Raw genomic sequence first — 62,484 nt, forward strand, 5'->3', positions numbered from 1 at the left:
TGTGTGTGTGTGTGTGTGTGTGTGTGTGTGTGTGCGTGTGCGTGTGCGTGTGTGTGTGTGTGTGTGTGTGTTTTTCTTTTCCCAACATCACAGCATGAAGGAAAGTCACTGAAGTCTCGAAATGGCAAACGACACCTGCTTACCCTAAACAAAATGCTACTGTGTGAACTACAACTGGTGATAAGAGGCTGGTGGAGGGGAGTGGAGCGGGGGCAGGCGGGGCAGGGGGGGAAGGGTTGGGGGGGGGGGGGGGGGGGAGTCAACAACCCAGTTCACTCTGCTGACATGTTAAATCTCACACTTTGGGAATGAGACTCGAGTAAGGACTTCAGCAGATACTTATCAGTGACGGTTAGTGCAGACAAACACTGTCACCTTCTGCTCCACAGCCAACTGCTCTCAGAGCTAACACACACATTCATGTACACACACACACACACACACACACATTGTGAAGTCATAGTCAAAACAATGTCTCCATTGTGCTCTGGTTACATCTCAAGTTTTGATATTTTGGGGTTATAAATGTTGTTTGTAAGAGTCATTTGTAATCTCCTGTTTCACTGTAAGGGCCTTTTTAGGCAGAAAAAACTGTTTTGCTCCTCAGGAAATATATGATGACTGAGGACTTTTCGACCTTAAATGTTTTATGGCTGCACCTTTTGATGAAATAGAGTTATTCTTTCGCTATTGTGCAAATTTTCCCTCAAAATTAAACTTGATATTTAAAACATTTTGGATCTCCAAAAGAAAAGAGTTTGAATGATGTTTGTATTCACAGCAGGTCCATGCGTCCCACCCATGAATGAGTGTTGTATTGTATTCTGTTTAAGCAGCATGTTTAAAATTACACATGATATTAAGCATCACGGTGACCTGACAAACTAACTTACAGGATGCTTTATATGCTGGTGGCGTATCTTACCATGTAACTGCAACGTTCCCAATTCAAATAGAATCAAATTTAATCTTATTTGTCTAGCACCAGATGACAATATAAATCATCTCAGGGCACTTTACAAAGTAGGGTCAGCACCTTTACAACCTTATAGAGAGAAACCCAACAATTCAACAATATCTACATGAGCGCCAGTGGGAAGGAAAACTCTCTTTTAACAGGAAGAAACCTCATGAAGAACCAGGCTCAGAGGCCGACAGCCATCTGCCTCGACGGGTTGGCATGTGGGTAGAGCAGAGAGAGAGAAGAACAGCATAGAGAAACAACAAACAATAAACACAGGGGAGGTTAGCATTGTAGATAAATATAGCTGGGTGTCATCTGCATAGCATTACAAATGTATGCAATGTTTTCCTCGTAATATTACCAAAGGAAAGCGTGTATGATGTGAAACGTATCAATCCTAAAGAACCCTGTGGAACTCCAAGACAAGGTTTTGTGTGCAGAGTCATCGTTGACATGAAAGAACTTAAAACTAACCGATGAATATGATTTAAACCAGTCTGAGGTTCCTTTGATTCCAATGACATGTTCCAGTCTTTGTCTTTTAATGTTCTGATAATAAAAGGTTTTGAATCCACCCAATGATCTTTCAGTCACTCTGCTGTGGCAAAATCCCCCAAATGTTTTTAAAAGGTGTCCATGAAACAGTTGTAAAAAAAGCTTAAATCTTAGATATATTTTCCAACATCATCCGAGTCTTCATCAACAGATGGAAGTTCATCATTAATCGTATCTTTTGTTAAGATTACTCTTTCACATTCATCCTAAGCAAGTTTTACATAAAAGAGAGCTTATTAATAGGATTGTAGGAACAGCTGTAATAGGAAATGTTTAATATTTGAGGAAACACACTATGCAACAAATATGAAGGAGCAGCCTGTTAACTTCATTCAGCATAGAGATGGAAACACTTTGTCCCAGGCAATAAAATCCACCTATCATCATCATCTCTTAAAACTCAAAAATGAATTATAGCTTGCTGAAAAAAAAATTTTGTTATACTGTACAAAAACTAAAGTAATAATAAGTTGTGGTTTTACAGAAGGTTACAGGACTTTCTGGAGTCTCCGCCAGTTGCATGGCAACCTAACAATGACCAAAAACACAAAGTGATTGTTTCATATAAACGGCATTGATCTGAGAGTATTGATCTTCTCATTTAACTCTTGGCAGGATGGTGAATAAGCACATTTCCAAATGTCTTTAAAAATTCTTTGGAATGACTTAACACCTACATTTCAGATTTTTGCAGCTGCAGTATTCTGTAGTTTAGGATAAATATGTCAAACCAGTGGCAGTAAGAAATAAGCTCCGCTATGAAGAGAAATAATTAACGAGGAAACTTATAATGAAAAGTTAATACTGTTTAAATTTAGTAGAAATATGACTTTCTTTTCTTGTGAAGCGAACCAGTACAGCTAAATGCTTCATCTCAAACATGAACCTAAACATAACTTTATAATCAAGTGTGGACCAGCCAAAATGATGGTCCTCACAAGATAGCAAAACATGCCCACAGCCATACAGTGAAAAAAAGCAGTGCTACCACAGTCTATTTAAAGTGATGTCATCCCTCACTGGTGACACAAAACGTCATCATCAGGCCAAATCCCGTTACAGCAGCAACAAGAGGACTTCAGAGAGTGAGCGCACATCCTCAGTCTCCTCCTGACAAAGACGCTAAGAGTGAAGAAGAAAAAAAGTGTACTGGAACAGGAAATTACTGCTTTTATCAGAGAGCGGAGTGGTTTTTGGCTGCAGATTCATGTCGATGAAATGTGAACGTTTGGACCAGAAAGAAGAGATTAGTAACTTTTTTTTAAACCTCCTGTCTTGTTCATTATTGCATGGATCAGTGTTCTGCAGCTGAAGTGAAAACTGTGTTCGGAGCTGTCTTTCAGCACGCACACACACACACACACACACATACACACACACACTGAGAGGCCGTAACTGGAAAGGAATGAGTGGAGAAACGCATCTTGAACAGATGAGATGATGCTGCTCCCAGATTTACGGGCTGGTATCATGTTTCAACCCCTGAAGAGTGTAGTTAGTCTACATCAACTCTGTCACGCTCACACTTCATTTATGTGTTTTGTGTGAATACAAAAATCATAAAAACAATTCTGAAATATTCCTTTAATCGTTTTCGGTGAGGCTGCAGCGTTTTACAGCTTTTGCTTATTTTGTGATGGAAATTTAAATGTGACATTTATTTGAAACAACTTAATAAACTATTGCAGGGAACTATGAGATACTGTAATGTAATTTATTGTCCCAATGAATTATGAATGACTCTGAAGAAAGATTAAAGCTGCTGAAGCAGGATATAACTGCGCTGCACTTATTCCTATACTTGTGTCAGGTTTCAATATAAAGTCTCCGCATTAGTTTATAATAATTAAAATATAAAAAAATTATATGTCTGTAGGATTGTAGTCTGTAGTTTAATTTCACTTTCTACTGAACATATGATAAAATTATTGTCTCTACTGGTTTATCATTTTGAAATTTAGGTCAAAACAGCACATCATATATTTTTTTTTTTATTTAAATGTGCCCAAAACATGTTGAACTTGAATTTTCAAACTGTATGGGAGATTAAAAAAAAAAAAATTGAACATGAACTCAAACAGCCTATAACAGTATGTTAAAGGAATACCTAACTAGTTTTGAATAGTGGACCATGAAAAATTGGGTAAAAAACATTTGGTGCATGTTTATTTTGACAAAATCCATAAGGATATTAGTATACGAGTGTTTTCCCTGTGTTTGAGCATTGAGAGGGTCTAATCTAAAATTGCCTGTATACTTTTAGCTGTTTTTGATAAGTGCAACCACAGTAATTTATACGTCGGTGCAGACGAACTTCTGATCCAAACAAAAACCTGTTCACAGTTAAATGTGTCATAACTTGAGAATAAAATGAAATCGGAGACTTTTTACAGAAAGAGTTCAGTCTTATAAAGTTTATTGACGTGAGGAAAACATCGGGATAATGTTTAAATACTCTACACAATAAAGTTATTAAAACATGCACATGTAAAATATAATACACTGTACATAAATATTACCTTGAGAAAATTATTTCAAACTGATGCAGTGCATGTGTTTGTTTTCGTTTGACCCCAAAACCCAAAACCAGAGTTCATCTCAGTGAGAAAAACCTGATGATATAGTGCAAGAAAAGACACTCAGTGGACATCAATGGAATGCTCGACTCATGGCAGGCGTGGGTCGTTTCAGTATGGCTTCCACAGAAAAGGACAAAGAGTCGCTGGATGCCATCTTGGTCCCCACAGGCTTGAACAGAAAGTCTTTGGCGTACCTGTCTGTGATTTTCACAGCCTGAATGTCCTTGGCAGAGCCCTCCCTGAACTTGCGGGCTGCCTCCTCTAAGAGCTCTTTGCAATACGGCGCTCTGAGCTCTGGCCCGGACCCGCCGCTGGATTTTTCACTCAGCGAGTGCTGGATGAGGGAGTGAAAGGAGTTGAGTTTCATGGAAAGCCGCGCATTGTCCTTGCTGAGCTTGTTCAGGACTTGGCTGGAGTTTTGGGAGTGAGGGTTGTTGGGGAAGGATTGTCCAAAGCTCCTCTTTGGTGGAGAGAAGGCTGAGCACTCTCTTTGCCCGACCTGGGTGACGCCGGGAGGTTTTGGATCAGCCCTTTGAGGTTCTGATGGGTCCTGCAGAGCGGCGGCTCGGGATCCCTCCAGTTTAGCAGCCATAGCAGCCGCAGCCTCCTGCTCTGGCAGCTGGCTCTCAGCAGGCATCACTTTGGGCTCCCACACGGCGCCTGGCTTCATGTTCTGCACTGCCGTGGCATTGAACAGACACTGCTGGTAGAGCAGAGCGTCACCCAGGTTAGCTGCACCGCGGGGCCACATCATGAAGCCGCCCCGTGATTGCTGCAGCGGGTAATGGCGGTAGGTGGTGGCCACGCTCACGTTGGAGGAGATGAGCTCGACGTTGGCAGAGCCTGCCGGGTACTGCCTGCTCAGATCCAGGCAGTTAGGCCCGAGGAAGTTGCACAGCTCTTTAGGCTGCGGCTCGACCTGCGCCGTCGGTGAGTAAGCGCTCTTGTAGGAGTTGTATTCAGCGGAGTGGTGGACCATGCCGTTAGGGAAGAGGAGCGGGCCCGCGGCCGCCTGGTTGTTCTCCATCAGCTCTCGTTCTTTGTACTCCCGCTCCAGCATGATGGTTTCCAGCTCCTTGTCAGCAAAGGCTCTTCTTTTCCTCATGCGATCGCTCAGCGGTGGAGGAAGAGACGGGTTGGCTGCCAGGAATGGATCAGACTGCACCGGACGGTATCCTGTTGTAAAAAAACGAAAAAAAAAAAAAACATTTCATTCAAATTTTAGGATATTCAATGTGTTTTGGGAGCATGTCTGCAGAAATTCTCACGTTGACAAACGTGCAAAAAAGAACAATTTTCACTCTTGTTTGGACAGTTTATAAACAGATGCAAGTTAGAATCAGTAGTAAAACCATCTATGCATGTTTTATGAATTTATTGCATGCTAAAAAAATGAACTGCTTACAGATGTCAGTTCGTCCTCATCAGTGTTTTGGTGTTTAAGAAAAAATACAGAACTCTGTACTTACTAAGGTTTTATCAGAATTAAACCGAGACAGACGAAGAGTCATGGGAAGCTAAAAAAAGATTTGTTTTAAATGTTTCTTTCTAATCTGATCTGCTGCATTGCTACCTTCGAGGATGCTTTTGGCAAGCATCGTAGACGGTCGAATGTGTCGCTGATATATCGTCCTCCTCTCCGCTGGAATTTGTTTCCCAGATATTCCTTTCTTATCCTGAGGAATCAAAAAAAACCAAACAAAAATAACACTTAAAAAGTGCTGCCGGGAAGTTTTTTTCAGCCCCTATAATATCTGATTTGTCACAGCTGAGGTCCAAGATGGATAAAGTAAGCCAACATCTTACTACTCCACTTCAAAATATAGCTCTTAACACGGTTTCCTATTATTACCATTATAAAAGTTGTCTTCATAGCTTAAAGCTGGATCACTATGATCAGCAGTTTGTTGGGAGATTCGTCCCTAACAATTAACTTAAAGTTAACTTTGTTAAACATGAGACATTTATGTTTTTTTAAAGATACAGAAATGTGAAAAAGAAATGCTTTGACATACTATCTTCGACATTTACACACTTAATCCTGATTCACTTTCTTCAAACTATTATAGTTTCACAACAATATGCAGCAAAAGTTCAGTCAAATAATGAGAAGCAGAGAAACACTCATCTGGTTTCATCTGTAAAATACCACAGCAGACGTAGTTTGCTGTTTAACAGCGGATGTTCTGAGATATTTGCATGTCGAAGACTTTGAAACACAACGATCCAAAATATTTGTTTGTTTCTTGTTAAATTCCCTAATTGAGCTAATAAATCCTTTTCATTTGGACAAATAAACAAATATTTCTTTCTTCATTTTTCTGGAACAACAAGAACTGCTTTGGGTTGCTTGGACACCACTTTGAAAACCACTGATTTACATTCATGTTCATTCAGTGAAACAAAGCAGACAGAAGTACAAACTAAATGATACATTCATTGCTGAACACTGAACCTTAACTTGAATCTGATCACCTGTGCCTGAACAAAGTTTCAAAGCTTTCAGTTTCTCGGAAACATAAATTACAAAAAATATTGCTTGACTTTGGAAGAATCCATGCCGTTTTTTTTCGCACGTCTTAAAAACATGATGTGAAGACAGAACGCCAGTCATCATCGAATGTCATCTTCCCAGCTAAAAATCCACAAACAGCTGTTTTTAAAGGGAAATTGTTCCGCTTTTCTTTTCTTTTTTTTTTTTATAAATATTATGGTCGTGCCTGCATCAGTGCAGCCAAATAAACAAAAGGAGCTATTTATTTGATGCTTATTTGTATAGGCAAAAATGTGTAGCCACACACAACAGCATTTATAGCCTAAGCAAATTAAGGTATGGCTGCAAGATGACTCAAGAAATGAAATGAAGTGAAACAAATAGAGGGGCAGTCAGGTTCTCACACAGATTCAGAGGCCACATGTCAGTGTAAGGGAAATCTGAGGAACTGGGAACTAGACCAAATACCTCAAGTGCCCTTGGAAGTGCCATGACTAATGATAACAAGGTAATTTACTGTCATACATGTGAGAAGATGACTATGTTAAACTGCTGAATGGATGCTTCACAGCGTCCTGATATGGATGTTCCACTCTTTAGCAGCTGAAATATGGACAGATGAAGTGTAGAGCCACTGGACTCACAAAGTCAATAAAGCAGTGGAGAAAAGAAACGCATCTGCATGTTCTGGCTATCCGCTTTTTCCCGTTTTTCTGAACATTTTTCCAAATGCAAAAATCAAGTCTGAGAAGGCGCCTGACTGGATTTGGATTTGATGTTTGAACTGGCAGGTAGGGAGTACTGACTCAGCTGACTGCTCTACATGAAGTTAAAATAAACAAATAAATAAAAACTTTGCGTTTGAATAAAAGAACGTGAACTCATCAACGTTTTCTCCTCATGGTCCCAGCCTTTAGATCTTATAAAACACGCACTGCACGCACCCGCGCCCTCACCCTCTCCGGGCCTACCTCCGTGGCTTGCTGCCTCCTCAGGGCCACCTGCGCCGCCATCACCCGCTGCCTCTCCACCACCAGCAAGCAGTTGGCGCACTGGCAGTCCCTCCAGCGGCAGAAGCGCTTGTGTCCCTTCAGGCAGGACACCACGCCGTGGTTGCGGCAGCGCGCGCACTTCGGCGTCCGGCTCAGCTTCCTCTGATCACCGGAGCACGCGCCGCCGGGGCCCGGCTTGCCGTCGCTCTTGTTGCCGTCTCCGTCGTCCTCGGAGGCGTTCGGGCCGAGTGGCGCCGAGCCGGGGCGGCTGGACAACTCCGCCAGGTCGTCGCTCTCCGCCTCCAGGCTCTCCACGTCGATCTCAAACTCACACCCGGCGTTGTCTGCCATGTCTTGCCCAGGTCCTCCGCCGGATTCACACCCGGTTTATGATCTGGAGAAACATGTGAATCGTTAAACCTGTAGCAGAATGCCACGAAAAGGAAACGAATCACTCAACATAATAATATCCTGTCTAAATGACTTAGAAGCTCTAATAGACCAAATTGCAATCATTTTCATTAACATTAATTATAAAAAAATAAATAAAAAGAATAACCTAATTTGAGGTTGTTGGTTTTTTTTTTAAAGAAAACTAATTCTGTCTAAATAGTCAGAATCCCATAACCAATCTTAAATAGGTCGTAGTTTACATTTCTTTCATGAATTTTAACACAACGTTCATCGTTATTGTTTTAATTATTGTTATGCAAAGAAATGTCCTCAATAAAAGCGCGAAGTCTTCCCAAAATAAACAGAAACGGTTTTACTCATACCGTCTTATGTGTTGTCTTCGCTATCAATGATTGCTGCAATTTATTTAAGAATATATTGAAAATTCAACGAGAGAGAAACTTTCATTTAATTCCGTAGCCCATTAATCCTGAGCAAATATTCTATCAATTTATATTATTGGAAGCCTAAAATGGATTACATTAAGAAGCATTACAATATTTCATTCAGCCTATAATATAGCGAGGCTCCATCAGCCCACACATGTCGCTCATCGTTTCTCGGGTTAAGTAGGTGGTATTTAATAGGTTCGGCTATTTCTTGCACTGATGTGGTCAAACCTCAGACAGTAGTAGCATGCTCTTAAAGATGTATTCAAATATTATTCTTGCACGCCTTAATTTGAAGTGTAAACTAACACAAAAAAAAAACCACGTGAAAGAAGAGCTGAGTTTACCTCCTTGAGTCCCGCGGAGTGGGGAAGCGCTGCCCACGTCGTTACGCTGTGATGAATGTCACAGTCCAGACTCCAGCTTGTAATTAGCTGCTAATTGAGCGGATGGATGAAGGTCGCACAGTGAACGGGTCCAACTCTCCTCTGAGGCGCGCACACTGAGTGACACGGCTATGAACCGCTTCGGGCTGCACGCACTGCGTTCTGATTGGCCGCTTCCAAACATCCACTGACCAATAGGATCACCGAGCAGTTATCCGGGGTGGGCGGTGTCCTCCTATCGGTCAGGGACGGTAATGCCAGGAATATTTTTGATTACATTTCCTATAAATATAGCCGGATGACAAAGGTGTTCCGCAGGGTTGTCTCTATAGGTACTTGTTGTTAAACTACACGGCACACTGGCGGCCTTCAGGGGGTTTCCAGGGTAAAATACTTATGATACTTATAATTTGATATTTTCATTACCACAGTTTAATCAGCTAATCTAAAAGCAAGATATGTCAGCCCTCAGTGTTTTCTTTATCTTTTTTACTGTTGAAATGTATCGCTTTTAAATTATAGGCTATATTATTATATTATTATTATTATTATTATTATTATTATTATTATTATTATTATATTATAGGCTACTTTTTTGATGACTGAACAAGTAGAAAGTCTATAACGATTCATTATTAATCAATGACACCTAATCAGAAGCAATAAATGGTCCAAAAAGCAGCTTGTCAAGTCAACAGAAATCTTAATTTATAATAGTTTATATTCCTGCAAGGCATTTCTCCTGTAAAATCTTTCCAATCTGTATTCACAAAGGTTTATGTTGCAGGGCATTTTATTCACAAGTAAATTATAGGACACAATTTATCTTTCAATTAAAGATTAAAAAAAATAATAATAATAATACAAATGCCCTTTTCAAGTCAGGGTTTGTGTGTATTTCCTAAATATATATGTTCATTTTTAATTCATAGTCAACTCTGAAATGTATTTAAATGTGGATGACAACATGTCAGACACAGATGAAGGATTCAAAGTTGCAGGTTGCAGCAGGATATGACCCCGCAGATATTTCATGATACTGACAATCATTTTAGGAATATTACAACGATTACCGTGCATAAAGTATTAAAGTGACAGAGCAGGAAAACAGGTGATGAAACTGTCCTGCAGGTTGTTACAGTCTGTCCTCATGACAGAATTAACTGAGGAGGATTACTGTGTTTTCACAACAATCATACCTGAAAAGACGTTATGTCAGCATGTGGAAGAGGACACAAAACAAGACGCAAGTGAAAGGAACCTGTAATACACAATAAGTTAACCTTTGACTGATCATATCTGGTCCAGTAACCTTCATTACAAATCAAAACAAAACTTTCCCTTTCGACCCTAAAACAAGAAAAGCCAATGACACTACTTTATATTTTTGATTGTTTAATCTTTAATAAAAAAAATAAATCCTAAATGTATTTTTCCTTTTACATGCACAGCCTTTATTTAACAATATATAGCCTAGTTCTAGTTATTTTTAAATGCTTAATTATCAATTTAATAAATAGACTGTACAGAGAGTTAAAAAAAAAAGAGCAGTTTAGATTAAATTCAGGAGGTACTGTATCTCTGCGTCATTTGTGTGCGCAGTTTGTTTTTGTCGCTGTGACTGATGACTGATGGATTTAAAAAGAGGAACGTCTACCAGTTTACCTTCGGGCTCTTTGTTTGCTGACTCAAAGAGACAAAAACAGACGAGTAGCATTTACTCAGTGTCAACTGACGTTCACGGGAACTGACGAGAACACAATACAGACTCACGCAGGCCGCCTGGAAAAGTCGGTCCAAGTTTATCCGCTGCGGAGTGAAGTTAGAATAGTTATGAATATGGTGTCGCGGGTGATTTGCATCTCAAAGATTGCTCAGGTTGTTTTGTCCCGCGTGTCTTTGACGTGTCAGAGGCTTGAATTAAAAAGACTTCCAACATAAATCATGTTAAAGCTTTTGCTTCGGACCTAATATTTTTAATTTATGTAATTTCTAACTTCTATTTTATTAATATTAGTCGTATTTTTATTGAGGCTTATCTGAGAAACAACTAATAGTCTCATATTATTATCATTATAATATCCCTATACAGGCACGATGTGGTATCAGTTCGGTGACCTTTTCTTTTAAATAATGATGTATCTATATTTACAGTAAAGGCGAGGTTCGAGGGGATTTTAGAGATATTCTTTAATGGACAGTTAACTTTTTTTATTTGTTCTGTCTCATGAAATAACAATAACTATAATATGTGTTTTATGATAGGCTATGGCCTTTTTTCGGTTCTGCATGTTTAAAAACAACCAAATATGGCCTACAATATAAGCCTATATATAATAGGCTAATAGGTCCGAATATAAGTCTCTACATAGGCTGTATTAATAAATAGACTTTTGTTCTTTTTATTATGACTGTGTCGGCTTCCCAAATGTTCGGCGTTGGAGCTCCAGACTTTTAGATGGTAATTTGAATGAGAAAAGCTTCACCTTTGCTTTCTAAAAATCGTCCCTCCTCATGGTTTTCTTTTCTTTTCTTTTCTTTTTTTTTTTTGTCCAGATGATGACACCGACTCGTAACGGCTCCTCCATGTGTTGAGGGTGAAGACGTCAGGCCTGCAGGTGCAGCTTTATTTGCCACTTCGTCTTAATTTATTACGGAGGTTACGAGCAGCCAGCCCGGGCTGCCGTTTCCACACCAGGAATGCTTTGATGTTGAGAGCAGGCTGGACGGTCGGACAGGAGGATCCGCGCACAGCTCGACCCTGCAGGTGAAATGTGTTGTCTGTGTCCGCCAGTGGTCAAGTATTGGGGCGGGCGGGGGAGGGGGGGGGGGGTCTCCACGGGCACTTGAATGGGTTTCCAGAAGTTTTTAGTTGTTTTTTTTCAGGGTCCCTTGAAGGAATTACAGGCATCCTTTATATAGTTGCAGGTTTCAGGGAGTTGGTCTAAAAGAGGTTCCAGAGGATCTCAAGGTGGATTTTCAAGGTGGTTCCAGGTTTTCTCTGCTTTCCCAAATGTTTTGCAGGGGTCATTGAGGGGCTCCAGGGATCCAGGAGTTTTAGGCTTCACTGAAGGAGTGCAGCCTGTCAGAGGTCTTTCCTTCAAGAATGTGCTGTGAAAAGTCTTGACATTTTTGATATTTGAAATTCCAGCAAGGACTTTTAGGAAATCTTTGAGGGGTCTGGGAAATGTTCGTGGATCCTCGAATGTTTGTTCAATGCATGTATCCCACTGCTGCACAACTGATTGTTCCCCTGCATGGGAACAAATACAGTTATTGACTGACTGAATGGGCTCCAGACTGAATTAAAAAATGTGGGTCCCTTTGTTTGGTCTGGAATCTGTAATTTTGATATCCTTGAAATAGTTCCTGGCATTTTATCGTATAATTTCAGGTTTTAGTGCACTATGAGGAATTCTTAATGGGTTCCCGTGGATCTTTGGGTTTTCATTGTGTTTTTTTTTTTTAAAAGGGAACGAGCTTCAAGGCCTTCTGATGAGCTTTGAGGAGTATCAGTGGGTCCTTGAAGTGATTCCAGGTGTAATAGTTGCACGTGTAATCACATTGGTCGGGGGATCCTTGAGACGTTTCCAGACAAGTTTTCAGGTTTTTCTTTGAATGGATTTCAAGAGTTGTTTAAGGAGTTAAAGATTTGCTTGCAGAGTCAGGGAACCTTGAGGAGGGTCCAGGATCCAGGAGTCATTACTGAATGAATTTCAGGGGTGTTTAAAGGGGTCTGAGCCTTAAGGATGTTCCAGGAGTCATTGGAGGGGTTCCAGTCATTATTAACAGTATTTAATGGGTATTTGCCGGGTCTGCTGATCCATGAGGAGTTTCCATGGATCTTTGAAAAAATATTAAAGGAATTTCAGGGGTCCCTGCAAGGGTCCACACATCTTTTGGGAGTTTCCGTAATCTTTAAAGGGGTTCCAGTTACTGAAGGAATTTCAGAGGTCTTTGCTCTGTAAATGCAAGGATCCTCGGATGGATTCCAGGCATTATTTAGGACTCATTGCTGGAGTTTCAGGATCCCTGAAGGGTTTCCAGGGATCCTTGAACAAGTTCCTGGTCGCTACAGGTGTCTGAGGATCTTTGTTTTCCAGGATTTTGGATTTGATTTTTAAGCATTTCAAGTGTTGCTTGATGGGAAAGTGTTTTAAAAAGACGTCTATGGATCTTTTAGGGAAGTTTCCCAAATCCTTATCACAATGACTCAGATCTTGTTTGTTCCAACAGGATGCTCTTTGGGGATTGTCTGATTTCAGATTTAGTAAGTCAGAAATAAAGACTTTAAATGTACTTTGTCTTATCATCAAATAATGAACATTAAATGTAAATGTACCTGATATGAGTGCAATGGAAATTCTCAACAAAAACAAAATAAGAGGACATTTTGTGCTTGTGTTAACCAATAACAAACCTACAGTGATCTTATATAGCCTATTGTTTGACTGCACAAAGGTTGTAACTATTATTTTATTCATTTTTTAACAATCTTTTTGTTTTGAAAGAATAACTCTCTCCTCAAGTGGTTTGGTTTTATTCTGTCCTAAAATAATCTAAAGTCAACACACAGTAAAAAAAAAGAAGCAGATTCAATCCAACATGAGATGGACATGCAGTCACAAAAACAATTCTAGTTATAAACAGCATAAAATAAGTGTTTTGTGTAAAATTGAAGCACGTGTTTAACAGCTTGTATTTCTGAAAGCATATCGGTGTTTTTCTCTAGATCTCAGTGTTTATTTGGGGTCAAGTGTGACAAAATAGATCAGCACAGAAGCTTTAACTGATATTAGGTTGATCCTTTTAATGGGAACAAGCTGGAGGAAAAGACAGACACTTTCTCACATGTTGTCCAGTTTACTTTGGGGTTTGATTGAAACAACAGCATCTTGTTGGAAGTTTCCCACTGTGCAGGCCGTAAAATGTAACAGGAGCTGTGTATAGACAGAAGAGCAGGGTGGGATCACTGGGGATCCTGTTATGTTAATTAGCCTCTGATGGACCGACAACACATGCTGCTGAATACAAAACCAGGCGGGGCGGCATTTGTCTCTGTCTTAAGAGGTCTGACATCTCGACCTCTCATGGCTAATGTGCAACAAACAGGAGGACGTGTCCTCCAGCTGTCAGACACGTCACATCCACAGCTTTTATGTTTATCTGTTTTTTGTGGACTGAAGCTTAACTTTGTTTTCAGTTCATTCACCCGTGTACATGTAATGATTTATTGGTCATAGATGGGGCGGTAGACACATTTTATTTGGGGAAAAAGAGAACAAATTCATACTTCTTTGGAAAAGTGTGCATTGAATTTCTTCTCTGAGTATTTACTTTGTTCCACATGAACATTATTTAGGTGAATTTCAAATGCATGAAGTTTTGAATGTAAAAAACAGTCAAAAATGATTATTATTGTTTAGTTTTTGCACAGAAAAACTCATTTCTTTAAAAATCCCGATCATGCTCTTGTTTAGTAATCTAATTCATGCCTACAAATTTACCTGCAGGCTATCGCTTAGATTCACATGTCCATGTTTCTTCATGTATTCCATGTTAAAAAGTAAAAGCCTGGTGTGAATTTTCTTATGTTTCAGTATCCTTCACTGAGGCCTCGTGATGAATAACTTGTCATTCCCCTGTTGTCCACTGGGAGGCAGACTACAGCCAGTAAACAGTGAAGAACCAGAACAAAAAGCCTTCTCACTATTACAGCTACTTATTTGTTCTGCAACAACTTTATAATCAATTCAAAAACTACAACAATGGTTTGATCCATAAGAGTTTTACCTCACGTTGTTCACTTTTTTGACAAATAAAATCCTCAAATTATTAGATTTACAGTGACATTAAATGTATCAGACAATTTGACAAATGATTATTTATTATTGACAAAATATTCCATATTATACTTCATAAATGAGTCATCGATCATTGGGATTCATTAATTAACCAATCAATTAACTAACTAATTAATTCTGCTAAAAAACCAGGGTTGGCAGTTTATTTTTTAATCAAATTTCATAGATGGAGGAAGTATTCAGATCATTTATTTCACCCTAAGTAAAAGTACTATATGCTACTTTTAAAATAATCTATATTACAAGAAAATGTTTCTGTAGAAGTATATATGTATAATCAGGAAACTCAAAGTATTAAAAGTAAAAGTCTTAAATTCAACCCGTAGAGTCTTCACATTGTTATTATTATTTATTCATTATTGTGAGCATTTCACTGATGTAGTTGAATTTTAAACTAACAACTAAGGACATTTTTCTGTTTATTTTGTTGATTGTTTTGTCAAAAAAAAGTTAAGCCAAAGCCAATCATATTTTGGTTAATGGCCCATTAATTTCAGCTCTGTTTGTGGGACGTTTAATCTGTGGATCATATTTCATGAACTCCTCATATGTTTTCTATGTAGTGCACTAAGAGTTCAATATTTCCCTTTGAAATGTAGTGGAGTACTTCAGTACATTTACTCAGTTACATTTCAGGACTTCCTGTTTATGCAGCGAGGTACAGTTTTATTTCTCGGGTCTAAAACTTGGAGGAAAAGTGATCAGATGCTCTTCTGGAACAGAAATTCTGTGGATTCACGTTCCTGGAGATTTAAGGGTTGTGAAAAAAAAAACACGTTCTTCTCCTCGCAACAGAAAAGGCTGTCAAAACGACAATAAGTCATTCTGATGGTTTTTGGTTCTTACAGATTTGGTCCTGGTTACATTTGCTGTTTGGAGAAGCTTAATCAGCTGTAATTATGTTTCAAAATTCAAACTGCTGAGGACTCTCCCGCCTGTTTCACTTCCTGCCAAACTTTGCCTGGTTCGAACGTTTCGGTCCTGAATCTTCAGTCACTGGAGCCGCAGGCTGGATGTGGAGGTTTGATTATCATCGGCACCGCTAGATGGCAGCATATGAACGGTTTAAACATGAGAGGCGATCATGACGGACTGGAACTTGACACTGAAACAGATTCGGGAGCAGAGAACCAAATAATTATGGATGTTGTAAACCAACATTAAATGAGGTTCTGCACCTTTGTCACTGTAAGACTTTAGAGGTGGAGAAATTCTGCTGAAATGTGAATATTGGATGAAGAAACTGAGTCAAATTATTTACATTTCACCATTGAGTGCTTTATTACTGAACTCACTATAGATATAATTTCTCTCCCTATTATATATTAATCTGGAACAACAGAAATACTTATAAAGAAGAAGCTGTTCTTTTTTGAAGAAGATTTTTTTTTTTTTTTTTTTTTTTTTTTTTTTTTTTTAAATCTAATGATTCATCCATTATCTATATATCTATATCCTGAACAGAGTCCATCCTGGACAGGTCAGCTGTCACATCTAATGATGACAGAGTTAATATCATTGGACTACAATGACCTCAGGCTTTAGTCTAATCGGACATGTGCTAGAGAATAATATTATGTTCCTGAAGCCAGTCCTTATTTGTATTCCTTCTCTAAAGAGTGTTTTCTATCACCCTTAAAAAAAAAAAGAAATACATATTTCCACACCACAGTGTTCTCTCATAGAAAACAGTGTTAGTGCTCTGACACCACCCAAAGCAAAAGAAGCACATTTTAGAATCATGAATGAAATTTATAGTGAATTATAAAACTTAGATTCAATGCTGATTTTACCAGACAGAAAGAGAAACAGTTGAACATGTGATGGTGTCTTCAACCACATCTAATCTTTTATCAAGGGGGATTTTTATGATTGGATATTAATAATTCAATTATGCCAACCCTGACCTCAAGCAATGTTAGACTTAGTTATATAGAGTTGAAAACAATAATTCATATTTAATAACTTAATAATACTCACCAATTACGTTTTACACAAATATATTTCTTTTAAACCACCCCACAATTTACTGCAGTTTTGAATTATTATATATTTATTTTGATTTACAAAAAAGCCTTACGTATCAAAATGTATCATTTTATTGGGCCCCAGATAGAAGTCAAAATGGTTTCTCTTTCATTGTATTCATGTGTGTTTTAGTATTTTATGTTGTATTTGTAAATTTTCACCTAGACATTATTACCTTAGTCTTTTCTTGATATTTATGCTTTTGTAAATTTGTATTATGTAGCAAAAAAAACTTTTTCATTGGAGAAAACTATTCATTTTCAGATGATGATTAGAAAGATCTCAAACCAGTTGATATCTCAGAAAAGAAACGATTAATTGACTTTTGTTGTGGTTTATGAAAATACACAATTCACATTTTCACATCAGCAGACTGAATGGATGATTATTGAAAAGGAAGTGACTGAGTATGTTTTAAAGTCTCAACAAATGTGCATATTTATTGAAAAGTAAAGTAGCCACAAAATATTAATCTATAATTTTTTTCCAATCTATATTTGTTGCATCAATCAAATGTCTCCAGTTAATAACATTTTTATCATATTTTCTCTTGGCGAGGTTTTGATTTCTTGTGTTTACATGTAAAAAAAAATTGAAATTATGGTGTCCTGTGAATTAGAGACTTTTTAAAAAGCTGCAACGCTTCAGATGTTGGCAGAAGGAGTGCTGATGAAATCAGGTTAAATAAATCAGTGATGATAAAAATGACTGTTAATGTGAGGTCACCAAAGATTCACGTTAAACGTAATCTCGTTTTCTGTCTTGCTTCCAGTGAATAAAAAGACGCAGCCTTTTTCAGACTGATGGAATCAGTGCAGAGAAATATTCAACATCTGAAACTGCTAAACATTAAATCTGAATATTCTCTAGAAAAATTGTTGCAGTCAGATTACAGCAGTGTCATCTAAGATTGAGGGATTTTATAGCTGCAGGTGACTCAGGCAGGTCTGACAGAATGTCACCTTCCTTCTATCTTCTCATTGTTACTTCATTCACTCACTTTTAACAAGACACTCCCATCACTGAAATCAGCAAACAGAAAGTTTTGCACATCTTAAAATTTCAAATAGTAAAAATATGAATGTATATAACTCGTGTGCATGCATTGGACCAGTGCTTTATATAAGTAGCTGCAAATCCCTCCAGCAGCCAATTACTACTGCTGATTATTACACTCTGACAGCAGAATGAAAATAATGGTATTTTTGTACACTTTACTTTAAGTCCCCTTATTCAGTGTCTATAAGAAATAAACATTTAAAATGGGTTATAGGAAAAATGATTGTGCAGTGTCTATTATTCCTCCTGTGATCCCTAAATGAATGTTAAAGTGTATGAACAAATAACAATATGATAAGAGATTGTGTTATTGCCCATTTATAAAATATTTGTTTGTAAATTCTATTTAGGGGATTTAACATAAAGTTTTACCATAAATTTAAAGTTAAAGCATAAACATAGTTACATAAAACTGCTGTTATAATAAACTGATATTGGTGAACTGCAATGCTGCAGCTTCTGCTGTTTAATCCCATTTGAAATCATCAATGATTATAGAATAATAAACGCAAAAAAATCTCTTTGGCCAATTATTCCCTAAAGATCTTTGAAAAATATACTTAACCCTTATGGATAAACCACAGCCATTTGTAAACAAGTCAATTAAATAATAAAACTCACAACTGAACCAACAACACTTAAGAAAACAACCTGATCCATTTGGACTACTCAGATTTATTTGGCATACCGACATGCAGTGATCGTTACAGCAGAGGCGTTCACAGTACTAAACATGCTTACAGGAAATAGCTGAAGGACTTTCAAAATAATAAGTGATCACAGTCTGTTACATTCATCCGTTTAAGTCCAGTGTCATCATGGAAGCACGAGGGTGATGTTAGAGGATTAACATCACCTTATCAAAGCGTGATTGCTCGACACAGTTCATTTCAAACAAGACACACACCAAAAAAAAAAAAAAAAAAAAAAAAAAAAAAAAAATCGCTTCACACCCACTGATGTCCAAGTCACAATGACACATTTTTTTGGTTCTCCAGCCATCATCAGTGTTTGTTTTAGGTGGATGAGTTCAGGATGCGGGAGTCTGCGGAGTCAGAGCGCTCTTCGTACTCCTCATCGGGGGAGTAGAGGCCGGGTTTGGGCCCCAGTGAGCAGCTCTCCTCTTGGATGGCGATGCGCTGCTCCTCGGAGGGTCTGGAGGGAAGGATGGGCGAGCTGCGGAACACGGAGCTGCCGGGGCCCGCGGGGGCCGCAGAGGAGAAGGGGGACACGTACTGTGCCGCCGAGCGCAGCTGGTACTGCTGCTGCAGAGCCATGGTATTCCACAGAGTCACGTCGTTGTGCACGAAAGGGCTGGCCTGGCTGCGCGTCAGAGAGTTGCGCAGCATGAGCGGGTAGCGCGTGGGCTGCGGGAAGGACGGGTGCTGCAGGGGGACACCCAGAGCGCCAGTGGACACCACGCCCGAAGCGGAATCGGATGTGAACCGGAGAGAATCGGGGACCCGGAAAGCGGAGCCCACCGACCACTTGGCGGAGGAGGACACCGGGTGGTAGGAGCCCAGCGTGTGCTCGAACAGGTGTCCGTTTGAAGGCAGAACCAACGCGTCCGGGTGAGGGTCGGCGTGAGGATGCGCGCTCCCGTCAGGATTCCGGCTGGACAGCAGCACCTCGATGGCCCCCACCAGATCCCCCCCGCAGCCCCGGAGGATGAGCTCCAGGACAGGAGGCTTGTGGGCGGGGAAGATCTTCTTGAGAACCTCCAGCGGCGGCCGGTTGGCTCGGAGGTTGAAGGGCAGGTTGATGGAGCCGGCGAGGCCCTCGATCAGGACGCCATGCTCTGCCGGGCTGGCGGGATACTTGTGAGGACTCTCGGCTTTGGCCTCCTTCTCCGTGCTGACGGCTTTGGGGACGCTGTAGCGGGTCTCCTCCGGGTGGGAGGGGGTCTCTGGGGGCTCCGGGGTGTAGCAGGAGTTCGCTTTGGAGCCCTCCGGAGAACTGACCGGGTCCTGCTCCTTCTCACTGGAGCTGCCTCCGTTCTCCCCTCCTGACGCCTCATCTGGACCGTCCTCCGTCGGTTCTGCAAGTCAAGGAAAGAAAACTCAAACAAGACACACAGGAGGGGAAATACACATTTCTGCTTTTAAGAGAGGCACGCACACACGTGTTGGGGACACAACAAACATCACTGGGTCCAAATCCAGCTTTAGGAAGCGTTGGTTGTGTTATTTACATCCCTGTCGGGTTATTGGGTCAAACAGACAGAGCAGGCAAAGCCGAGGTATCAGTTCTTCACAACAAAGTGTGGATGGCATTTAAATAGGCAGAAAATAAAAAAAAGAAACATAATCAAAAGTGACATGCAAATATAAAAAACAACAAGAATGAATTTATCCGATGCTCTGTTGACCCACGGTTTTGATTTATTGTAGGTCATCACAGAAGTTGGAGATCTGACTTCTGCCGCACTTCACTTCACTTCACTTCTTAATGCAAACTTCTCTCCCATTAGAACCAGTCAGTCCGCTCCGAGCCTCCGACAGGAAACGCAACATAATCGCTTGCCAGCTTGTCAACGCAGCGATGTATGAGGATTTATTTGATTCTCTCCCCAAAGCTGTTAACACAAAGTGCTGACTGTGTGTCAGTGAAGAATCTCCCGTCGATGCCTTTTGGCCACGTTTTGTAAACACGTCGCCTGTTGCTCGGTAACATTTCATCTGAAGTTGACCTCCTGCAAGAAATATGGCGATTATATTCGATTGGGCCTGTCCGCCGCTGATTACTGTAATCTTTTAAAGCCCTCAGATCCGTTTGCCAGGCTCAACATGGAGCTGGGGGGTGGGGGGGGGGGGGGTTACATTACATGACACCAGCAGGAAGGAACACTGAGCATGCTGCCTTTCTATAACAATCGCAAAAATGTGTAAATTCCATAACGTGAAACAAGAAAAAACAAATTAAATCAAAGGTTTTTGTGCCTCCAAATGATCTCATCTTGTCCCAGATATGATCAAATTAATTGACATTAGTCTAATTGTTTGATATTTTTGTGTTCTTTTTTTTTTTTTTGGAAGAAAAAGAAAAACAATTATGGCAAATGTATATTTAATAAATACAAATAAAAAATATACGATGAGAATACCTGTCTATTACAAATGGGCCTATTGCTAGAAATAGATGATCATGTCTAATGCAAATTTTAAAAAGTATAAATACATTTTAAAATCATTTTGTAAAACTGACATGAAACAAAAGATTGTATTTAACCTTCAGCATTTTATTTGTTGTTGTTTTTGCCTGATACTGAAAGGTTTAGATGAATTCATTTTGTCATCTGTGTTTCAAAGAAAAAAGTGGTCTTCCGCAGGAGAGTCAGTGAAGGTGCCACTTCATTCAGAGGAAAATGTGAATGTTTTTGTGTTTATATGTTTAATGATGTAGCCGAAATTGGCAGCAATGACATTTAAACTCGTCGACTGATATGATCCAAAACCTGAGCAGATAAACGAACATAATCTCTGAATCTATTTGCTCAATTAAAAATGCAGTGACCCGTCAATAATTAATATATTTTTCAATAATTTCCTTATACACGTTTGTGTGAAACCATTAAAACAATTTATAAAATAGGTAGGCAACTGTCAAGTATGATTGTTAAAATGTAGATATTAATTTTATTTTTGACCAGCCTGCACGGTAGAATATAGTTTGAAACGTTGTTTTTTTTTTTATTGTTTTTTTTAAATTTTTTTTTTTTTATAAAAGAATAAAACCCCCATAGCTTTGGCCCTTTTGTTATTGTATCCCATCATATAAGAATAATTATTGAGAAAGCGAAACTCGCTCTTCCCTCTCCTACCTGGGCATGTTTGTGCTCCGGGCTGCACCGGCTCCGAGCTGCTCCACCTCAGCTCCAGCTCCTCTGTTCTTGGCGGGGCTCCCAGGTTTCCCTCGCCGGCCCCGGATATGCCGATTCCGGGCAGCACTCTGAGGGACTCCGGGATGAGGCTCTCCAGGCTCTCGTTGGCCTGCTGCCTCCGGAGCGCCACCTGCGCCGCCATGACGCGCTGCCGCTCGATGATGAGGATGCATTTCTCGCAGGTGCAGTCCTTGAAGCGGCAGTAGCGCTTGTGACCTTTGAGCCACGACAGCACGCCGTGGTTCCGGCACCGCGCGCACTTGGGGGTCCTCTGGAGAGGAGCCCGGGTTTGGGACACCGGAGCCCCCATGTAAAGGTAGGGGGACCCGTAGCCATTCATTCTGTCAGACGCCGCGTGTTTTCCAGGTGCATCTGCGGAGAGTCGAAGCGGCGCGGGAGTGTTGTCATCAACAGCAGCAGCAGCAGCAGCAGCACTCAGAGAGATGGAGCTGCTTTGCTACACGCATGACAGGATGAGGATAAGAGGTGTTGGCTTGTAGTGGAGGATCCACCTTTCCTCCGGCTGACAGCACAGATATGCATCAGGCTAATACGCTCTTATGGAGACGAGTAACCAAACGCTGTCAGTCGCGTTAAAGCGGCTGCACGCTTCAAATCATTTCCATGCGAGGCTGAAGTGGGCGAAAAGAAAACCTGCCAGTGAGAATCAGATAACCTCCCGGTTCCCTGTAAGATTCACACGTTTAGAGTTCCCCTTAAAAAAGAGGGGGACACATTTTGGTTTGTAATGGAAACAAATGTGCTCTCCGTCAATTGTCCGTGTTTTAGAGACTTTAGCACTCTGTATATGAATGAATATTAGTCTGCATCGTTATCAGAAGGAACCTGCCTCATTATCTCCGGAAATGATCCTAGAAAAGGTCATGAAACAACCATTAAAACATTGAAATGGTTAAAAGGCAAAACGCACCGGCAAGTGTTCTATTGGCACATATTAAATTCATATTCAGTTTGAAGACATGACATTTAAACTAGAAACAGCATCAGTTTCTTCTGTTTTAAAGTAGGCTATGTGTAAACTTTTATTCCAAGTGTTGTTGAAAATCAAAACCTTATCAGAGCTGATGTGAAAGCTGCTGATCTCTGGTTCGTTTTTTTTATTATTTTTTTTTAAGGAAATAACTCCATATAGCATTCAAAGAATTGTCCATAATTTAATTTAGATTCATAAAAGTCGGGCCATTTATCTCCATTTCCTGCTCCGTTGTGCGCAGGCCCACAGGCCATCAGACCTCATTTAGACAAAACGCACGCTGCCTTCTTCGCACCTTTTACACAATCGTACATAACTTAGATGATTAGGTCTCTACATGTATAAAAGCCCTTTGGGAACTATGTCGAGGATGCTGATATGTCCCTTCTGCTGGACTAATAGAGGGCATTGAAACATAACACCGGACAAAGCCGGGGCCCATTTCTGACCGTAAAAAAGGTTTATTCAAGCAAATAATGGGATCCGAGCAGCGCGGCTTACAGAGAATAAGAGCACGGTAAACTTCCCCACATGAAGCCCGTCTCCAGGGCTATTAAGCTTTTAATTGGAAAATAGCAGAGGAAATTTCAAGGTGACTAGAGTGGCTTTGCAGTTTGTGCCGGCCGAGTAGATTTGTGGGAGTGGGAGGCTGCGGGTGAACGCATAATAAATTTATTCATGTTGTTCCTTGATAAAGAGTAAAACACAAACCGGAATAAAAGTTTATACTGCAGGCTGCACTGTTAGTGGTGCAAAGACGGGCTTTTCTTTTTCCGTGTTGGAGCACTGCGAGTTCAGGATACAGGAAGACTCTCGTGCTCCGCGCAGTTCATATAAAAACAGCATCGATTTGAACTCATGAGAAATACATGTTTCTTTATTTTGACTAGATACTGCCTGTTCGGACACTGCAGACTATACAACACTATCGCATTTCATCTTTAAGACGTAGAAAATGTGAAAGGAAATAAAATATGACAGCCTACCTGACTGAAAAAGGACAAACAATAACAACTGAAAAGGTTCTGAATGAAGTCATATTAGCTGTGATAGGAGATGACAATGCAGCAGCTAAAACAAGAAGCAGTAACAGCAGACTTGATTCCAAAACGTTTTGGCTTGTGACCTCCTAAAATGAAGTAAAATCAGATCCTTGAAACTATAAATCGGTCTTTTCACTGACCTTCATTCTCTTCACTGGAAGGATTTTATAAAATTGAGAGATTAGGTTATTTTCCAATCAGTCGATCAACAGAAACTTAATTTGCAGCTAATTTTTTGATAATTGAAAGTCATTTTGAAGCAAAATGTATTAAATATTTATTTCAAAATTGTTAAATAGGATTTGATGCTTTTTATTGTCACAGCTAGTAAAATGAATGTCTTTGGGTTTTGAGCTGCTGTAACTTGGTCTGTAATTATAACCATGTTCAGTGCTTATCAAATTATCAAAAGGCACTTTACTGAATTATGGAAAACTTTATTGACTTTGTATTGAAGTTGAGGCCTTTTGAATGGAGTTTATTGGAGTCACAGGTTTTTTTTGGAGCCAGCCCCGAGCAGCCGTCAATGGTATAGCACTTCAAGGAGCTGGAGGCTATATATGTCCATTTTCATATACAGTCAATGCTCATACTTCAGGCCAGGTACTTTCCCAGGTTACAAACACCCACGTAAGAGTCAAAATGTCAATCAGGTTCTGTTTCAGGCTCGCCGACAAACTGCAGCCTTGAGAGGGCGTCTGTAGATGATGCTGCAGCCAGGATGATATTTTACCTCATCATCACAAACACACAGTTGTGCTTCTCACCTCTGCACTATATTTTCCCTTAACTGGCCCTCTCCAGGTGGCAGAGAGGGTTGTTGGTAGTCCAGGAATTATTTTTTTTTGAACCAAACAAATAACCAGTGAACTTTTCAGCAACTTCCCATTTGGCAAGCAACTGTGACTTCACACTACTGTCATTTTTCCCTGCCTCACGTTGTGTGTGATTAGCATGCTCTGACCCATCTGGACTCCCCCTGCTGTTAATATTTAATGATGAAGATAATTGCCGGTTGCAGCTTTGTAGTTCTCCTATATGATGGAATAATCCAACCTTTTCAAGTTTCAGGTTCAGGTTCACTTCTGAGCTCAATGTCAACGAAGATAATTATTCTAAAACAAATTTGAAAAACTATCATGGTTCTGCCTTTTAAGTTTTCCATGTTTTCTGTTTTGTACATTCATGTGTTTTGGTCTGTTTACTTCCTGCCTCTGTGTCTTTTCCATCCAGTTTTTATGTCCACGTGTCTTATCAGCCAATCACCGGCTGTGTGTTTATAAAGTCCTGTTTCTCGGTTCCAGACTGTCATACGTCGATGTTCTTACACGTGCGATCAGAAATGTTTAACAACCTCAGAGGCCGGACGATAACGTCTCTCAGGTGTCAGCAGACCTTCAGACAGCCCCGATAAAAGAAGACCTGGTGCTCCTCCTTCATGCCTCTCGACGGCCCAGTCGTCCTAGTTCCTGCTTGCTATCAGCCTGCTGACCTCCTGCCTTGCACAGGTCCTGATTGAGCTACTTTTAAGCCTGCAAGCCTAAAACCCAACACAGTTTTTAAGTCAACCTGCCTCAGGCTAGGCCTGCTTTATCTCTAGCCAATCTCCCAATTGGCTAACCTTCTGCCTGCTAGCCCCTCACCAACGTCCCACACTGCTAGCACCCAGCCAGCCGGACTCCCCTCTGCTCAGAGACCGCCTGCTTCCTGTTCAATCAAGGACTCCGTGATCCCCAGGAATCACCCTTCTGAGGAATGTCTTCAGCTTTCAAAGAGCCCCCTTGAAGAAGGTGTGGCCCTCGAATACATTGTTCCCGTCAGCTGCTCATCATCTTGACCCCCTCCCCCCCCCCAGCCAACATCTTAGTAAACATTGTTCCTCTCCTCTCCTGCTCCCGGGTCTTCTCCACGGTCGGCCAGCAGCATGCTTGCTCCACGTATTCCCAACAGTATGTCTGCTGCATCGTACGCTGACTCCTCCCCAGTTCCCGAGCCTGTTCCAAAGTCACCCAACGTCCCGGCAGACATCCAGCCTCCTCCTCAGCCTCCTCTTCAGCCTCCTCCTCAGCCTCCTCCTCAGCCTCCTCTTCAGCTTCCTCCTCAGCCTCCTCCTCAGCCTCCTCCTCAGCCTCCTCCTCAGTTTCCTCCTCAGCTTCCTCCTCAGCCTCCTCCTCAGCCTCCTCCTCAGCCTCCTCCCCAGCCGTTTCCAGAGTTGGTCCTCCCAGTGGACAACCTGCTCGACCCAGAGTCTGCCATCACTGCTGTCCCTGCAGTCTGAAGAGCATCTGTCTGCTCCGGTTTCCATTTCTCTTCCTGTCTCACATGCTGCCCTACACAATGTGCAGTTTGCCCAACTGGGACGTCCCACTGAAGGGATTTTGTCTTTGCCGCCGGCCTCCTGCATGCAATCCTGAGGGTCTTTACCTTCCTTACCTGTCTGTCCTGTCCAGGTCGTGTGCCCTAAATCTCCAATTCATCAGTCAGTTACTTGGCCTGGTTGTTCCCTTGGACCCCCTCCACCTACCCAGCTTGGTTTTTACTCTTCTTAATTGTGTGAAGGGCCGTCTCTAAGCCATTCCACTGGTAAGTGCGGTGTGAAAAACACTGTATTGTCTCTTCCTATGGTTTTTGTATTTCAGTTTGTTCCCTGTTTTTTGTATTTTTGACAGCTTTTTCTGTTTTTGTAAGTAAAACCTGCCTTTTGTTTCTACTTCTTGCATTATCCTCTGGAATACAGTGTAGAGGATGAAGGACCTTATTTGTTTTTGTACTACTGGAGTGCCAATTTCTTACAAATTGACACTCAAATTGTGTATAACACGGAGAAAACCTGGATTTTGGGGCCTATCAGCAGTTCTCCCACTTTGCCCAGTTGTTGAGTCCTGATAATGATTTCAAGCATTTTCATTCCTGTTAATTACACATAATGAACTCATGGTGTGTTAGTTTGTTCAGTCACTTTACATCTCAATCCGTCTACATCTTGGATCTCATGTTTATATTATCTGAGGAAACTCCTCCAGCAGGGCCCCTTCAGAGCAGGAGGAGGAGCTGACCTCTGCTGAGTGCCGTTATTAATGTAGGTGCTGATTGGGGGCGTTGCTGCCACTCAGAAGTCCTGTCACAGAAACGCTGATTTAAGTTTCCCTGGGGAGGCGGGATATTGAGCTCCTACAGAGGAATTAGCCGGGACATCTGAATTAGCGAGACGTATTTAGAAAGCACAGAACATCAGTCAGATGTCAGCCTCCAACCTCACCAGCCTCCAGAGAAAAAAAGGATGTGATTTTTTTTTTTTTTTCCCTTAAGGACACTGCAAGAAAATGTTTTAGTTGGGAACCAACACGAAAGTGTATCATGAACAATCAATTTTAATTTTGTATTTTTGTTTCACCCATTAATCGGTATTAGACTTATTACTTACAAATTCATGACTGATGCATCATTTGTCTACTGATAATGAATATGAACGACCGAACCAAAGTGGTAATTTGAAAATTGTACAAGTCATTTCTTAGGACAGCGGGATGTACTGTAACCATGTTTTATACTTCATTACCCATAAATCCTGGAACGTGTAAGACAGCATACTGATATGTACCCATCAAGGTCTGTGCTTTAAAACTAAAAGGAAGCGACAGGACTGAAATATGAGGAGCAAACAAACACATTTGCATTTTTAGCAGGTTTAAGCTTGTTGCTTCCTGTGAGCAGAAAATAAACTTTATATATTCAAAAATCCATGTTAGTGAGCTTTTCAGGTTATATATGCTCCATTCAAATAGGGTAGTATTTACCTTTTACGAGAACTTTTGTATAAGCCCAGAGTTCTCAAGCTGTGACGTGTTTGCTTACATTTTCAGAAATGACAAGAGCCCATGAAAGTTCATCTTTGTGAAATGATAAGCTTAAATATTGTAATTTTAGTAAGAGTCAGTTTCGGTTCATAACTTAAATAATGTATGTGTGGAAAATGTTGGTTTCCAACAGCCTGATCTTCTCCCTCTTTTATTATGTCTTTGAATTTCCTCCATTCTGTTACCCGCCTGTTAGTTTGCTAAGTTGTGAGCCTCTGTGGCTTCTAGACGCCGTCCATGCTGCTGTTGCTTAGCAGCAGTGTTCTCAGACTTCACCGCTTGAACGACAAGCATGCGGTGAGCGCGACTTCTTATGTTGTTACCACGAGCTCACGAGTTCCATTTGAACACAGCAATAGTCCATCCACCTGACAGGTGCTGATTAAACAGCATTATTATTATACAGGTGCGCCTCGGACTGGTTACAATAAAAGGCCACTCTAAAATGTGTAGTTTGATACGCAACACAAAGTCACAGATATCACAAGTTTGAATAAATTGTGCAATTGGCATTTTTTCTGCAGGAATGTCGGCCAGAGCTGTTGCCCATGAACTGAATGTTCATTTTACCACATAGCGCTCCTTTTTTGGTCGTTAACATCAAAATAAAGTTAAGAATCACGGCCTTGTTAACATGTCAAATATTTAACTGTGACCTGTAGAAGAGACATTTGCAATAGACTTGTTTTTTTAATTATCAGTTCTGACTCAAACGTGTCTTTATTAATATAAAATTTGAATTTCCTGGATTTTTTTTTTTCAACAGTCTGTGTACCTTTTTTTTTAATTTCATTAGATTTTACAGGTCAACTTTCTGCGATTTGATCTTTTGACTTTGGGGCAAAACTGTTTGTGTTCACAAACATTGTCTGAACTGTCAGTCTCCTCACAACGGAAATGCAAAGTTGTAACTGTAAAGAGTAAGAAGCCATTTCTTCTACACTCTTCTCACCTGCTACATGTTACCTCCTAACGAGAGATTTGCAGACCCTTTGGTCAATGTGGCTGGTCATCAGCTCAGGGAGACTGTCGGTGTCACCTTTGTTTTTAACCACTGAGTATTTAATAAATTCTAATTTGCATTAATTTAACTTCTTCAAATCTGTTTTACTTTGTTTCAACCCACAAAACATCTTTAGGCACCAAACAAAAACTGGGGAAAATGTAAATGAAATGATGCTTCTGGTATCTAAAAATATTAGTTTTATGTCTTAAATATGTCATTTAGCAGAAAGCAGCAGAGGCAGAATACACAACATGGTACTTAAATGACTGGATTTTACAAACGTTTGAAACAAGTATTAACCCAAGGTTTACGATTAAAATGTTGTTACAGAGTTTTAACAAAAACACCCAGAGCTGATTGATTTAAACTGATTTACCTTCGGTCCTCGTCTGACCCCCCATCAACCCCCAAAACTGACGGAAAACAGGTAAGAGTAAAAAATAAATCGGAAATCAGGGGGGGAAATGCTAATATGCTGCTCATTGTGCTGCAGATTCAGTTTCAGCTGCGAAATGAAGCTCAAAGTCCCAAATTCACACCAATTTATGTTAAACTTTCAAATGACACACTTTTTATAGCCAATCAGACGATCTGATCTGATCGCAACCTAAAGAGCGTTTGAAGAGCTTTAACTCCAATCAAAAGGATAAACGTCGCTCTTACTAACGCTGACCGAGCACGAACTCGATTCATTTACTATAATTGCAAGTGACCATTTAAAAATGATCCCAACAGTTTGATTTTTCCTCGTCCACCTCTGAGCTTTCAGCGTCCTCTTCCACACTTCCTGTCTGCATTGAGCCGCCATCACTCCACCGGGAGGTGTCACGGCGGGATCCGAGCAGACTTTATCTATTATGGGAGGGTGTGATTCATGGAGGCGGCGGCAGCTCAAGGAAAACCAATCCTGTGACACTTTCTCCCCTGCGCTGTAAACAGGGCAGCAGGAGCTACAGAAGGACAAGGCAGCGGCAGCCGGTCGCCCCTGACAACCGTGATAAAATGGCCTTCCTTAACTAAACTCGTAAAGCACAGGGCGATAAAACTCAATCTTCTGTAAAATCCAATTAAGTCATTATCTGACTGATTGTATCTTTAATTGAAAACAGAAGTGACAGTAAATTTCTGTGATATATCAGGATCAATCGATACTGCCGTACAATCTGGTCTCAAGAGGTGATTTATAATGTCAACGCCTTATAGGTAACTCCACATTCTTCTCTCTAAAACCACTGGTGGATGAAATTAAGAGTAAGTGCGTTTCATAAAAAAACAAGATGGTCACGTTATTGATTACAACAGATGGGGCCGAATACAATGAACGTTCCCACAGCGCAGCGGAAAGAAAATACAAGTAATTTTCTTTGTCTGTTTTATATTGTTCCCAGCACACCATCACATTTACACTCCATCACAAAGAAGCACTTTTATTTCCCTAAAACTTGTAGCGACATAAACTCCAAAGCTCCAAATTACTTTTGTTGCTGTCTTATTCAAACGCAAACACAAATAAACACGTTGAAAGCATGCGGTTTGAAATGAATCTCCATAAACACAAACAATGTACAGTACAGGAGTGCAAGAGTCAGCTTCTCAAAGGCACAGAAAGTTGGCAAAATGTCCTCTGAGGTGTTTTTAATTCACATTTACACAATTGAAAAGATTGCAGCAGGTCACTATTAGTAGTTTGTCAAGTGAAAAGAAAAAACAGAAATGAGTTTGTTTTGGGTTATTGCAAATGTTAACTGTCCAACACTGCCACCAGGTATTATATAGGTCACAATTGCAAATGTGGAGATTACAAGGATGCAATTAACAATTCTTTGTATTATTAATGAATCTGCCCATTACAAGCTTCAAAAGCAGATCAGAGATGAAATGTTTACCCTCCATAACAGTCCAAAAGATATTCAATTTTACTGTGACCGAAGAGAAAAAAAAAAGCTCCAAACCCAAACATATGAGAAGCTGAAACTTTGCATTGTTTAAAATGTCTGGCTTGAAAAATGCCTGATCGGTTGACTGACTATTAAAACGGTTGCTGACGGCTGCCTCAGTCTCTGCTCGCAGCAAAGTGTGTAAAAAGTTGTAAACAGTAACCTGTGAACAGCAAAACTTCTGGCTTTAAAGGGTTAAAAACACAACAGACATGCAAATTCTCTGGAAGAAACGATGCTGCTGGATCAGTAGCACAAATAAACAGACGGCGCTCATCGCAGGTCAACGCAGCGGAGGGAAGCAGGATTCATGTCGAACCCTCCCGGTGGCCTTTTTTCTCCCTGCTAAGCCGTCCAGTAGCGCATCGTCCTACAAGGAGCGTCCTCCGTGTCTCTAACAGCTGTCGGAGATGTTCTCTAAACTTAAAACTCAGGGACATTTTCATTTGTACCAGAAAAAAAAAGGAACACGTGCTGTTTCAGCGTTTTAGAAACCAGCTGACTGTTTGCCCGATAGTTACTCAGGGTCATACTTACTCTCAAGTCAAGCAACGTCTAGCAATAAATCGGAGCCACATTTAACTAATGCAGATACAGACTGGTAACAAATTAAAAAGAAAAAGACGACGTAAAGAGCCCCGGCGAGGTGTTTCACCACCACAGGCTCCTTGGCTCAGATTCTTTCTGACACTTTGCTGGAGACAAAAACGATTCCTTTAAATGACGTTCTGATTACAGTCTGATCAATACTGGAATTTTTGAGGCAGATTCTGCCGTCAATATTTGAGAGTTAATGATGACGTCTGGCTTACAAATCCAATGACAATATATCAGCAGGATATCGTAAGAATACAACACGTCATCTCCACACAAAAGCTTTTATACGAGTTTTGTTCTTGAAGAACTGTGAACGACATACTGACAAGAGCAATTTAGTTAAAAAAAAAAAATCAGCTGAAAACTACGTGATAGAGACAGTTTCTAAATGACCTCAAACCAAGTTTGGCATTTATTGACTGCATCTTCTGAATCTGATAGACCTGCAGCAAAGGGATGATTTATAAGTCTGTCTCTGGTTTTGATGATGGCGGTGGTGAGCGCTGTCTAACGCTTCGAAACACATTTTGTCCTTCGTACTGGCGCTCAGTGTACGACAACACGCTGCTGTCGAAAAATACCAAAGAGATGTTTAAGGTCATCCAGAAACTGTGTCACAATTACATAGTTCATGATAAAACTCACTAAGGTTCCAATTATTTAAGAAACAACTGTCAGGAATCCTTTGTAATAATATTGTACTCGAAAGTCCAGTATTGATGGGTTTATGTTTTTTTTTTTTTTTTAAATCTAAGTTTCTCCTGACTGATTCAGCAGCTTCTTACGAAACACTAAAATTAAGGCACTTAAATGCTGTTGGAACAAAATTGATATGTAACTTTACTCCTGAAAGTCTCGGTTTTGCTGCCTTTAACTTCTTAAATTAGTTCAGTGATGAGAAGTCTACATGAGGGTATCAATTCATGTTGCGTAACTTTACACCGATGTGTTAAGTTACTCTTTAACTTCAAAACAGAAGAAGAAATCTTTTACTTTTCAAAAAAACCGCTTTGCTTTGACCTCAGGACATCTTTTGACTTGCAGATCACTAAATAAGTGCTTATTATGAAAGGGAGGATTTGTCTGTTGCCTTTTTCACTGGACCACAAAAGAATTTTCAACAGCTGAGAAACTAATAAAAGAAACCGACGTCGACTAATAACAACCGCTTTGTACTATATTTGTTATTTCAAGTATCGCATATCAACCAGGAAAAGAACGAAAAGCAACGAGGACACGCGCTGACACATTACATTTTCTAAGTAAGTGCTTGATCTTCTCCAAACATTATAATTATCGAAACATAACATCCGACTCATCCCTTTTTTGTTTACTGTTAACATTTCATGACAGCACAACTCAATTCACTGTAAGCTTGGTGAACTGTCTTCAACTAAAGATTAAACAGCCTCGAGACTAAAAAAAAATGAACTAAACATACACAAACAACCTGTAGTGCAGCAACAGTGAACTATGGAACTGTTTAGCAGGAACATCCATTTTTCAGCTCCTCTGATCTCCTCGCGCTCGTGATCCTTCGCTTCTTTTATTTGGCGGCGTTACCGTCGATGGAGTCGACGGCGAAGTTGGCCGTTTGGCTGCCGACTTCGCACTCGGCTTTGACGTCGGAGTTCACCAGCGAGCTGATGGAGCGGCAGGTCATGGTGGAGTCGGGGCCGGCGTTGATGCTGCCGGGTGAGAAGGCTGCGGAGACGAGACAAGAGTCCTGATCAGAGGCTTCAGCGATACAACGAATATCTCCGCGTGCTCGTCAGATCGTCGAAGGACGTCTGAGACCCGACGGAATACGACGTCCGACTTCTCTCCGAAGCGCTTCTTCCTCCTTCCAACAGCTGCCTTACTTCGCTTGATTAAACACATTTAGTGAAGGTTCATTTACTCACTGGTCACCTGTATCTGTTGTAATGTGTGTAAGTGATGGAAGACTGAGAGAATTCTTCCCTGTTTGAAAATCTCAGCAGATAAAGGAAGCAACAGCTTTTGACCTTTTTCTGTGTCACATAAAACATCTATTGAAATTGTATAAATTATGGCTCTGTAAATTTAAAAAAAAAACTCCCTCCCTCACATACTCCCTCCCTCCCTCCCTCACTCACCCACCCACTCCCTCCCTCCCTCTCTCCCTCCCTCCCTCACTCACTCACTCACCTCCTCCCTCCCTCCCTCCCCCACTCACTCACCCACTCACTCTCTCCCTCCCTCACTCACTCACTCACTCACTCACTCACTCACTCACTCACCTCCTCCCTCCCTCCCTCCCCCACTCACTCACCCACTCACTCACTCACTCACTCACTCACTCACTCACTCACTCACTCTCTCCCTCCCTCCCTCACTCACTCACTCACTCACCTCCTCCCTCCCTCCCTCCCTCACCCACTCCCTCCCTCCCTCCCTCCCTCCCTCACCCACTCCCTCCCTCCCTCCCTCCCCCACTCACTCACTCACTCACTCACTCACCCACTCCCTCCCTCCCTCCCTCCCTCCCTCCCTCACTCACTCACTCACCTCCTCCCTCCCTCCCTCCCTCCCCCACTCACTCACTCACTCACTCACTCACTCACTCACTCACTCACTCACTCACTCACTCACTCACTCACTCACTCACCCCCTCCCTCCCTCACTCACTCACTCACTCACTCACTCACTCACCCACCCACTCACCCACTCCCTCACTCACTCACCCACTCACCCACTCACCCACTCACTCACTCATCTGCCCACATGAGGTCAACACCCCGACTAGCATTTCCTCAAAGTGAGCCATTACAAATATGTTGGGGTGAAATGCCTCTTTGAGCAGAACCTTTACTGACTGAACAAAATGAAAAACCTTCGATATAAGTCTCCATATGGCAAAATATAATTATGTATTAAAAAAAAAAAAGATAAACCTCAAATCTTCCGCTTCTCTTTCAGATATCAAGCTACAAATCTTTTTTCTCAGATACTCCTCCAAGTCATTAATATGATAAATTCATATTGCCTCAGGTCAGTAGACAGTACAGAGCGCACATTAAATAAACACCTACGTGCTGTGAGATGAGTAAATAAAAAGGACATTAGAAATATTGTAGAGAGACAGAGAAAAGAGGACAGTGTAATCATCAGCACTGCAGAATAAACGGTCCTCACTGTTCCTGTTGATATAAATATGACTGTAGAGTGAAATGATTCTCAGCGAGGCTCGGGATTTATAGCAAATTGAATCAGTGAGAAAAAAGGGAAGACAGTGAGCGCAAAACAAAAGCATCATTCTTTTACAGTTAACATGAGCGCGGTGTGCACTCACCCGTTTTAACACTCACCCGTTTTAACACTCACCCGTTTTAACACTCGTTCTACAGCTGCTGCACGCATTAAAAACGCCGAGAGGCCAGAACACACCAAGCTGCTTTGTTTGCACATCCAAATGTTTCTAATGTTCAATAACCATTGTGGACCTTCATCACTGTGTTTTTATTGTGTTATACCCAGTTATAACCTCCATAAAGCTGTGTTATATTTAATTTATCTGTGCAAACATTATTTGTTTCGATAAATAAGACATTTTTTGAAGGAAAATGACATTGTTTCATGAACTTTCCAGCTTCTTGCACGGTGCTTGTGATGGTCTTTTTTTTTTCTTTTTTTTTTTTTTTTACAACAGCTGCAACTCAATATTATTCAAGCTATCCATTTCTCAGTATATAAAAAAATCTGTTTGAAAATTGTTAAAAAAAATACCCATCATGACCTCCTTAAGACTGAAGTTTAGTGATGTCATGTTTTGTTCTGACATCACTTTAAAACTAGATTTTCATGTTGCTGTCACATAAGACAGAAAATCAGTAAATCTTAAACTAATACTTGTTATTCGTTGTTTGAAAAAGGACGATTATCAAGTAATAATTTATCAACAAAAAAATTATAATAATACTTTTATGCATATTGTGGAATTAATCAACTGACAGTTTCAGTACTGTTTTCCACTATTTCTGAATTTTTCCAGTGTATATGATGAATTGATTAATCTATCAAATGTTTTTTTCAGCCAAGTGAGAGTAAAAATTTTGATCTTCATCATTTCACTGCTTTCCAGTGTTACTCTGCTTTTGTACTTCATATTATTTGAAATTGTTCTATAGCCAGTACATTACCTGAGTTTGAGTACTGACACAAAGCATTAGTACATTCGTACAGTACAACAGCAACAAGCAATTCAAGTAACTTTTAAAGCAAAAATGCAAAATAAATAAATAGACAAATGAATGATTTTAGCTTCATAAATCATATATTATTTGTTTCATATAATTGAAATTACATATATATGAGGGACACTTGGAGAGTTTTGAAATAATTCATTCATTAATCAAATCAAGAAAATAATCAGGATGCATTTAATCATGCTGCAGCCACGATTGATATATTGGTTGCAAAAAGGAGAGCTGATCGCCGGGAGAAATAATAACCTTGAAAACATTTCACAAGGTGCACTCACAAAATGTAATAAAACTATCGTTATTATATTTAAAGGTCCTCATTGTCTGATGATGATAAGTCCAGTATATTTAAACCTAAAAGTGTAAATATTTACCTGCATTTTAAATCTTTCTGCCTCTGTCTTTCTCCCTCCCTCTCTGTTCCTCAGCAGTGGTGGGAGGGGAAAAGAGGAGTCATTTTTCTCCTCATTAACTTCCTGATTGGTTTCGGACTCCAATTTTTGCCCGTCTGCAGTTTGTCACCAGTTCTGAACTGGCAGCCCAATCGTTAATACAAATGTTTGTGTAGCTAAGTGCACCCTGCTCTTTTTTTTTTTTTTTTTTTCCCAACCCTCAGCGGTCTACTTGTACAGCAATAACAGCAAGTGGGTGGGGGAGGGCGGCTGTGAATTAGCCTGTTCACTGTTAATTCCCTGCCTGTTCATCAGCAGGAAATCTATGATGTAATTAAAGGCTAAAAGCAACTGGACGCATTGGTTTCATGGGCATGTTAAATCACGACACACTGTAGTACACATGTTCTGAGCTGCATCCAACTGTCCGCTGCGCTCCTGTTTAATTCAGATTAATGTCAGGCTGCTGACACAGCACAAAGCTGTTAACAACAAGATGACTGATTAAACAATTAACAAATTATTTTCATTGTCGGTTAACTGTCAGCCTGTGTATCCCAACAGCTGGTGGTTGGAGGCCCGTGCCACTTTGAGGTTGATGCCTTCACTTTCCTACGGCTCCAACATGAGGTCAAAAATTGAGTTTAATACTTTCTTTACGGATCAATTAAATCATGAACATCCCATTAGCCTCAGCTGTACTCTGTGCTCATTCATAAATGTTAGGATGCTAACAAACATTACAGTGAGTATTATGCATACTTAGCATCATAATGGCAGTAATGGAAATGCTGGCACGCTGATGTTAGCATTTAGCTCAAAGCAGCATTGTTTGTAAGCACAGCTGGCTGCAGACTGTTTTTGTTTGACTTCCTGATGACCGTTTAGTCAAAATAATGTCAGAAAACAGCTGAAATGTCTATCATAATTTACCAAAGTGCAAACCCAAATTATTTGGGGCATTTTTGCTTAAATACTGAATTCGCCGTTTACTTTCCTGATGACTGATTAATTCATCATTCAACTGGCTCCATTGTTAAAAGCACTGAACAACCTTCTACTTTTTTTTATAACAACTCATTTACTGTTTGGTATTTAGGTAATGTTACACTGACTCAATGACAAAACAACTGCTCTGGAGTTGAGACTCCAAACAAAACTTTGTGATGTGAGCAGACAATTATTTTTTTTCAGGAACTCTTTTTTAACAACAGTTCTACATTTCTAACCTCGATTCCTCTTAATTTCTTGTTGTCTTTCCTCGTAGAAATCTTGCATCACATTTGGCCACTTTTTCGTCACCTCAGCACTTTATCAAACTCCTGTTCACACGCGTATTCAGCAGTACCATTTGTGTTACTGATACTACAGGTTTGAGATGTGAGTTGCACAAACTCAAATGAACACATCGCTCCATGACTCAAGTTCAGGCTGTAGTTTGTAACAAGACAGACTTTACCTGCTGATGCTTGAAAGAGAGGTTATTCTCCTGAATGAACTTTTGCCCTTTTCTCAGCATTTGGCACTCTATATAAGATTTCCAAACTATTAAACAGTCTTTGTGTGGAGTAACAAAAGGAAGCTTTTTTAACCTCCCACTTGTCCTGTTAAGGGAAGGAGGGAGGGTGTGAATGAAGGTGCAATCATTTCTGCTGCTGCCAAAGAGGGGAACAAAAGCCCAGATGCGAGAGGACATGGTAATTCAGTCTGATCCACTGAGGATAAGCTCTCTGTGGGTTTCATGCTCAGCACTCATCTCCTGTACACAAGGGTCATGCGGGTAGATAACACTTAAGTAAACACACACACACACACACACACACACACACACACACACACAATTCTGCATTCAACTGTACAGACCAGTGAGTTTCTTAAGTATCTCAAAATACTCCCAATTGACAAAATGTTAAATTAAGATGACAATTTGCAGTCCTAATGCTTTCACAGTAATAGAGTAGACGTTATCACTTACTAAAATAGCAATTATTAGATTACAATGGTGACTATTTATAAAACCTAAGGATTACTGTTTAACATGTCAATAAGAAGTACCTTTTATTACATGACAAGGATGATGAGGAGTAAAAACGTATCCTTGATCGTCGAAATAGTGCACAAAAAGTCTCCAGACCTGCTAGCAGCTTGGTGAGGCTGTTTAGGCGCAGCAGGGTTCGAGCTAAATGCTAAAACATTGTAACCAAGCAGTAACTTCAGGCCCTTCTGCATCCGCCTCATTTCTCAGTCTTTGATTATAAAAGGTTTAGAATGACAATGTTACCATTGACAATGTTTAGCTGCTACCACGGTAACCAGCTTTAACATCTTAGTAAAGTAAATGTAAAATAAACGTAAAAAAAGAGGAATAAAATAAATAATGAATCATTTACAATCTAGAAATATGAAATTTAGTTTTTGCATTTAGGGTTTTAACTACAATGTTCAGTACATAAGCTGCACGTGACCTAAAACAGTCGAATGTGTCAGTGTGGCCCAGGGACAGCAGCACTTAGAGGGAGCTGTTATGAAGGGTACAAAAATTCAATCTTCAGAATGAAGAGTTGCCTGTCACATGACAAGGTTGACCTGGGATTAAATGGCTCCCATTAAAATGATACGAGCTGTGTCTAAAAAAATCAGCCCTGGCCAGTTTGAGAGGGTCCCATGTGTGTCCAGCTGAGGACAGCCCTCGTAGAGATGGCTCCCCTCTCTGGAAACCATATGGGCGTCTGGCTCCTCATCATCAGACCAGCAGGACTTAATGGTCCAGAAAACTCAGTCGAAGAGCGGACAGGCTTTAAATACTGAGCGCTGAACAGTGGAGGCTCATGACACTCAGCTGATGTTCACAACGCAGACCTTCACCCTCACTTTTAAACCACCGATCTTGTCTGACTTTTTTGTATGACCCTTACTGTGGCAGGTCTAATGTGATATCTCACACCAGTATAACCTCACAGCAATGACAAAGACATTCTGTAACAAAAGACAATTAACTGAAACTGGGCATGCAGGGTAGGTTGTTGTTTTTTTTTGTAACGTACACAGCAGAAATAAAAACATACTGTACTATACAACCCCAAATTATCAGTACTATCTTCCATAGTTATATTTAAATACGACCGAATGGTTGTGGCTCCAGCAATCTGCATTGCTGCATTAATTGTGTTCAGTGACAAATGTTTTTCTAGTCTACACAACACAATGTTTTATACGGGACTTTAGTCGGGCAGGAGAAGAAAGTGGACGTATAAATGCAGGACACCGGAGGCTACTTTAGGATATGAAAACTCTCAGGATATGATTAGGATTAGAGTTAAGGGAAATACTGCGGTTGTGGTTAAATGCTGGAAACCCAGACAGATTAAAGGCCCTGTTAACCAATGCCAAACAACAAGCATGGTTTTGGGATTGAAAAAGCCATCACATACAGTCCACAGTACCAAAGTCACAATCTTAATTTAGCCTTAACTAAATGTTTTTAGCCGTGCTAGCAGCATGACTGCAGGGATGTCGGTCGAAAAGTCTGTCAGTCTGCACATCACTTTGGACAACCCTTGTTCAGTCACTTTGACTGAAATATCTAAACAACTATTGGATATTTTTCAATAATATTTTGTACAGACATTATTGATACCCTGAGGATGAATCTTGTGACTTTGGTGATCCCTTTGACGTGTATCAGGTTTGAGTGAAATGTCTAGATAAGTAATGACTGGCCTTCAGATTTGGCTGATCCCCTAACTTTTGATCCTGTGCCACCATCTGGTCGCAATTTGTTTGGATCTTGTACTTTGCTTTAAGACCAAATACCTGCACAATTACTTCCCATCATCCTCAGCTGTAGTTTTTGCTTAGTGCTAATTCAAATTGGTCAGCATGCCGAGATGCTCGACTGAGACGGGGAGACGGGGCTGCTAACAGACTGTTAAGCTTTACAGTATTTGTGCTTTTTAGTTTTTTTACTTCTTCTTGACAATTAACATATTGCAGATATGTTCAGTGTGATCATTTTTCAACTTGGTTTATATGTTCATCAGAAAACTGACCGTCTACAGTCACATTAGTGCCTCTGTGAGGTTGAAATATAAATTGTAAAGAAAATCAAGTATTTCAATTTGTCCAAAACTGTTGGACAAACTGAAATGTTGACCAGGTGATGGCAGTAGATGAAAAGTCAGGGGATCTCCAAGGTTCACAAAGACCATGATTTTCTTCACCAACCGCCTTTTCCTCCACCCACTGTCAACATGTTGGTACCGCAATGTTGTGCCGATCCATCTAGATGCTGAGCTATTTCACTGGAGTCAAATTGTTAAACTTTCTAGCAGTGCCTATGGAAAGATCAGAGGATCCCAAACGTCATTTGGATTCACCCTGGGGAGACAATGGATGTCGGCTGTTGGCTCAAATCCTCAAATGAACCCCGACCCGTTTTTCTGTTTCTCAGTTGACTCACCCTGACCTCATGACATACTACACAAGTATTTTGTGCATAACGCCTCCAGGAAGTATCTTTTTATGCAAGCTAGATAGCTGCCTGGGCAACATGACAAAGGGCCGACAACCAACATATTTTAAGCTGCCACTCCTTGGCACTAAAACTGTCCTGGTTCCCTGTGCAAGCTAAGCTTAACAATGGTTTATTACTGTTTACAGAGAACGCTACGTTATCGGGTACATCACATACATTTTCTGACCAACTGAAATTTCCACACGTTTCTCAAATGATTGAACAATTTACTGCCCAAAAAAGGATTTCTTTATTTTTCATTTTAGAGCATCATCAGAACCAACAAAGTGCCTCACAATTAAAGAATTAGCCAACAATCTTTACATCTTAGCTCTACGGTACGACTGTACATACAGCCGCTTGTATTACTGTTGTTTCTTGGATGGTTGCGTCTTAACTCTTTTTTTTTTTTTTTTTTTTTTTTAACCAAAGAGTTAAGACCAACTTCTGCCTACTAAACTGTGACCACTGGTCTAACAGTCAGCCTGGTTGCAAAGCCTGAACTACAACTAATTTCAAGCCACATCAAACATCTCAATCAGAGAACTAAATAAAGAGTCAATTATAGTTTTTGTGTTGTCATGAATAAGGACTATTCGTTTTATTGTGCGTGCAGTTAAATCTTCCACATATTTCTCCTTCTCCTCTCCCAAATCAAAAGCTGTTGAGACAATTGTTCAAAAGGATGCCGTCTCTAATGCAGCGATTACGGGGGTCAGAAAAAGCTTAAATGCTCATTATTGGTTTTCCATGGAGCTGAATTCAGTGGAGGGCCGACACAGACTGACAGAAGGCATCAAGTGTCGGGGTCAAAGGCTAATTAAGCAGAGAGGAACCTTTGCTCCTGCATTGTTAACCAATCTGTCCCCGCCGAAGATCACTGCCACAGAGGCGTGACGAAGCTCTCGTCCATATGCTAAATCTCCATTTCGGCTACTGTGCCCCATCAGCTCACAAAATGGCATGTCAGTCTATCGTCGGGCTTTCTGACGTTATACATCGAAGAGTTATGGGTATGCAATAATGAGCTGAGGCGGCCGATCAATATTTGCAGGACTTTTCTATCATTACATTTTAAACAAGAGATCCATTGTGAGGCGACAGGGTAAGAAAAATGCCAAAGTAAAGGACACAGGAAGAGTGAAATATATTGTTATGGAAAGGAGGACGCCTCTTGTGGGTGCTAAAGCTGCCAAATGTGTTTATCCAAGTCGTTCAGCTGTTTCAGAGAGCTGCCAAGGCAACATCATTTGTCAGTCCACCCCGAGCCGCCGCCGCTGCTCAAAACATGTCCGAGAAAGTGACTACACGGGCATGATTAGGTAGGAAGACGCTGTAGCTCACCAAGTTTGTCTGATACAGATATTAGGAAACAAAACCCACTATGTTTTATATGAAGAAGTAATTCTCATGCAGATTATATTTGGATACAAGCCAGATTCAGTAAACATGCGCCGGATATGTGACTGTTTGGACCAATGCAACCATTGGATCAGAGAGCAGATTGGTACATTTTGTTATTGTAACTCCCACAATAGTGATTTGGAATTAGGAATGTTATGTTAATGTGCACACAACTTAAAGTCACATCTAGTTTTATTCATAGTGACACAATGTGTCTGAATAAAGAGCCGCTTACTTGTTAATATTTGCTTTGTATAATTTAAGGAAGAATTTAAGGAAATATCTTTTAAATCCAAATAGTCACCCGTATATCACAATATATATCAAAAGATTTGGTTTTTTTTTTTCTCAAAAATAAGAAGAGCAGGTTCCAGTAAGTTTCAACTCTCAGTAACATCTGCACATCTTGACTGTAGCTACAAAAAAACTCAGAACGCAGGTAAAAAAAAACCCCAAAAACAAACAGTGCTCCTGCTCTTTGACTCTGTGATGGCACAATAACATTTGAAGGCAGTCATAGATATTCACATCTGTAGTTTTATAACTCTTCTTTCACAGTGTTTGACAGCAAGAAGACGCTGTTTAGAGCGATGATCTGGCTCATTAAAACTATGTTTTTCAAACAAAGTTCTTTGGCTACATAATGACACAGAATATCAAACTGAATTAAAGCTGAACCAGCAGTCAATAGGATCACATTTCATTTCCTCTCACTTCCCTCCGAGCTGGACAGTGAGAGTGTGTTTGTTGTTCGTGTGTGTGGAAGCGAGAAAGAGAAATAGAGAGTGAGGGGAAGAGAACATAAACTATACAGCCGTGGCCATTTAATGTCTCCACAGCCCCAGGCCTCTGTTAATGGTGGTGTTGTACAACACATTACAACGCTGCTTGTGCCATAAGCAGACAATTACACTGGTATTTAGCCCATCCACAGCCCCACAAGCTACCAGGGCACTTAGCAGCACAGCGAGGTGGAGACGACAATGTGACAGACCACACGGGACGTTTCTTCTGTAACTAACAGCCTGAGACACTCAATCAGCCGCACATTCAATGCCGCCCTCCGGGACCTGACGGGCCCCTGCGGGGCCCCTGCAGGACGGCTTCTTTCACTGCTGGCCCTCACTTACAGATTGAGTCAAGTTGGTATCTCGACCAAAAAGCACTAATTTTCTGAAAAATTGCCAAGAAATTTGGATACTTTTCAGGGTTTATTGTGCGACTGGAGAAATCTAAGAGTTTCTTTAAATTGCAACTTCTTGTCAATAGTACAAGTAGTCTTGTCAATATACATTCTTCAAAAAAGGTGATACAAAGTCCTGAGAACTTAACCTGTGCAGGGTGAATTACTTCTTTTTATCACTATAATGTGTCATCTCTCTCATTAATAAGAGACTGATCCACTGAATTGACAGATACAGTTACTTACCGGAGGGACTTTTATCTTGGATTCACAATGAAAAGATCAAAAGGATTAAATTTCATTCAAGCAATCTCAGAAAAAGCTGGAATCAAAACATATTGAAGCTGGATAGAATATCAACTGGCAGAAAACACAGTTAAGGTAAAAATCTGCTTTACTGTATTTTGTTTGAAAGGTTAAACTATAGTAGACGACTAGGTTACGTATAATAATTGTTTCAACAATATTAAAATGAATATATTGAAATCTGAAACCGGTCCTAACGGTGTTCAAATTCAACCAATTGGAGCCCAGATTAAACTTTCTCATCTACAAAATGATACTAAAACTTATTACTATGACATGCTATATATGCTATTATACTAAAACTCATGTAGAAACACTATTAACTGTCAAGAAGAAAACCAAACTTTCACATTCTATCGCAATAGTCTGTTTTTTTTCTCTGGTAATGAAACAACATAAAGTACATGGACTGAAGTGAGCGATGCTCTCAGCACGTCAGTGACCAAGGAAATGAACTCTGGCTGCTACATGACATGAAACCGCACTTCCTCTGAAAAGGTCACCTCTTGGGTTTGAGGTACTGATTTGTTTTAGGTTTAATAAATCCAAAAGAGTGAGAGGGCTTCTTGACACTTCCACAATGAGTGTGGCCCCAGTGTGTGTGTGTGTGTGTGTGTGTGTAGGTTCACACTGTATGTGTGTGTGAGACTGTACTTTCTTAACTGTTTTTGTGTGTGTGAGAGTGTGTGGGTGTGAAGTAATCTGAACTGAAAGCAGGTAAGGCCCATTTTACACACGAAACAAAGAAACTTACTGACGGCAATCTTTCTGTCGGGTTTTTTTTTTTCAGAGGAGGCGGAGAACCAAAAACAACAGACTTTATACGCAGTAACTCACTTCGGTGTAGAGTACAGTATAGACTGAAGCAAGAAAAATCAATAGAATATCATCTAGAAAGATAGTAATGGATTTCTAACCTAATGGGCTCACACAGGTCTATTGATTAGCAGGATTAACATCTGCAATACCTCAACAATCTGATTTGCATTTAAATTACTGTACGCTCAGTGCTGACACCAATATAACAAAACAGACAAACGTATAGCCAGCACAGCTCGGAGGTCTGACTTCACTATAAATCTAGTTTTCAAAAAAAAGTATGTGAGTTGCCGGGCTGACAGCTTGCAAACTTTCAGCAGTTGTGAATTTTGAGAAAGTCTAGATAAGGACAAAAAAAAGAAAGAGCATAAACGCTGACGGACTCGTCTCGCAGCTGTCTCCTGTAAGACTGAAACAGCTATAACTCTTTTGGGGCAGCTCCCCGCTTAGATCCTGAGGAGGAAGCGGGGCGGGTGTTTGTGGAGAAACAGCGAGAGTGTGTGCGTGTGTGTCTCTCTGTGTGTATGTGTATATATATATATATATATATATATATATATATATATATGGAGGGGGGGGGGGGCGGCAGTGTGTGTGAGGTGAGATGTTGGGAGGGCAGCGAGGTGGGGTGGGAGTTTGATGGACTGCGCTGTCACCTCCCGTGCTGCGATTTACGGCGGCGGGGCTGCTGACGAGCGCGGGGCAGTAAACAGGCCGGCCGGGGGCGTATTTCACAGAGAGCTGGCTTTTATGAAGAACACCGGGACGGCTCTACCCACAGCTCCGCCCGGACTGCCGTGACGGATGGAGAAAGACGCATGACAAGCTTCATCATTGTTTGTAAATCTTAACTGTTCCCGCTCACTAACTCCAGAAGGCAATTTTGCGGAGACAGCGGGGCCCTGTGAAGAGGGAGGGCGAGGAAGGGGGGAGGAAGAAGAGGAGAAGAAGGCGAGGAGGGGAGGGGAGGGAGAGGGGGGGGAAGGACAGCGTGGCACTCCTGAAGGTTATTTGGATCTCTGTATTTGGCCAACTGATTAGCCCTATCCTGGGAGGGAGATAAATCTGACAGGGTGCTGTTTGGCAGCCAGGAAGAAGGGGAGGGCAGGAAGGCTCCGAGCTCGCGGCTATCTCCTCCTCATGGAGCGATCCAGAGGAACACGACATGTTCAGTCCAAGCAAAACGCTTTCTGAAGCGAACGTCAATCTGAATCAACAACTGGGACAAAAACTAGAACAAAATCCTGTTACCGGAGTTCAACTACTCTACTTGAGCTGTTTTGGTGATGCTGTACATTCATTCATCAACCAAAGTGCCCATTATTCTGTGCTTTAATTCATTCGATATTTAGCCTCTAAAAAGTCAGAAAAGAGTCTGAAAGTTTCCGTCACACTTTCCCAGATCCCAAAGGTGACATCTTTAAATTGCTTACTTTATCTGACCAAAAGTCCCAAAATAATTAGCTAGTAATTATATTAGCAAATATATTCACAATTGATTCATTGTGAATAGTCTGTTTTAGACACAATTACCAAAAGTAAATGCTTACAACCTCTCAAATGCAACGGTTTGTGCTTTTTCTCCATTGTCTTTGTTAATGCACTGAAACTGAGTCTATCTGGTTATTGCAAAAAACATTACAAAATAAGAAATGTCAAGATATTTTGATTGACATTTTCATTATATTTTTTTCAGATTTTCGAGAAAAATGACTGATCGAGGAAATAATGAGTAGATATATCACAAATGTGTCCACCCCCAACCCCCCACCATCTTTCATATATATTTTTTGAAACAATCCTAATGTTTGAAGAACAACAAATAGATGATATTACTTTTGTTTGAAATAGATGACAGATTAAATTTATCTCACTAATCATATCAGCTTGAACCGGAAAAAAAGCTTCATGTCAAGAGCCGGTAAAAACGACGTGAAGCACTAATTCAAACTGAAATACCTCAGTAGTACAAAACAAGTAGCGAAGCTACAAAACACTTTCAAATGTAACAGAAACAATCTTGCAGCCGCATTACATGCAAATAAGTTAATTATGTGCAGCTCACATAAACAGCAAATTTATAACTCTGCTGAGATAAGATATGAATTAGCCGAAGCAAAACATCAAGGCCACAGTGCGACATGCACAACACAACAACAGGCAGAGGACTCATCTGTAAATGTTCATTTTGAACATCTTGGACACAGAGTCTTACAAAAAGTCTCCTTTGCGGAACAGGATTCGTCTTCCATGTTTGAACGAGATACGACACACACCCACGCACGGGATTTGGCAGTGGATGTACCAACTGGGTGCAAAATGTTTAGACTGGCTCTTTGATAACATGCTGAACCAAACCTGAGCCAAGGTCAGGAAATCAGCATCAACATGCCTCCTCTCAGCTCTGTTCAACTACACATACTGGAAACACTTTATTGAAGTGCTTCTCCACTCAATTTTTTTTTTGTTTTCCTTTTTGTTTGAGCCTCACTGTGCAGGAGAATGTTGAAGGCTGTTTTCACATGAACCTGCTGAAAGTGAGAAGTTTCTCTGTACTAATTGAAAATCATTTTTTTTGTTACATCACGAACAGTTTGGAAGTCGATCCTGATCCAATTCAAACTTACACTAGTATGATGTGGAAACTTGAAACCTCCAGTGCACACACACTGAGAATGAACTGCAGTACTGTGAACAGCTTGACTTCCTGTTTCCTGTAAGTTAAACTTACAAAATGAAATATACAACGTTTCATTTTCAAATTCATAGATTCTGTAATCTTTCATGAATGAGAAGGAAAGGATTTAATCAAACACAAATTATTATTCAGAGTAGAGTATTTTATATACCACCTCTTAAAATGTGTTTGGAGGGGATCTTAAAATAATTTTTCATAGGAACACTATTAGGAACCAATTCTGCCTCGATAGAGATAGAGAAAAATGTTCCCCTGTGAGGAGCCATTGTACTCTATGTAGGTACTGCTTCTGTTGTAGGGGTCAGAAAACAGGTGAAAGAAACTGATTTAGGCAGTTTGTTTCTCTGCCGTTAAACTCTGAGTCAACACCAAACGTGGGACCACCCGCTGAGAGAGGTGTTATCTTGGAAAGGAGCGTGGCAGGTCATGACGTGGGACCCTCACAGGAAAAGGACAGGTGAAAGTCAAATACAGGTAGAAAGGGGAGATGTGGGGGTCTTTACGTTTGCAATGCTGGTGTTGTCAGCGGGCCATTTCAACTAAAGGAAGGATATTGATGCTGTATTGTTGATGCTCTTCCCCTACATCCTCTATCAAGGAGTAACAATATTCAATACAATCCTCATCTTTTAATTTCTGAGGAGAAAATCCCTTTTACAACTGTGTAAAGGGAAATAATGTGAGTCATTTTGTCAGCTAAAGGAATGAAACTGCTATATTCAAAAAGAAATACAGCAGTGAATAGTTTTTTTTGCAAAAATTCTAATATGTATGCACCATTATTCAAGAAAATAATGCTGTGCAGAAATCTATTAGTTGTTTAATTAGAAGAAAACTAAATCCAGCTTCAAATTAACTACATGTCAAATGTGCAACAGGCACAATGGAGGTCTGCTTGAATAAAAACACCTACATAATGTTTCGCTTGCCGCTGTTCAACAACAGCATATCAATCTCATGAACAATGGTCACAACAGTAAAGTAGCTTCATAGCTCATTCATGTAAACTTGAGTCAGACCTACACTCACAGTACTGCATTTGAGGTAAAGAAGAAGTCAAAAGTAAGTATAGTAAAAGTAAAAAAGAATTTGATGGCCCTCTCGACTTGAGTGCAACCCTCCCTTCAATGTACTGTTGATAAAGTCCGGGTAAAACTTTATGGGGCCTGAGAAGTGTGTGTTTTAATGTGTCACTCACAGGCGGCCATGGTCTCAGAGCAGCTGTTGTTGTCGTCCAGACTGTAGAAGGGTGGCACGCAGGTGGTGGAGCCCAGGCCCTGAGGCAGGTAGCCGGCTGCTGGGTAGTAGGAATGCATGCGGTACTGAGAGGACACGTTGTGGCTCGATAGGCGGCCGTCACCGTGGGGCATTTGCTTAACATAAAAAAAAAACACAAAAATTTGCAATTTTACACACAAAGGAGACAAAAGCGTCTTGATGTCGTATATTTCATAGACAGCATCCAAACCGTCAGATTCCTGGACATCTCCAAAAACTGGTAGTTACACGACACTATTACATCCACCGAAGACTACATTCATGTTAGGTTTTGATGATTTTATAGATTTCCATCATGATTTCCCAAAGCCCAATGTGACATCTTCAAATGTCCTGAGAGAGATTCATTCTAATATCGAGTGTGACAAAGAAAAGCTGCAAATTTTACATTTTAGGAGCTGAGATGTTTAGCTTGAAAAATGTCTTAAACAACCAATGGATTAGACATACGAAATAGTTCTATATTTATCAATCAACTAATTGCTTCAACTGTAAAATAGAATAGTTAGATTATGCATGTTCTGCTATGTTTTATCTTGGACTGGTGATTATGTGGTCACGAGGTGATGACGTGGTCACGAGGAGCTGAAAAATGAATTCCAACAGAATAAAGTACGAAGCAAAGCAAAGCAAACAAGCAACAACATTCCTAAAAGAAATGACCTGGCTTTGAAAGGTCTTTCCTTCCTCCCATGAACCGTACGCTCGTTCATTTTTTCCAAAAGAGGAAAATAACAAAATAATAAAGGTTATTAGACCTGCAGAGGGTCTCTGACTTCATAAAATACTCTTTATTTCTTGTGATTTCCTTCAGAAACAAATAGCGAGCCTCTGATATATATATATAATCTTACCCCCTTTTTTTTACAGAACATTCTTGCATACAAACCTGAACAACGTCAGTGGATCACTATTCTGTGACTTTCTTATGAAGGGCTTTCTCTTTCTACCTTTGTATTTAAAAAAACCCAACAACAATACAAACACCATTGTTCACTGACAGATTTTGACTTTACAATCCTTCACATCATTCTCACTCATACTCAGGTATTCACAGGCAACACTTTAACCATCCAAACTGAGAGGAAGAAACATAGACTTTAAATAATATGTGACTGAAAATTAGTACTGTTTGATTTCACAGGTCCGTGGCTTGTTGTAAAAATGGGCAGCAACACACAAAGCTCTCTCCAGTCCTCTGAAAACTTTAAAACGAGCTGTCTACTCAGCAGCAAGGCCGCCTCACTGAGGGTTTTCAATTTCATTTTTATGGAATTTGATTTCTGTCAGCCTGTAATATGTCACCTGTATTGTCCACGCCATCAGTTCTGCGACAGCTTTATAAACTGTTATTTAAGCTACACTCAGCTCTTGTATTAGGCTGTGAAAAATACAAAAGAGATTGGACTGGAGTCTTGAAAGTGCACAAACCTTATGGTTTCCAGGACATATGGAGCACCAAACAAAACTGTCTTAGTGAAAGTTGCTCATAAATGGTTTTTCATGCTTACAGAGGTTTATATTCAGCGGTCACAGGCGGATCCACACAGAGTAACCTGCTTATACACCATCGATATGATGCCATAAACAGCTTATAAACCTTTCTCATTGAATGTCTGCTGTAACCGTAGTGTGTATTTTGTCCAGAAGCATTTTCACTGCAAGACAGTTCATTTAATGTCTGATGTTGGATTCACTTTAACAAATAATGCACCCAGTGGCGAGCTACACACGCAACTCCTTGGTTCTCACAATCACTGATGACCTGATGATGGCTTGATAAAAATAAAAAAAATAGACACCTCCTGAGCCCATTTAAAAATATATTTGTGCAGTACTGAGCATAGTAAATAATGGAATAAGTTATAATAAGAAAGAGGATTTGTCTGAGGAGAATGCTGCCACACGTCTACAGTCTCCCTGGCTGACTCCTTCACTCCTGGGGGGGCTTCCTTACCTCCCTGAGAGGGCCAGTCTTCTTATCTGGCACCATCTCCTGTCTGGAAGCTCTACACCACCCTTATACTGTATTATCATCATCCACCTGCATGACAGCCAAGCATCACTGAGTGCACAGGAGAGAAGAGGAGGTAGATGGCTTCACACTGATAAAGACCACATTATTTCCTCTGAGTTTTGGATATATAGTGGGAAGTAGAGCGCAGCGGTAGATACACTTTTTAAGGGATGTTGATATATTTTCAATATATATAGAATGAGACATTACCATTTGTATCGATGAAGTTTGATGTTGTCTTATATCACCTACTTCTTCTGTAAAGCTTCACCAGTGTTTGCATCTTTCCCTTCTTACATTCTCCGTGCAACGTGGTGAAGCTGGCTGGAGGTGAACTGCAGGCTTCTGCTTAGAGTTGTGCTTCCTACGCTGGCTCGGCTCATATATGGCTACTTGGTGCTGGCTAACTATAGCAGCTAAATGTTCGGTTTTCATGGTGGAGAGCCGCACTTCCAATTCACTCAGCCTTACTCCGTCATGTCCATAAACCTACATATATTACAAGTACCATTATGATTAATCATTATCACTTGGAAAAGCGGATGAAGAAAATATAAGACACGTATAAGAGAGGGGGAGAGAGAAAAGCCATCACTACCTGCTAAGCCGAAGTAACTAGTAAATCTGAAAAGCTCGGAAACAACTGTGGGATCAGCGAGAGAGTCTCGAAAGAAGGAGGCAGCTGTGGGTGCTCGAGCAGAACGAGGGCAAGTTGAAATGTACAGCAGGTAATTAGCCAGTGTAATAAAGAATATAGCAAAAGTAACTGGGTTGACATAGAGCAGCATTACCGCTATTAGTAACACGGACACCATGGCAACCAGAAATGAGAGAATAAACGTATTAGTTAGATAGATAGATAGATAGATAGATAGATAGATAGATAGATAGATAGATAGATAGATAGATAGATAGATAGATAGATAGATGGATAGATGGATAGATGGATAGATAGATAGATAGATAGATAGATAGATAGATAGATAGTCAGTCTACAACACTGTTGAATGGATAAGGGCTCTGTGCAGAGCATACAAAGACCACAGCGGTAAGTACTTTGAAGCAAATATCGAGACAAAATCCGAATTGAGTAACTCAAGGATAATCACGAGCTTAGGATGCTAAAATTGGAACAATGCCCATTAAACTGTGGAGGTTTAGGACAGGTAAAGGAGACAGAGGGACCACAAGAGAAAGGCTTTTTTTAAATTCAAGTAATAAAAAGATACTTCATCCCACTCCATGTTTCTAGTTATATTTTGTTACGAAGTGAGTGTTTGTGGCGCTGAAACTCATCTACAAATAATCACCTCTTCATGCAAATACAAAAAAGTGATCCCTGAATTTGAATAACCGTAGCACGTAGCCCTCTCAACCTGACAACTTCATTGAAAATATCATAAATCACAAAGGAGGATGACTAAATTATGCTAAAGAGCGCTAACTGATTAGCATTAATGTGCTCACTTTCTCCCTCGAGCACTGAAGCATAGCGGTTTGTTCCTCTACCGACAGACAATACCATTAACCTTTGCAATTCAGGCTCCGCCGTACGCTTGCAGGTTAGCGGAGGCAGTGACCCCAAAACTAGATGTTGCTACTGGGGGAACTGAGTGGAGGTGGAGAGGGCGGAGAGAAGGGGTGGACAAATGTTCTTCATAAAAAAAACAAACCACCTCATCAGAGATTACTGGAGTTACAGATCTAATCCACCTCATGCATAAGATCATCTCATTCGACACAACAGAGACACATTCGAGAATAAATCAGTGAGAATTTACAGACGGCTGAATGAGGGACCAAGTGTGTGTGTGTGTGTGTGTGTGTGTGTGTGTGTGTGTGTGTGTGTGTGTGTGTGTGTGTGTGTGTGTGTGTGTGTGTGTGAGATGAGCGGTGGTGTCTCCTTGGTTTCTCCGTTATGTAAATGCTGACATTATCCTGAACAGGGTCATGGGGGGGGGCCTGGAGCCTATCTCAGTTATTGGGTGAAGGCAGGGTACACCCTGGACAGGTCGCCAGTCCATCACAGGACCAACACACAGAGACAGACGGGAACAAAGACCATTCACACGTTCACACCTCAGGCCAATTTGTAGAATCACCGATGATTCTCCGGAATCATGGCATGTTTTTTTGGATGATGGGAGGAAGCCGGAGAATCCGGAGAGACGCAGGTGAACTCCACACAGAAAACAAACACGGGCATATATCTCAAAAGAAAAAGTGATAAAAGTTCATATGAATTACTGTCTTTGATAATACCGGGAGGCGCCAACACCTTCTTACGTGTTGCAGTGTTTCCTCGGTTCAGTCTGTTATTTTCTACATCAGGATACATTGAAGTTCATCGTCACTCATTTCAACACAGACACTTAACAGCTTTTGTTTACCGCTATTGACAAATAATTAGTACATTTAAAAAATAATAATAATAATTGGCATCTATTTTGATGGTTTAAGTCATTCGTCAGGCAGAATATTTACTGATTCCAGCTTCTCAAATGTGCAGAGTGTTGTTGTTATATATTATAACCGGGCTTTGTACGGCTCCCGGGCCACGTCCGGCCCTTTGGCTGTCCCCGAGCGGCCCGCGGGAGGTCAATGGGAAATTAGGGATCAAACGTAAATAAGTGTACGTCATTGCCCATTGTATTTATTTTGAAGGCAACTGATCATTTTTTAATTTACGTACATTGGTGCGTGCCTGCGAGCCTTTGCGCCTTCACTGTAATGTTTTGGCGAACAGACGTTTGCGAGAGATGTGAGTTATCTGTGAGCTCTCAAACATGTCAGCTCACCTTAAAACAAGAAAGATTGACGCGGAAGGTCGACTTTTTCAACAAAACATGGACTTCTAAGTATTTACTTCCTGAAGTCAAAGGTAAAGCCGTGTGCCTCATTTGTGTTTCAGGATCATAATTTGAATCGCCATTACGAGACTTAACACGCAGAGAAATACAAGAAGTTGACTGATGCAGAGCGACACGGATGTCTGGAGCTTTGATAGCTACGCTGCAAAAATCAACAAGGACTTTTTACCAAGCTTCACACCTCCAGGGACGGAGCAGTCAAAACCAGCTTTGTAATGTCCCACAACATCCCCATTCCCTGACGGGGAGTTCATCAAAGAGTGTTTGGTGGACTCTGCAGCGCTAACGCGCCCTGAGAAAAAAGAAGCATTTGAGAATGTGCGCCTCTCCAGGCGAACCGTAACGAGAAGGATGGAAGACATCGCGGGAAAATCTGGAGCTTCAGCTGCAAAACAAAGCGGACAAAATACCTTTTTTCTTCTTCTGGAAGCTCTGGACGAGAGCCGTGATGTGATGCAGCGCAGTTACTCATCTTTGTACGTGGGATAATGAAAGACTTTGAGATTAGGGAGGAGCTGGCAGCAATGCGGTCAATGAAAGCGACGGCGACGGGGAGTGATTTGTTCACCGAGGTAAATGCATGCTTGGACAAGCTGGGACTGAAATGGGACAAACTGGCAACAACCGATGGTTGTCCAAATCTAACGGGGGAAAATGTGACACTTTTGAAGCGGACGCAAGATAACGTGACTGAAATGAGCCCTGAACAGAAATTGGTATTTTTGCATTGTATTATACATCAGGAGGTGTTGTGCTAAAAAAAATGAACCATGTTACTGATGTTGTGTCTAAAACAGTTAACTTCATTGCTCTTTTGGAGGAGCATGAGACTGAACGTGGTGACAGGCGACCTCATAGCTGTCAGATGGCTCAGCCTGGACCAAGTGCTTAAAACAGTCTGGGACCTGAGAGCTGAGATACCAGACTTTTGTGAGAAGAAAGCTTCTCAGATGCGGGCTGGATGGCCGATGTAGCGTTTGCTGTTGATGTGACTGTGCTAATGAATGGACTAAACAAACAAACTGCAAGGCCTCTCTGCACATGAACTGTACAAGTCTGGTGAAGGCCTTCATGGGAAAGTTGCAGTTTCTTCCAAGCCAATTGAAGGGCAACATTCTCACTCACATGCCGACAGGAAGAGAAGCCGCACCAACAGCTGATCCCCTCCGCATGGACGAGTCTTCAAGGCGCTTTGAAGACTTCAAAACAGCTGAGAGTGAAATGCACACGGTTTCTTCTCCCTTCCCTTGCAGTGTAGATAACGCACCCAGTGATGTTCAGCTCCGACTCTTCCACCTGCAGTCTGATACGCTACTGGCAGAGCTCTTCAAGTCAGTGTCACTGCTGGATTTGTATTCTTTTCTCAAAGAGGAGAACTTTCCTCACATGAGCAGGAATGCTCAGAAGATGCTGGTTCTCTTTGGATCGACCTACATAATGTCAACAACCGTTCTCAGTGGTGAAGTCGAACAAATCCAGATACGGATCCTCTCTCGCTGACGCTCACCTGTCGGCTGTCCTTCGCGTATCCACCTCAAACATTCAACCTGACTTCAGTGCACTTCTTCGAGCCCAACACACACTTCACAGATTTCTGGCGCCACATTTCCGTAGCCTAAATGTAACATCTACTCTCACCAGCAGCAGTTAATCAAAACCATACAATTTACTGCTTTTTATAAAGAGATGAAATGAATATTGAGCAGAATTGAGTTCAGCCTGTTGGTCCGGCCCTCCACAACAGTCCCAGTTTCTCATGAGGCCCCTTGGGAAAATGGATTGCCCACCCCTGTATTATAATGTCACTATTAGGCTCTGGGAAATTGATTGCCCAATATTACCGCTCATTGTTTTTCTTCTATTTAGACTGAATGATTCATTAATGAATCCAAAAAAAAACTTCTCAGATTAAAATGAGTATATGATGTGTTACATTTACCAGTTTAAAATACAGGACAGTGCAAAAGTTTGAAGCGCTGTTTGGATTCTTATTCAACACTTAAGTCCATCAGGGAGCCGTCTGATCGACTTAGCATTCGATTTAGCATTACAACAAGCCAGAGTCATAAAGAACTATCTTCAGCCGCAAGAAAAGAAGGCGTCCTAAAACAGACGGTACCGCAGAGCCCTGATCTCAACGCTGGTGAGTTACCACAATCTGTACTGTATGGAGGTGAGCACACTTTCTCACGAGCACACCACACCATGTTTGCTCACGTTCCCTGTCCACGCTTTACCAGTCAACCTGCATGCGTAACAAATCAGTTCAAATCTAATCTAACATCACTAGTTTGTAATGCATCTCCTTTAAAGTGGATTTGAACTTCTTTGCTGCGATATCCGATGATCATCAGCGGGAAAAATGATTGAGAATGACATTATTGTGACACTCAAGTGATAAGTTGACAGAAAGTGAACTGGCTCGTAGCGAAGTACCTGAGACATCGTAGTTCCCTCTCCAACATACACACAGACACATCCATACATACGTAGCATTTACTGTACGCCCAGTCCACCTCTTTTAACACAGAGTCGAGAGGCTTCCTGCCCTATTTCTTCACCTCTTGCATATGGCTCTCTGAATCCTAAACATTTCCGTGTAATAGCCATCAGTCTAACAGCTGTAATCAGTCTACATACTGTACTGCAGCACTCCTCTGGGATTGACAGTGGCCGATAGAAGACACTAAAATTCAACCCGATTCAATCTTGTTTGAAAAACAATTTAGATTGTAAGCAAGTTTTTTTTTAGCAAATATAAACACTAAACTTTATTTTTACAATGTTTGTATTTTAAAGTGCTGGCTCACGTGTTAATCTGGGGTCAAGCGGGGCTGATTATGTATTAGAATGTAGCTTAAAGCACTCAGATATCTTCCCTGCTCACCAAGCGGTGTAATAGCATGATAAGGAAAAGAAAAACTCTCCTAAGACAAGGCAAACAAACACAGCAAGTAACCAACAATTTCCGCAAAATACCTCCTATTACCGCTCAATAACCGATTCAAACAGAACGGGAGTGTTACTGATAAACAGCAGAGTGATTACTGTCGGTCACCTGGTACTGCTGGTAGTTGTAAAGGTTGCCGTAGTAGGCGGGGGTAGCGTGAAGGCTGGTAAAAGTTGTAATAGGAGGTTTCCAGCAGCAGGTCGGACGGCCCCTCAGTGTGAGCCCTGGCAGCAGCTGATGGGCTGGAGGACAACGCTGAACGGGTCGCTGGACAAAAACACACAGAGAAGACACAAATAATAAAGACAAAGATCGGCTTAGAGGCTCAAGTTTATTGTTTGTGGCTAAAAAAAAAAAAAAATTTGGGGGGGGGGGGGGGGCATTTTCAGATCCAGATTATTTCAAATGTGGAGCTAAAGATAGATTTGTACGTTAGTTTTTGTTTTTAACACCTTTAATAAATTCAAGAGTCAAGTTGTGAATATAAATGTTTTTTTAAATTCCTGCCTCCAACAGTAGACATAAGCCAGACTTGTATGTTTTCACTCCCTTAGTTTTTTGCTAATGCTGACAAAAATAATTAAATTGTTCTCCGCGCTATGTTTAAGTTACATTTTCATCGATCATTTGACAGGAAGAGAATCCTTCTTTTTTCTGGTCATACCACCCAAACCCGGTCAAACTACTATCAACAGCACCATCTGCAGGTGACAGGTACGTTCTGTGTCAAATATGCAGACGCGACACTCTATACCAAAATAGAAATGTGGGCAACTCTATCAGGATGAATATGACCATCAAATCATCATTACTCACAATCTGTTGTACTTTCCTTATCTGCAAGGCCACATTCTTCTCAGGCAGACCCTGATCTTTCCGTCTCACACAATGAAGACAATGTGCACCACTGAAGCCGAAGATAGTGACATTTGTTGTCCCTGTTCTTGTCATCGGCGAATCACAGAGTGCTCAACTCCTCTTTCCACCTCTTTTCTCTCTGTTTGCACGCCAGGGACCCAAAGTTCACTCTTTCACACATGCAAAGAAGAGTCGAAGCAAGACGTGACCAGCCTTGACCACAGTCATATTCCACCTCCTAAAATGTGCTATCAGGCCCGGAGGGAAGACAGTATCTGTGTCTGCCTCCAGGAACAAAATCAAGGATACCCTTTCATGCTGCTGCCACCAAATTGACTTTAATTTTCACTTGTTTTCCCATGAAAGGTCTTATGTTTTATTGGTGATATCTACAGTGTAAAAAAAAACGATTCTGTATTGTGGACTTGAATAACAGTAGACTTAATTCTGTCTTTTTTAAACTGATAAGCAGACATGGATTTTTAAGAAGAAATAAAAAAAGAGGAAATATTTGGTTGAACAGAACGCAGCTTTTTGTTAAACTCAAATGTTTGTAACAACAAATCAGTGAAATGTTCTACAGGTGAAACTGTTCAAATGAATTAATAAATGTTCCACTAGTAATAAAAACAACAATACGTCTTGGAAATCTTAATATTCAGAGGGTCATAAAAGAAACATCTAAGGTAAAAAGATGTGTGTATAAAGAACATCAGCTTTGTTATTGACAGTTTTCCATGTCGATCCTACACACAAGATAATAAACTGGACTTCACCGAATGCCCGTCGTTTATATTTAGATCCTAAAAAAATGTCTTTATGGTTGCTTAAATATATACACAATAAAAAAAAAAGTATTACTTATGAATAGGGCTGCAACTAATGATTGTTCAACTATCGGTGAACTTTTTTCAAAATAAATTGATTGTTGGTTGGTCCAACATTGATTTTATTATCACATAAGACAAAGCGAATGACTACAACTGAGATGAAGAAACTGGGCTGTCTGTGTCATTATGTTTGAAGAAGGCCTGAAACAGTTCATCAAGTTACAAACTAATTGCCGATTATATTCTGTTGATCTGCTGCCTAATTAATCAGAAAACAGTTTCAGCTTTACTTTTAAACTGTTTCATGAGAACTTAAATATGAAAACTTCAATTTTTGTTGGTAGTTTTGCTAATATGGATGATACCAGAAATTTGGTATTTACAAACAATACCAAAAAAAAAATTCCACAATTTTCGATACCAAATATATAATATAAAAATAAATAAATCAAATTAATATATTTCAACATAAAATTGTATCTAAAAAAAAACCTGCTGCCGACGCACACATTCGCACAACTTTATATTTTGACAGACTGAACAGTGATGTCATCCGAACATTCACGTTAGCCTGAACAAGCTGGCGTTAGCCTCCATTGACGTTGTGTGTGGAGAACTGCTCCAAGAAATGCAGATGTAGCAATTCACAGACGGAATCGGTAACATTCGAGGACGCGAACAATGTGATGACGTGTAGATTATATGAAGTTGGCAACAGGAACACGCGCACCCTGAATTCTGTGTCTGTACTTCTGTGTACGGATCCACATGTCTGTCCCTGACCTGTTTTTGGTTTTTCTGTCACTTTCCGCCACCATTGCACGTTGTTGCCGTCGTCTCCGGTGCCGACATCATATGTGGTACTTTTGTACCATAGAAAAACAAATACTGATACATTTTTTTTTTAAACTTTGGCAATCAACTTTTTTACTGACGTATGGGTGGCAACCTTCGTCACAGCGGGGTGATAATCTGATTATTCTTTTGAGCAAGTTAAGCATGTGGAGCAAAACGTCCAACACTTTTATCAATTGTAAAAAAAAAAACAACACTGATACTTGAAGTGGTTTTAGAGGATTTGTTGATCAAATCTGACTGAAGAATTGATGTTTATCTGTAAAGGTTATACGCCAGTGTCGCATTTTCATGTGAAACTACTTCCTAATCACCACTGAACAAGTCACTGTTCCTGCTGTATGAGGGGAGATCTCTGAACAGATCTAAAGTAATAATTCATGCATGCTTTTCTTCACTTGAGCCTTCAACAGTCTAAAAATGTCTTCCCGTCTTCTGGACGGCAAAACATGTCTTTGCATTTCCGATGGGTGTTCCATGTTTTTCCAGCTGAACAGAGTGTATGGGAATAAACAACGGCAGACTGTTGACTGTTGCGCATTTGTTATCACATGTATGCAATGTATTATACTTATCGTTTATCGATTTTGGTGTTAACAGATCCCCCCTCCCTCCCTCCCTCCTACCGTCTACAGATATTGTTCAAACGCGATCACTTCCATTTACAGCCGTGTGATCGTAAAAGGGAGGACGCCTTTAAAACTACTTCACCTGTGGCAGCCAGAGAAGAAGTGGGGGTGCTGGTCGGTGTGGGCGATCGTCCCTCCACGGAAAACAAGCAGTCTGCTCCGCCTTCGTTCTTCACCATCACCTCGGGGCCCGACAGAGCCACCGGACTACAGATCCCGAGCTCCTCCTCCTGAGCCTGCTGCCTCCTCAGCGCAACCTGGAAGGGACGACCGGCTCCATCAGAAACAAAACACTTGTCTTTAATCGGACTACTTCCCAGCATGCTTCAAAATCAGCTCCACAAACAGGAGGATATTTCTTTCGTTGAACAAAAGTTAAATCGTTGGCATTACCGCGAAGAAACTATGTGAATGTATTGGAGGCGCGATGACAAGTTGGTTATCTTGTACGCTGACTTCCAATGAAAACCAGCCACACTTAAGTGTGGACGACTGGTGTCGTCGCTTCGTATTTGTCTGTCATCTTGATTATCGGCTTCATTTCGTATTCAAGAAAATAAGTCAGAAAAAAAAAAAGTGTCCATCATCGTATCTTAAAGTCAAAAGTGGTTGTTGTTTTCAATGTCTTGCTTTGTCCAACCAGAAGTCCAAAAATATAAAGAATTTGTAGAACATATTATGAATTCATTCTTATGAGTGTTTGCTATTTGCTAAGTGTTACATCAAGCTACAAATTACAAAGTTACAGTCAATAACTACAAAATGTGGAGAAAAAAAAAAAAAAAAGCGCGGTTATATTTAATGTAGCATATCACTTAATGAATGACCATTTCTAAGTGTCTGCTGTGGGCAACAAGTGTAGCAACAAAGAGCTCAAACGCGCCTGAAAACACACTTTATGAACACTTTGGTTCATTTTGCACAAAAGCTAACAGTTAGCCGCGTATAAGCTAAGCTAGCTTGTTTGACGCGTTAGTACACAGATGAAAATGAGGATAAACAACTTTTAGTAAACATGTTCAAAAGTTTACAAACAGGAGCTGGTTTTTTTTTTTGTTTGTTTTGTTTTTGTTTTTTTTTCTTCCAAACAGTCTATGTAATATTTCCCGCCTCAGCAGCAGCGTGTCTCTCCCCCAGAGGTCCGGAGGCTCCCGGAGGAGGAGGTTACCTGCGCCGCCATCACTCGCTGCCTCTCGGCGATCAGTTTACATTTGGGACACTGACAGTCGCGCCAGTTGCAGAAGCGCTTGTGTCCCTTCAGAGGAGACACGTATCCGTGGTTCCTGCAGCGGGAGCATTTGGGCATCCGGGGGGACTTCTGGCCTTTGCACGGGGACAGTGGTCCGCTGCACTCCGGCACCTGCTTGCTCTGCTTGTCCTTGCTCATGGCCGCGAGAAGTAAGCGGCGATTCCCTCCGCACGGAGTTCGGACGCTGTTCGGGTCCTGGATCTGGATCTGGATCTGGATCTGAGTCTGGATCTGGATCTGGGTCTGGGCTGAGTCTGAGTCTGAGTCTGAGTCTGGGTTGTACCGGTGACGGTCGGACTGGAGGTTATAAGGTCACCGTCCCCTCCCGCCTCCGCCCTGCCGCGGCCTTCTTTTCTTTTCTTTTCTTTTCTTTTCTTTCTTTTTTTTTTTTTTTTTTTAAAGGCGTGGGACCTTCCCTTTATCTCCAGTGGGAGGAAACAAGCTGGACGCGGGGGAGCGAGCTGGCAGGACGGTGGCATCCCTCCGCTGCTCTCTCATCTTCTCGTTTCACTTATTAGTTAAACGCACACTATTTACCAAAAGTCACGTTGTTCCATTGCATTGGTTTAGATACAATATTATGTCTGTTTTCCTCACAATGTTAAACACTAAGCAAATTAATATGCACTTGATTTCAAAGCTTGAAATTGGAGCCCCTTTTATGTTGAAGTGAAACATCCATTACACCACCAATCCAGGTTCCCTCTTAGTTTTGACTTTTAAAAAAAAGTAGTTATGCTCTCCAGTCCATCATCACGTGCAAAGATCAGTATAAACATATCGTATATCGCTTATTATTTTCTTTTAGAAAAACACACTTTGATATCTTCAACTACCAACCGTTGAAAGATTTAATTCAGTTTTAATTTAGCAAGTGAGAGTGAGGCACATCACTTGTGCACATGTAGTTTGTAGACTTAGTTTTTGACTGCCAAAGAAAAGTCAACTCAACTGGTCAGAGAATAATGATCAAAAATCAAACATCTTTAGTCACAACTAAAATGATCATTTTGTGACTCACAGCTTTATTGAACTCTTTCTCGGGAGATATTGATCTACAACATGCGTGCTGAAGATGACACTCAAACTATCAGTGTTCGGTAGGTTATAAACCGGCTGCTACTTTGATGAAAATTGAATGCTTGAAGATTTTAGAAGACTGCTGGTCATTACAGCTTAATTTCCATTCCTGTTTTCTCTTGCTGGGATTGTGATGGTCAAAGGGACGTCTGATTGGTGCTCATGATGCGCTGGTACATTTTTAGAGATTGTAATAAATGTCATAATATCCCAGTGAGCGTTTACACCGCTCAACTAAATGTCAGCTAACAAAGTGAAGTTTAACTCCAAAACGTAAAACGCGAAGAACTGATCAATTATTCAACTTTGACTAAAATGCATCAGAATCATTGAAGCTGGTTTGTTCCCCCACTTGAATATCAGCCCGTACACGAGCTATTTCGTCCATATTGTTTCCGATTTGTAACCCCCAGTGGTATGACTGTAATGTCCCCCGAGGATCTGTAGTCATGTTGCAATATCTGAGTATAGCTTCCTACTCAAATATATTTACTGTAGCTTTTAATTCTCCGGTTAATTTACTGAGCTTGACTGAGCTGAAACTGAATTAACCTCCAAACCGGTCAGTCAGTCAGCTGAGTGGATTTATAGACAGGGAGTGAAGGAAGGTGGAGTACAGAGGCCCCCAATTAAAGTCCCTGCAGCCAAATGGAGGGGGAGGAATGAAAAGTTACCAATTAAACAGCAGCCCTGAATCACTCAGTCAGGATAAATAACTGCTTCACTTCACTGGCTCAGGTCCCGTGGCTGTAAGGTAGCTGAGGGTTGCAACACTGACTTTAATTGCCTCTATAGCACAAGATAATAATGATAGATTATAATGCAGTAATAAAGTCTGCAGCTTAATACATTTAACATTTCCAATAGTCTGACTACTGTCCAAGCTGTAACAGGCTGGAGAGTGACGCAGCAGCCAAATGTGAGAATATAAAATGTATGCAAGCACAGTGACTATCTTACTTTATCATGCATGCAGGTGACCTTTTTCATTCAGTGGAGCCACTGAATTAGAAATATTTAGGAGGGTAAATAACAGAGGGTTCAAACAACGGGGGCCAACACAGGATAAATAATAACAACAACGTTATACAACTCTGTTAAATTGAGTATAAGAATAAATATGTATGTGCTGAGTGCTATTAAATTGCAGAGAATTTCCTTTGTGCCATGCTATCACCTGAAATTCTCTATCACTCAAAGATGCCAGACTTAAGAGGATTATTTCAAATATTCTGTCCTTTATTTTATTTTAT

At 40.7% G+C, this 62,484-nt stretch overlaps 3 protein-coding genes across 3 annotated transcripts; all 3 read right to left on the reverse strand.

Moving 5' to 3' along the window:
• Positions 1-3,931: 3,931 nt before the first annotated feature.
• On the reverse strand, positions 3,932-8,893 carry dmrt2a (doublesex and mab-3 related transcription factor 2a). The gene is made up of 4 exons (XM_069138364.1): positions 8,774-8,893; positions 7,564-7,978; positions 5,672-5,774; positions 3,932-5,274 (listed from the first exon to the last, which is right to left on the reverse strand). The coding sequence occupies exons 2-4, from the start codon at positions 7,933-7,935 to the stop codon at positions 4,169-4,171; spliced, it is 1,581 nt and encodes a 526-aa protein (XP_068994465.1). The 5' UTR covers positions 7,936-7,978; positions 8,774-8,893; the 3' UTR covers positions 3,932-4,168.
• A 9,819-nt stretch (positions 8,894-18,712) lies between these two features.
• On the reverse strand, positions 18,713-22,186 carry dmrt3a (doublesex and mab-3 related transcription factor 3a). Its single transcript, XM_069178499.1, is given in 3 exon segments — positions 18,713-19,801; positions 21,584-22,097; positions 22,100-22,186. Coding segments are annotated over 3 exon segments (1,623 nt in total). The 3' UTR covers positions 18,713-18,779.
• Positions 22,187-32,623: 10,437 nt separating this feature from the next.
• On the reverse strand, positions 32,624-60,289 carry dmrt1 (doublesex and mab-3 related transcription factor 1). Its single transcript, XM_069178500.1, is given in 8 exon segments — positions 32,624-32,781; positions 47,000-47,002; positions 47,814-47,988; positions 49,851-49,937; positions 55,839-55,880; positions 55,882-55,997; positions 58,985-59,159; positions 60,071-60,289. Coding segments are annotated over 8 exon segments (975 nt in total).
• Positions 60,290-62,484: the final 2,195 nt, after the last annotated feature.

Source organism: Embiotoca jacksoni, unplaced genomic scaffold, assembly GCF_022577435.1.
Source record: "Embiotoca jacksoni isolate LCO1_2020_lvr unplaced genomic scaffold, fEmbJac1.0.p SCAF_8, whole genome shotgun sequence".
Classification (NCBI taxonomy): domain Eukaryota; kingdom Metazoa; phylum Chordata; class Actinopteri; family Embiotocidae; genus Embiotoca; species Embiotoca jacksoni.

Coding starts and splice junctions, on each gene's coding strand:
- dmrt2a (XM_069138364.1), bottom strand. CDS start 7,935: ATGGCAGACAACGCCGGGTGTGAGTTTGAGATCGACGTGGAGAGCCTG. Junction 5,775..7,563: donor GGAGGCAGCAAGCCACGGAG/GTAGGCCCGGAG, acceptor TTGATTCCTCAG/GATAAGAAAGGAATATCTGG. Junction 5,275..5,671: donor TGCCAAAAGCATCCTCGAAG/GTAGCAATGCAG, acceptor TTTTTACAACAG/GATACCGTCCGGTGCAGTCT.